The 72,089-nt window shown below is 41.9% G+C and overlaps 1 protein-coding gene across 3 annotated transcripts; it reads right to left on the bottom strand.

The window, feature by feature from the left end:
- Nucleotides 1-17,843: 17,843 nt before the first annotated feature.
- Nucleotides 17,844-70,946, bottom strand: NKAIN1 (sodium/potassium transporting ATPase interacting 1). Of its 3 annotated transcripts, XM_063453985.1 has the most exons (8): nucleotides 70,720-70,946; nucleotides 70,500-70,602; nucleotides 35,704-35,841; nucleotides 34,116-34,196; nucleotides 33,071-33,268; nucleotides 32,511-32,571; nucleotides 24,156-24,237; nucleotides 17,844-22,846 (listed from the first exon to the last, which is right to left on the bottom strand). In XM_063453985.1, the coding sequence occupies exons 2-8, from the start codon at nucleotides 70,551-70,553 to the stop codon at nucleotides 22,837-22,839; spliced, it is 624 nt and encodes a 207-aa protein (XP_063310055.1). In that variant the 5' UTR covers nucleotides 70,554-70,602; nucleotides 70,720-70,946; the 3' UTR covers nucleotides 17,844-22,836. The 3 variants fall into 3 exon arrangements, with proteins under 3 accessions (XP_063310055.1, XP_063310046.1, XP_063310063.1); XM_063453976.1 differs by having other exon boundaries at nucleotides 70,500-70,946; XM_063453993.1 differs by lacking the exon at nucleotides 33,071-33,268 and having other exon boundaries at nucleotides 70,500-70,946.
- Between the last annotated feature and the right edge of the window lie 1,143 nt (nucleotides 70,947-72,089).

The raw sequence follows: 72,089 nt of genomic DNA, 5'->3' as shown, positions 1-72,089 counted from the left end.
ACAGGGCTTTATCAACTGGCAATAATTGTGTTTTTGCCATTTCTCTTTGAGGTTATTAGAGGGAACCTCATACCCATAGGTTGCAGCTTTTCATTTGTTCCCAGTCCTATTAGATCACTCAGCGCTGATCCAATACCTATCCCCTAATCTATAGGCTGCCCCCATGCCTTACTCCCCTAATCTATAGGCTGCCCCCCATGCCTTACTCCCCTAATATATAGGCTGCCCCCTCCATGCCTTACTCCCCTAATATATAGGCTGCCCCCCATGCCTTACTCCCCTAATATATAGGCGGCCCCCCCATGCCTTACTCCCCTAATATATAGGCTGCCCCCCATGCCTTACTCCCCTAATCTATAGGCTGCCCCCCCATGCCTTACTCCCCTAATCTATAGGCTGCCCCCCTGTAGCGGATTGGTACCGGGCTGTCCTACAACATGTATGGGAATAATTGTATTCGGTCATATTGCTAGTTTAATGTGTGTGAACATGCATAGAAATCATTGTATCCGGTTATATTGGCAGTTGAATGTGTGTAAAGTACTGTATTCCTCTGGTTGTTCGGTAGAATCATTCGAATGAAACAAGGGAATGAAACTACCGAACAACCAGACCACCCTGTGTAAAGTGTGCCTTCAATTACCGTTTGCAACAATGTTGCAAACGGGTAATTACCTATTCGTGCAGTGTGGTCTTTGTCCTCTGGGTGGCCGCCATTCGGGATACGAACACGTGGCGGCGGCCATCTTAAACTGCCGAACAGCGGTGTTTTGCCGTCGAGTGTCTGGAACCGAAATCGGACACTTGACTAGGCAACCACCGCTGAGACCTCCAGACTCCCAATACTTCGTGGGGAAACTACCGAACGGCCCGCCGTTCGGTAGAAAGAACCCCACGAACTAGGGGATTCATCCGAATCCCCGTCAGGCCACTTAACAGCAATAATTCACCTGTTTGTATTCGCCTGTTTGTGACCGACCGCAGGGCCAAAATGCATGGAACTGTTTTCGGATACTTTACCCCTGCGGTCGGTCAATACTTTAAAGTCCCATAACTCCCGAACGCTTTATCCGAATGGGCTGATTTTAACATATGTTGTTCCTCCAGACTAGGGCTATCTGGAGATGATTTGTGGATGTACCCCAAGTATTTAGGGTACATCCAAAACTTGGGTAAAACTATGTACATGATAAGGGGATTATGATGCTAGAGGAGGGGAGGAGATGTGTGGGAGGTTACTGTTCACAGATTGGATAATGTCTTAAGTGATAGAACCTCCTCCCTTGCATGGGAGAGGGCTTTATAAGGCACTGTGGAATAAAGCTTGTCAGTTCTACTCCTGAAACTGTGTGTCGTCCAGTTATTGGGATTGCGATGGGGATATTGCTGTATTACTCTACCTGCTAGAAACCTTGCCTGTGGACTTATCATCACCTTGTTCCTGAGCCTCACTGGGATCTCTAGTGGAGAATAGCTGTGAAAGATCGGCTCTCCGCTACATTGGTTGGCAGCGGTGGGATCCAAACTCACAGAGGAACAAGCGTAAATGGAGTACGGATGGAGATTGATTTTTCTGCGCTAAAACGCTCCACGCTAAAGGACCTCCTAGAGGCAAGGGGTATACAAGCCAGCAATAAGAAGAAAGCAGTACTTGTTACAGAACTCATGGCAGAGTACAGAATGGAGGGCGATTCAGTTCCTGCACAGAGGGAGCCGGGAGGAACACCACAGGACTCGGAATTCTGGAGGCAGGTTCAGTTCAGGCTATCCCTTTATGGGGAAAACCCCCCAGCAGAAATTATTACCAGGACAGTATCCGAGGTACAAGAATTCATCCTAAGGACACAGGCAACAACAGTTCCAGAACAAAGCTCTGCAAGTAGTGTACCACAGGAAGGTAAGCCTAAAATACCATACCAGGCTTTTAAGACATATGTGGAGGCAGAGTGTCAGGATCGGGACAGGGATCCAACACGCAGAGTACAAACAGGTACAGGGTACGTATACCGGACCTTAGAATGGCCGGACTAACGTAAGTAGTAGTAAAGAATGGTCTAGAGACAAGCCGAGGTCGAGGGAACGAGTCAAAGGGTAATAGAGGTAAACGAGGTAGAACAGACAAGCCGGGTCAAAACCAAAGAAACAAACAGCATACAAGAGCACTGAGTGACTAGACAAGCTAGAACCACGACAGGGCAATGAACAAACGTAGAAAGCCCTCTTTTATACCCTGATTCTAAACAGGTAATCACGCCCCCGACGAATCCTCATTCGTGCTTGGGGCTTGATTGACAGATCGGGTTGGGATGTCGTCATGACGTTGGCTACTGAACGCCGCGTCATAAAAGGAAGTGGATCCCTCGCGGCCGGCGTGTAAACGACCGAGGGAACCGCGAGGAACGAGTGATTCAACCCTTTTGCGAGGAAGATCGTCCAAGTGTCTCACCTCCACAGAGGTAGAGACAGCAGGTACCCTGACAGTACCCCCCCCGGCAGAAACGCCCACCGGGCGGAAGGAACCGGGACGAGATGGAAAACGGGAGTGAAAAGCCCTGCGGAGGCGAGGCGCATGCACATCCTCCTGAGGTATCCAAGACCTCTCCTCTGGACCTGATCCCTTCCAATTAACCAGATATTGTAACTTCCCCCGGGAGATACGAGAATCGATGATGGAATTGATTTCATACTCCTCTTGTCCCTCAACCTGAACAGAGTGAGGAGCGGATGCAGTGGAGGAAAACTTGTTACATATTAGGGGTTTTAACAAGGAAACATGAAAGGAGTTAGGAATGCGTAAGGCAGATGGAAGAGCCAGACGATACGCAACTGGGTTAATTCGAGTCAGGACCCTGTAAGGTCCAATGTAACGAGGAGCGAATTTCATAGAAGGAACCTTCAAGCGAATGTTTTTGGTACTCAACCATACCCTGTCCCCTGGAACAAAGACTGGAGCCGCCCTTCTATGTTTATCAGCGTGTTTCTTGAACAACATGGAATTATGCAGAAGAATTTGTCGAGTCTGATCCCACAACCTCCTCAGATTGGCAACATGAACATCAACCGACGGTACTCCTTGGGAAGGAGAAACCGAGGGAAGAATGGAGGGATGAAAGCCATAATTCATGAAAAAGGGGCTAGAACGAGTAGAATCACAAACGAGATTGTTGTGTGCGAACTCTGCCCAAGGAATCAGACCAACCCAATCGTCCTGGTGTTCGGAGACGAAACAACGCAAATATTGTTCGATCTTTTGATTAGTGCGTTCAGCAGCTCCGTTAGACTGGGGATGATAGGCAGAAGAGAAATTCAATTTGATACCCATTTGAGAGCAGAATGACTTCCAAAAACGGGAAACAAATTGGGAACCTCTATCAGAAACAATTTCGGAAGGTATCCCATGTAAACGAAATATCTCTTTAGCGAATATCTCAGCCAATTCAGGAGAAGATGGAAGTTTAGGTAAGGGCACGAAATGAGCCATCTTAGTAAAGCTGTCAACCACCGTGAGAATCACAGTCTGTTTTTTAGAAACAGGTAAATCGACAATGAAGTCCATAGCCAAACAGGTCCATGGTTTCTCGGGAATTTCCAAGGGATGCAAAAGCCCACATGGAAGCGTCTGAGGTCGTTTAGTCTTCATACAGACCTCACATGCTTCGACGAAATCCCTAATATCTTCACGTAAGGTGGGCCACCAGAAATCTTTGGCTATTAAGGAGCATGTCTTACGAATGCCAGGATGACCAGCCACCTTACTATTGTGAAAGCATTGTAGCAGTTCTAGTTGGAGTTTAGCAGGAACAAAATGCCTTGACTCAGGACTCTGTCTAGGAGCCAGATGTTGTAGCTTCATAATCTCGGCAAGCAACGGAGAATGAATCCTGAGGCTAGTGTTGGCGATAATATTGCACTTGGGAACTATAGAAGAGAAAACCGTCTCAGATATAGTAGAAGGTTCATGTTGGCGAGACAAAGCATCGGCCTTAGAATTCTTAGAACCAGGTCTATAAGTGAGCACGTAATTGAAATGGGTGAGGAACAAGGACCAACGAGCTTGTCTGGCGGATAAGCGCTTGGCCTCCCCAATATAAGACAAGTTCTTGTGATCCGTCAGAATAGTAACAGGATGCAAGGTCCCCTCCAATAAATGTCTCCACTCCTTTAAGGCCATGATAACAGCTAGTAGTTCCCTGTCACCAATATCATATCTGCTTTCAGTCCCAGATAGTTTCTTGGAAAAAAAACACATGGATGTAATGGTTTATCCACGCCTAACCTTTGGGACAAGATGGCACCTATACCTGTCTCTGAGGCGTCTACCTCGAGTAGGAAAGGTAAAGTTGTATCGGGGTGAACTAAAATTGGTGCAGAAGCAAAAAGTTCCTTAAGTGTCTTGAAGGCAACGAGAGCTTCAGTAGACCAATTCTTAGTGTCAGCCCCCTGTCTGGTCATATTGGTAATAGGAGCAATAATTGAAGAATATCCTTTAATGAAGCGCCTATAATAATTGGAGAATCCAATAAACCTCTGAATGGCCTTGAGACCCCTAGGTAATGGCCAATCTAAAATAGACTGGAGTTTATCCGGATCCATTTTAAAGCCTTCCCCAGAAATCACGTAACCAAGAAAGTTTATCTGAGATTGATCAAAACTACATTTCTCCAATTTGCAGTACAATCCATGTTGTAGGAGTTTGCGCAATACCCTTCTGACTTGTCTGTGGTGGGTCTCAATTTCTCTAGAGTGTATTAGTATATCATCTAAATATACAATAACACAATCCTGTTGAAATTCCCTAAGAACTTCATTGATCAGATCCTGAAATACTGCCGGTGCATTACAGAGCCCAAAAGGCATTACCGTGTACTCATAGTGCCCATATCGAGTGTTGAACGCTGTTTTCCACTCGTCTCCCTGCTGAATTCTCACTAAGTTATACGCCCCTCTGAGATCTAACTTGGTGAAAATCTTGGAACCCTTTAAACGATCAAAGAGCTCAGTAATCAAGGGAATTGGGTATGCGTTTCTGATAGTTATTTTATTCAAGCCTCGGTAATCAATGCAAGGCCTTAACGTGCCATCCTTTTTATTCACAAAAAAAAAACCGGCCCCGGCAGGCGAGGATGATCTCCTAATGAATCCCTTGTCTAGATTCTCACGGATATACTCCTCTAAGACTAAGTTCTCCTTAGTGGATAAAGGATATACATTGCCCCTCGGAGGCATAGTACCAGGTAGGAGATTAATCTTGCAATCAAAGGACCTGTGTGGAGGTAAAGTATCCGCATTCTTCTTGTCAAAGACTGCCTTTAAATCCATGTATAGAGACGGTATTTGTGAGTCTGTAGACTGGGTGGAGTTAACCGGTGTATTACCTACGCAAAGTGGTGAGACTTTCTGTAAACACCTGTCCTGGCAACCCTGACCCCATGAAGTTATCTCCCCTAGCTCCCAATCAATAATAGGGTTATGTTTCTTTAACCATGGATACCCCAGAACTATAGGAACAGAAGGGGAAGAGATAAGCATAAGGGATATATCCTCCTCGTGTAAGATACCAACAGTCAAAATAACAGGTATAGTCTCATGAGAAATCACAGGTTCAGATAATGGTCTACCATCTATGGCCTCAACGGCCAAGGGAGTATCTCTTAGCTGAGATGGGATAGAGTGTTTAGAGACAAAAACTTGGTCGATAAAGCTCTCAGCAGCTCCGGAGTCTATCAATGCCATAGTCTTTATTACTCCCTTCTCCCATGCTAAAGAAACCGGTAGTAGAAGCCTGTGATCTTTATAATTGTGTATAGAGGACAAAATAGAAACACCCAAGGCCTGTCCTCTAGAGAAACTTAGGTGCGAGCGTTTCCCGGACGATTAGGACAATTTAGGCGAAGGTGCCCTCTTACTCCACAATACATACACAATCCCTCCTTTCTTCTGTACTGTCTCTCCTCTTCTGAGAGGCGAGTATTGCCTATTTGCATAGGTTCAGAAAAAACTGGGATAGTGGTTTGAGGACTTTGAAATAAAGGCGCTAGTTTAAAGGAAGGTCTATGAATATTATCACGAGTGTTCTGTCTCTCTCTTAAACGTTCGTCAATACGAGAAATAAAAGAAATTAAATCCTCCAAATTTTCAGGGAGCTCTCTAGTCGCCACCTCGTCTAGGATTACATCAGATAATCCGTTTACAAATACGTCTATATAGGCCTGTTCATTCCACTTAACTTCTGCCGCCAAAGACCTGAACTCTAGTGCATAATCCACAAGGGTTTGGTTATCTTGTCTAAGGCGCAATAGTAATCTAGCTGCATTGACCTTTCTACCTGGAGGGTCAAAAGTTCTTCTAAAAGCAGCGACAAAGTCATTATAATTATAGACTAACGGATTCTCATTCTCCCACAGAGGATTGGCCCATCTCAGAGCCTTATCAATGAGGAGTGTGATGATGAATCCAACCTTTGCCCTATCTGTAGGGTAAGAGCGAGGTTGTAATTCAAAATGAATACCAATTTGGTTTAAGAAACCACGGCACTTCTCCGGAGAACCACCATAACGTACAGGAGGTGTAATACGGGAAGAAGCACCTACAGTGGCTACTTCTAGACCTGAACTTACAGGAGAGATGGACGTAGCTCGCATCTCCTCCGGTGGATTACTAGATCGAGATAATAAAGCTTGCAGCGCTAGAGCCATCTGGTCCATTCTGTGATCCATGGCCTCAAATCTAGAATCGGAAGAACCAACCTGAGTGTTTGTACCTGCAGGATCCATGGCCCTGTCGTAATGTCAGGATCGGGACAGGGATCCAACACGCAGAGTACAAACAGGTACAGGGTACGTATACCGGACCTTAGAATGGCCGGACTAACGTAAGTAGTAGTAAAGAATGGTCTAGAGACAAGCCGAGGTCGAGGGAACGAGTCAAAGGGTAATAGAGGTAAACGAGGTAGAACAGACAAGCCGGGTCAAAACCAAAGAAACAAACAGCATACAAGAGCACTGAGTGACTAGACAAGCTAGAACCACGACAGGGCAATGAACAAACGTAGAAAGCCCTCTTTTATACCCTGATTCTAAACAGGTAATCACGCCCCCGACGAATCCTCATTCGTGCTTGGGGCTTGATTGACAGATCGGGTTGGGATGTCGTCATGACGTTGGCTACTGAACGCCGCGTCATAAAAGGAAGTGGATCCCTCGCGGCCGGCATGTAAACGACCGAGGGAACCGCGAGGAACGAGTGATTCAACCCTTTTGCGAGGAAGATCGTCCAAGTGTCTCACCTCCACAGAGGTAGAGACAGCAGGTACCCTGACACAGAGGAAGATATAGACGCTTTCCTGCAAGACTTTGAGAGACTGTGTGCACTGCATAAAATTAACACAGAGGACTGGGTACCTATTTTGGCCGGAAGGTTAACCGGGAGGGCAGCAGAGGCATATCGGACTGTACCTAATGACGAAATAAGGAATTACAGTAAAGTAAAAGAAATTATACTCGCCAGGTATGCTATAACACCCGAGGCATACCGGCGGAGATTCCGGGATTTAAAGAAAGCAGAGAAGGACTCGCACGCAGAGTGGGCATGCCGATTACAGAGGGCAGCACTCGGATGGGTGCAAGCTAGCAAGGCACGTTCTATGGAGGATATAATACAGATGTTGCTGATGGAGCAGTTCTATGAGGGAGTAACCAGTGAGGTCCAGGAATGGGTAAGGGACAGAAACCCTACTTCCCTCACCGAGGCTGCTAGAAAAGCAGATGACTACCTGGATGCACGCAGGCAACAAAAACCTGCAGCTCCAAAAGCAACTTTTAAAACATTCGGGGGAACCACCTACACCCCAGCTCCACCGAGACCACTACCACCACCACCACCACCCGCTGCACAGCCCCGGTTCCGACAACCCACCGCTGGCCCCTGTCATCACTGCCAGAAGTGGGTACATTATAAAAGGGAATGCCCACAGCTGCGGGACCGTTCCACCTGGATTCGTCCAGGCCCACCTCCACCCAGGGCGGCCGCCGCCCACCACTACCAGGACCTAGTTGCCACCCCATATGGTTCCGCAGTCCCCATTACCACTGTGGAACAATGGGAGGTACTGCACGAGGCAGATCCTGTCCAGGCCAATGTGGACAATCTACGGCACCATCGACAGACCGTATATCTGAATGGTACAGCAGTCCGGGGGTTACGAGATTCGGGAGCCACCATCACTTTGGTACAGAGCCACCTGATTTCAGATCAGGCAAAACTGAACAAAACTGTTGCCGTCCGGGTAGCTGGGGGAGCGGTGTACCGGCTACCTACAGCAAGGGTACATTTACATTGGGGAGCGGGGGCAGGGGACGTGGAGGTGGGGTTGATGCCGCATTTACCGGCGGAGGTTTTATTGGGGAACGATCTGGGGAGGCTCACTTCTGCTTTTGAGCCCCAGTCGCCCACCACAGGGGAGGTCAACCCTGTAGTCACCCGACAACAGGCCCGCATCCAGGACCACAACACACTGCCGGAGGTCCAGGTAAGCAATCCTACCCCCCCTCTAGAATGTGTCCCCTGGGCCCCACCTAATGAATTTGTAGCTGAAGTTGCAACAGACCCCACGCTTCAGGTGTATAGGGACAAGGTTGTCACGGGTCCCCCCGGGGCGGAGGGAGAGAGATTTATCTGGGATAAACAACTTTTGTACCGGGAAACAAGCAAGCAGATTACGGCGTCAGACCCGATAGCGAGGAGACAATTAGTGGTACCGCAGCGGTACCGGGCTGAATTACTCCGGATAGCACATGATATTCCGCTATCCGGACATCTAGGGGTTAGTCGCACCAGGTACAGACTAACCCAGAGTTTCTTCTGGCCAGGGATTAGCCAGGAAGTACGCAGATATTGCACGACTTGCGATACCTGCCAGAGAGTGGGAAAAAGGGGAGATCGCAGGAAGGCTAAACTTCACCCCTTACCCATAATAGAGGAACCTTTTAGCCGAATAACGGTGGATCTGATAGGCCCCCTCAATAAAGCTAGCCCGTCAGGAAAAAGGTATATTTTAACGGTAGTAGATTATGCCACCAGGTATCCAGAGGCAGTGGCTCTGACCAACATCCACGCTGAAACGGTCGCGGATATTCTCCCGGATAGGATTACCCAGGGAGATTATCTCGGATCAGGGTACCCAGTTTACCGCAGAATTCACCCAACACCTCTGGAGGATCTGTGGCATTAAGCCTATTATCAGTGCCCCTTACCACCCCCAGACGAACGGGCTCTGCGAACGATTCAATGGTACCTTGAAGCAGATGCTCCGAACCTTCGCAGAGACCCACAAGGACTGGGAACGATTCCTGCCACACCTCCTATTCGCATACCGGGAGGTGCCGCAGGAATCCACAGGGTTCTCCCCGTTTGAATTACTGTTTGGGAGGAGGGTCCGAGGTCCATTAGATCTTATTAGAGAGCATTGGGAGGGAGACCGGAGCACAGACGGCACCCCCATCATACCATATGTGTTGGCCTTTCGGGACCGCCTAGAAGCGTTGACCAAGACGGTAAGGGAAAACCTTCAGGAGGCCCAGACCCGCCAGCGCACATGGTATGATCGGGGAGCCAGGGACCGTAGCTTTCAGGTCGGGCAGAAAGTACTAATTTTAAAACCTGTCCGACATGCAGGGCCGGATTAAGAGCCCAGTGGGCCTGGTGCTGATAATTATGATGGGCCTAATTACAAAATCTTATTGACCAAAAACACTAAAACAATCCTACCTCCTAAGCGTCATGTATCTGATGGAGATGATGCTGTAGGGAAACTCATAGGATGCAACTATGAGAAAACACATACCCTTTGCTAATCTCATGCTTTCATCTTTCAAGTAAACCCATACCCCCTAACAGCAGTGTACAGTAAAGCAGGAAGTCTATGGATGCGGTAAAAGGGTGGGCTACTGACACAAATCACATAACCAGAACGGCCGAAAGGGCGAACATACACAAAAAGGGGGAATGTATGTGTCCCTATGTCTCCCAGTGTCCCCATGTCACTAGGGGACATTGAGATACATTGGGACACTGGGAGACCTGGGGACACAGATACTAGGGAACACTGGGAGACCTGGGAAATCTGAGACTCTTGGGGATACTGGGTGACAGACACGAGGGGACACGGAGAGACATGGGGCACTGAGACACTGTGATATATAGGGGACACTGGAGACTTGATAAAAACCTGGGTACAGGTCAAAATGTTGCGGTGTCCAATAAACCTGCTTAAAGCTATCACAGTGAGTGCCTGAGATTTTTTTCTTTTATACTAGGGGACACAGACACTACGGGCACAGAGACACTACGGGCGCAGAGACACTACGGGCGCAGAGACACTACGGGCACAGAGACACTACGGGCACAGAGACACTACGGGCACAGAGACACTACGGGCACAGAGACACTACGGGGCACAGAGACACTACGGGCACAGAGACACTACGGGGCACTGAGAGACACTGATACATAGGGGACACTGATACATAGGGGACATTGGAGACTTGATAAAGACCTGGGTACAGGTCGAAACGTTGCGGTGTCCAATAAACCTGCCAAAATCTATCACAGTGAGTGCCTGAGATTTTTTCTTTTATACTCGGGGACACTGAGACACTAGGAGACATGGGGACACAGAGACATTGGGAGACTAGGGGACTTTGGGAGTCTAGGGAACACTGAGACACTAGGGACACTGGCACACTACAGACACTGAGAAACACCAGGGACACATGGGGATACTGAGATACTAGGGACACTGCCTGGGAGACATGGGGACACTGCCATGTCTCCTATGTCTCAAAGTCGCCCAGTGTCCCCTAGTGTTTGTATCCCCATGTCTCCCAGTGTCCCTTAGAGTCTGTGTACTCATGTATCCCAGTGTCCTGATGTCACTAGGACACTAGGGGACACTTAGAGACATGGGGACACTGGGAGACATGGGGCCACTGAGCCACTAGGGACAGTGGCTGGGAGACATGGGGACACAGACTAGGGGCCACTGGGAGACATGGGGCCACTGTGTCCCTAGTGTCTCAGGGTCATGGGCGTCCGAATGGGGGGTAAAGGGGGGTCCTTCCCTTTCATGACACTGTCAAAAGGGGGCCAAGCATGGATGTCATTGCAATTATGACCCCAACCCCCCCCCCCCCCGGAAAAATTCCTGCGGACGTCCATGCTCAGGGTCCCCATGTTCCCCAGTGTCCCAATGTCTCAGGCGTCCCCATGTCTCGGAGCTGCTGTCTGGACTCTCTGTGCAGAGCTGCTCCCCCGCGGATCAGTGAGTAGAGAGAGGCAGGGAGGGAGATGCCATAACTTCTTATCACTGCCTCTCTCCACACAAACAGCGCTGGTATTGCAGAATAATCTATGTTTATACTGAGACAGACATTTGTATTGCCGGTATTACTGCAATACCGGCACCGGCTAGGCAGCCTCAAATACCTGAGAAATACTTCTGAGATATACCTGGCAACCCTAAGAAATACATGAGAAATACCTGGCAACCCTAAGAGTAGTGTGTAAAAAAAAACAAACATTTTTTTTTTTTTTAAACCAATGGGCCTATTCCATGGGCCTGGGCCTGGAGCTGCAGCTCCATCAGCCCCTATGTTAATCCGGCCCTGCCGACATGATAAGTTACAGGCCGCTTGGCAGGGCCCATATAAGGTGGTGGAGCAAAGATGTGACACCACCTATATTATCGGCCCCTGCACAGGGACTGGGGGGCGACGCATGCTCCATGTGAACATGCTGAAGCCCTACCACGAGCGTACTGAGGAGGTAACCGCCATCTGTGCCCCTAACACGGAAGAGTTTGACAGCTTACCCCTCCCCGATTTGCTAGGGGATGGGCAGTTGTCTGGGGATTTAGGGGAGGTTGCGCTGGGAGATCGGCTGAGCCCACAGGAGCGGATCGAGGTACAGCAACTATTAGAAGAGAAACGCGACACGTTCTCTAATGTACCTGGATACACGCCTCTGGCAACTCACCGGGTCGAGACCCCAGGGCAACTACCCATGCGCCAGACTCCCTACCGCATCCCAGAAGTGGTACGGGCAAACATGCGTAAGGAGATCGACGAGATGCTCCAACTGGGGGTGATTGAACCCTCAGACAGTCCTTGGGCATCTCCTGTAGTCCTCGTACCAAAGCGAGATGGTACAACCCGCTTCTGCGTGGACTATAAGAGATTGAACGAGAAGACCGTATCCGACGCCTATCCGATGCCCCGGATAGACGAGTTACTGGACAGAATGGCCAGGGGCCAATACCTCACCACTATTGACTTGTGTAAAGGTTATTGGCAATTCCCCCTGGCCCCAGACGCCATCCCGAAGTCGGCCTTTGTCACCCCATTTGGCTTGTACCAGTTTAAGGTCATGCCATTTGGGATGAAAAACGCCCCAGCCACCTTCCAAAGGATGGTGGATCGGCTCCTGGATGGATTTCAGGACTATACCTGTGCCTACCTGGACGATATTGCTATTTTTAGCAATACGTGGCAGGAACATTTAGCTCACATAGGAGCTGTGCTAGATAGGATAAGGGAAGCAGGTTTGACCTTGAAGCCGGCCAAGTGTAGTATCGTAATGGCTGAGGTACAGTACCTGGGACATAGAGTAGGGTGCGGTAAACAGAAACCCGAACCCGCCAAAGTAGAGGTGGTAGCCCAGTGGCCCACCCCTAGGACTAAGACCCAGGTTTTAGCGTTTCTAGGGACAGCGGGGTATTACAGGAAGTTTGTTCCCAATTATAGCGCCCTGGCCAAACCCCTCACTGACCTGACCCGTAAGAACCTTCCCCGCCAAGTAAACTGGACCCCGGAGTGTGAGCAGGCATTCCAACAATTGAAAAATGCACTGATAAATGCCCCTGTCTTGGCAGCTCCCAATCCAACTAAACGTTTTCTTGTTCACACAGACGCTTCTATGTTTGGATTGGGGGCAGTACTGAGTCAAGTCGGGGCCGATGGCGGAGAACATCCCGTGGCTTACATCAGTCGCAAACTGTTACCTCGAGAAGTAAGCTACGCCGCCATCGAAAAGGAGTGCCTGGCTGTGGTGTGGGCCCTAAAGAAACTGCAGCCCTATTTGTATGGACAGCCCTTTTCCTTGCTCACGGATCACAACCCGTTAGTCTGGCTGAACCGGGTGGCTGGGGACAACGCCAGGCTGCTGCGCTGGAGTTTGGCGCTACAGCCTTTTGACTTTAATATCCAGTACCGGCCGGGCAAGCAGAATGGAAATGCTGACGGGTTGTCAAGACAAACTGACTTAGAGAAATGATCCGTGAGCCCCCGGACATCCCCAAGCCGATCCGTGTTGGATCAGACTGTGTATGCCGGCTTGTGGGCAAGGGGGAGCAGTGTAGCGGATTGGTACCGGGCTGTCCTACAACATGTATGGGAATAATTGTATTCGGTCATATTGCTAGTTTAATGTGTGTGAACATGCATAGAAATCATTGTATCCGGTTATATTGGCAGTTGAATGTGTGTAAAGTACTGTATTCCTCTTGTTGTTCGGTAGAATCATTCGAATGAAACAAGGGAATGAAACTACCGAACAACCAGACCACCCTGTGTAAAGTGTGCCTTCAATTACCGTTTGCAACAATGTTGCAAACGGGTAATTACCTATTCGTGCAGTGTGGTCTTTGTCCTCTGGGTGGCCGCCATTCGGGATACGAACACGTGGCGGCGGCCATCTTAAACTGCCGAACAGCTGTGTTTTGCTGTCGAGTGTCTGGAACCGAAATCGGACACTTGACTAGGCAACCACCGCTGAGACCTCCAGACTCCCAATACTTCGTGGGGAAACTACCGAATGGCCCGCCGTTCGGTAGAAAGAACCCCACGAACTAGGGGATTCATCCGAATCCCAGTCAGGCCACTTAACAGCAATAATTCACCTGTTTGTATTCGCCTGTTTGTGACCGACCGCAGGGCCAAAATGCATGGAACTGTTTTCGGATACTTTACCCCTGTGGTCGGTCAATACTTTAAAGTCCCATAACTCCCGAACGCTTTATCCGAATGGGCTGATTTTAACATATGTTGTTCCTCCAGACTAGGGCTATCTGGAGATATTGGTACATTTAGTATTTAGGGTACATCCAAAACTTGGGTAAAACTATGTACATGATAAGGGGATTATGATGCTAGAGGAGGGGAGGAGATGTGTGGGAGGTTACTGTTCACAGATTGGATAATGTCTTAAGTGATAGAACCTCCTCCCTTGCATGGGAGAGGGCTTTATAAGGCACTGTGGAATAAAGCTTGTCAGTTCTACTCCTGAAACTGTGTGTCATCCAGTTATTGGGATTGCGATGGGGATATTGCTGTATTACTCTACCTGCTAGAAACCTTGCCTGTGGACTTATCATCACCTTGTTCCTGAGCCTCACTGGGATCTCTAGTGGAGAATAGCTGTGAAAGATCGGCTCTCCGCTACACCCCCCATGCTTTACTCCCCTAATATATAGGCTTCCCCCCATGCCTTACTCCCCTAATATGTAGGCTGCCCCCCATGCCTTACTCCCCTAATATATAGGCTGCCCCCCATGCCTCACTCCCCTAATATATACACTGCCCCCCCATGCCTTACTCCCCTAATATATAGGCTGCCCCCCATGCCTTACTCCCCTAATATGTAGGCTGCCCCCCCATGCATTACTCCCCTAATCTCCCCCATGCCTTACACCCCATCCCTCACTTACCTGATCTGTAGGCGGTCTCTGTCTGCATATGCTCCCCTGCGGTTTCAATCAGCAGAGAGAAGCAGGGATAGATGCAGCTTCCTGTCCCTGTCTCTCTATACACAGCGCCACCTACTGGCCGGCGCCCATGAACTAGTGGGACCCTTTGTGATGAGACCAATCTTGCCACTGTGCATAGGAGGAGCCTGGTTGCCCGTCTGCCTTTAGACTATAGCCCCATGTTGAAACGCTTGATTTTCCCCTGCAAAGACACAAAAGCCGTGTAATTTGGTGCTTGCCCTGTTTGAGCGGTGATACCCCAGATAGCTATGCCATGAAGCCCATTCGTATAACGAAAGATAAAACTTTGGCTCCATGGCAATTGAACTGTATGTATGTGATCCGAGCGCCATTCAGTAATAATGTGCGCTCAGATCTGAGCTATCTGGGGATATGTTGAATGTACCTATTTTATGCAATGGCTGCACAGTTATATATTTTTATGCATTTTATTGTCTTTTGCTGCCATGTGTTCAATGGAGTTTTGCCTCTGTCCTTGGAGATAATTGGATTACTTCCCAATTATCTCCAGGATAGAAGACTCTGTGGAACTGGTTTCGGGCAGAAAAGCCATGCTTCATTTGGTCACAAAGGACTACGATCTATCTTTTGAACCACTGGACCAATTTGTATGATATTGGTGTATGTTTGTATTTGGAGTATAGTATGCTGATTCTGAAAATGTAAACTTTTAAAGTTATGAATAATATGGAAAAACTGTATTTCTCTGCCTGTGATAATTATATTAACCCATTGTGTAAGGTAATTGTATCACAGGCAGAGGGGAGGATTTTGTTTGGGAGTGTCTGAGTGTATTGTACGTGTCTATTGGTTGTTTTACAAAACCATATGGGTGGTACTAATGTGTAAGAATGTGTATATAAGAACAATAAACCCACAGCTCTGGCTGTTCACTGCTTGACCATCAACACGGAGCTTTGTCTCATTCTTGTGGGGATTTATTGTATGCTGTTCCAGTTTGACTGCTAGGAGTGTAAACCTATTCAGATGTTTTTTCCTATTCGGCTGTTTATAGCATTCGTATGGTTCTGGTTTGACTGTTTACGGCATTCATATGGTTTCCTGTTCGGTGGATTGGTGTCCTTGGTAGTTGCCTGTGTATCTGGAAGGGGAATATCCTCTAAACAGCGTTTAACCCCTTTTATGCCCGGGGTGCCGTTACACCCTTATACACTGCTCAAAAAATAAAGGGAACACAAAAATAACACATCCTAGATGTGAATTAATTAAATATTCTTCTGAACTACTTTGTTCTTTACATAGTTGAATATGCTGAAAACAAAATCACACAAAAATAAAAAAAAATGGAAATCAAAATTTTCAACCCATGGAGGTCTGGATTTGGAGTCACACTCAAAATTAAAGTGGAAAAACACACTACAGGCTGATCCAACTTTGATGTAATGTCCTTAAAACAAGTCAAAATGAGGCTCAGTAGTGTGTGTGGCCTCCACGTGCCTGTATGACCTCCCTACAACGCCTGTGCATGCTCCTGATGAGGTGGCGGATGGTCTCCTGACTGATCTCCTCCCAGACCTGGACTAAAGCATCTGCCAACTCCTGGACAGTCTGTGGTGCAACGTGAAGTTGGTGGATGGAGCGAGACATGATGTCCTAGATGTGCTCAATTGGATTCAGGTCTGGGGAACGGGGGGGGGGGGGGGGGCAGTCCATAGCATCAATGCCATCATCTTGCAGGAACTGCTGACACACTCCAGCCACATGAGGTCTAGCATTGTCGTGCATTAGGAGGAACCCAGGGCCAACCGCACCAGCATATGGTCTCACAAGGGGTCTGAGGATCTCATCTCGGTACCTAATGGCAGTCAGGCTACCTCTGGCGAGCACATGGAGGGCTGTGCGGCCCCCCAAAGAAATGCCACCCCACACCATTACTGACCCACTTCCAAACCAGTCATGCTGGAGGATGTTGCAGGCAGCAGAACATTCTCCACGGCGTCTCCACCCTCATGGAGTCTGTTTCTGACCGTTTGAGCAGACACATGCACATTTGTGGCCTGCTGGAGGTCATTTTGCAGGCCTATGGCAGTGCTCCTCCTGTTCCTCCTTGCACAAAGGAGGAGGTAGCGGTCTTGCTGATGGGTTGTTGCCCTCCTACGGCCTCCTCCACGTCTCCTGATGTACTGGCCTGTCTCCTGGTAGCACCTCCATGCTCTGGACACTACGCTGACAGACACAGCAAACCTTCTTGCCACAGCTTGCATTGATGTGCCATCCTGGATGAGCTGCACTACCTGAGCCACTAGTGTGGGTTGTAGACTCTGTCTCATGCTACTACTAGAGTGAAAGCACCGCCAGCATTCAAAAGTGACCAAATCATCAGCCAGGAAGCATAAGAACTGAGAAGTGGTCTGTGGTCACCACCTGCAGAACCACTCCTTTATTGGGGGTGTCTTGCTAATTGCTTATAATTTCCACCTGTTGTCTATCCCATTTGCACAACAGCATGTAAAATTGATTGTCACTCAGTGTTGCTTCCTAAGTGGACGGTTTGATTTCACAAAAGTGTGATTGACTTGGAGTTACATTGTGTTGTTTAAGTGTTCCCTTTATTTTTTTCAGCAGTGTATTATTATTTTTTTTAATATTCTGTGTCAAAGGAATTAAGGACAATTGAGAAAATATATGAAAATTTTACTCAAAATAGCCAAACTTTAACAATTCTTCACCTAAGATTTGTTTTATCTGATCTGTAAAATAATCACTTATTCTCCACAAATTCTTATTCAGTGAGCTTATGTGTACAACCTCATTTTTACTTTCATGAATAAGAGATAGATTTAACAATATCATGGAGGAAAGACCATTTTCCCACAAATTTTTGTTTTGCCCTTGGCATTTATTGAATACGTTTTAGTTTTTGAAGATGCCATCTGTATTCTCCCACACTCCAAACACCAAAAAATAACACAAACAGATAAAGAATCAAAACACTTTTTAATTCAAATATACAAAAAAATTAACATCATCTGAGGTACAGCGTTTGAAAAAAACAAACAAAAAAACAAACCCTTACACACTTTAAACCAGAACACAGAGAGTTTGCCTTAACTTCCAGGGGAACAGGTAAGTGGTTATGACTGATGTCGTCAAACATCAACCTTATCTTCATACCCTGCTGTATCCGGTCAAGTACATAGATCGGAGGCACTGTTAGGCTTCCCCTCAATGCTTCACAGTAACATGTAGAGAACCTTTCACCTGTGAAATCACATTATGGCATAGCTATATAGCTCAGACAGTGCCTCTATTATAAATCAAAACCGTAGCATGCATACAAATTTAGTGCAGACAGTGACAATGGCAACATTCTCAGACAAACATATTTCTACACTATATACATACGTACAGTGTGGCAGAAATAATGAAAATCCTCACACACATGCATACTGGCATGTATACATCTCTATGGGTAAGCTGCAGTGCCAACCTATCGCACCACACACTGCTATACTATGACATATATATAAAGGTACAGTGCAGGAAATGCCAACTTCCCCATGGCACACATAGTATGATCCCCTACACATATTTTATAAAGCAACTCAATCATTCATTCGTGTTATTTTAATCTTGTAGATATTGCCCCTAATCTATGGCACTGACGTTGGAAAAGGCCAGGTGACCCAGTAGAAAAACTGATCCTTCTTTCATAGAACCAAGGAATCTTAACTTTCATAGTAGCTGGCTTCGTAAACCAGGAAGGATGTTCTGTCACATTTACAAACTTTATTTAGCTTTTTTTTAATTTTTGTAATTAACATATTCAGTAAACCCAATAACACAATTAGCTTAATTTCTCCATACAAAAGTTTAAAAGTCACATAATATATTTCAAAAGCACATCATTTGAAATATGACCATTTCAAATTCAGACGTAAAGTTACTTTGATGTGGATGCTGTTAAGATTGACAGTACTGGAATCAATTACACAATAAATCAGGTGGCTCTTTACTGGACAGAATATTGCTGGGTATGGAGTAGTAGCTCCTAACCATCCTTCCTCTAGAAGTTGCACGTAGGTTAAGACTCCTTGGTTTTTAAGAGATCAAAATCCAAAAGCAGTCTAAGGTAGTTCTCTATCCTAAGGGCGAGTGTATTTTAGCAATTGAGACTCAGCGAGGCTAAGGACATTTTGACCTAACTAAAGTTTAATTATCCACATTCTGGACAATATTAAAAATGCTTTTGCTGTGTTCGACAGCACTTTTGACTTTCCCCCGATTGACATTATATGCACACACGTTACAGGCAGAATCAGCTTCCCCTGCACACATACTGCTACATCATGACATGCATACACAGGTAGAGCACGCTCAGTACCAGCCTCCTCTGTGTACCACTGCAAAATGTCATACCCAATAAAATATAAAATGGTTCAAAATGAACACACTGATTTTGTAAAATGAATATGTTCTATTGCTCTGATGCAAAATTCCATAGAAACAGTGCTTATGTTTACATTAAAACTGAATTTTTTTTCCTGAAGTATCCTTAAACATTGGTGAAACATCGGCACTAAGTGGTCATATGTAAAACTGCAAGCATCATTAAGGCTAAGTAGTAAACCTTCTGATCCACATAATCTATTAGCATCATTCGGGGAAAACGTATAGATATAAAAACAATGAATATTCTTAAAATAGCCATTGTAAATCCCCCCCACTTCAGTGCATCATTGTTCTTCACTGTATACTATGAGATGTAAAATTTTACATCTATCACACAGTCTTCCAAAATTTCATATATCGTCTATACCAACAAGATAAACAAAAGGAAGATAAAATGAGTAGATGCATCCATAGACAAAGGAACTAAAGACATGGTTGAGATATAGTGGAGGAACACTGTTGAAAAGATGGGGAAAAGATCACCAATGATGAAATGGGGGAGGGCCTGCTGGTGATTGCGTCAGGGTACACATAGAATTGTCAGGTTAGGAAAAAAAATGAATTGGGAGCAAGAAATGAGTGCTGGATATATAAAGGCTGGAGGGTAGATGGGGGTTGTTATGTGTTGCTGGGGCTGGATTTTAAGCAGTGGGCTGTAGATGTAATATTTGACTGGATATAGTGAGTTCAGGAGATGAGATGGGGAAAGCTACCCACCACTGAAAGCCCTCCAGATTGTAAACTCTCATCCTGATGGAATGTCTTTTGGATGGAATGTCTAAAAGTCTGACCAATGGCATACAATCTAGTACACACATGCCACTGCAAGTGATAATACTATCATGGAAGCAATTTCCATTTAAATCTTTCCCAATTGCTCAAAAGAAATATATATAATGCGATTTTTACAGAATTAGATAGATGTATTCCTGGGGACTGCACCTTCAGAACTCCCCATGTAAGGGATTTCACAGTTGCCCCTAAATGAAATGAAGTGAGTGCAGGCACACGTAATGCACAGACTTTGGTTTCTATTTATTGGACACTGAGTTGTGGTGAGATGACAGCTGGATAATAACACATAATACTATACAGCAGAGTTAGAACAATAGCCCAGTTAGGCAAGTTGTACTCTGTTGAACTCAGCTATTTTGGCTTATGTTTTATTAATTGCTTGTTTTCTTATCACAAATCATTGCTTAATAAATAAACTCCCATGCTGTTTAATAAAGCCCTATCCCTGCCTACCAAGTGTAAAAATCTTAAATACTTCCCAATGCCATCTATGGTTCCTTATCACATACAAATAGCATAATATGCAAGGTATATGACAGCAAAGCCCACAATGAATTGGACAAATATGACACTTTGTATTATGTTAAACAGACAGAGTGGAGCTCTTCTTTTCACCTAATAAATGATTGTGATATTCTTATAATAAGCAATCTGAAATCTTGCTTGCACAGAAAAGGTTTCAAGTTTATAATGCAACCATTTGTAACATCTCACCTCACCGAGGGAAAGTATCATCTATACACACAGTAAGGTTTTACACTGGTTACAGCCTCCACATCACGTGAGTTTATACAATATTGGTTGTACTGTGAACAGTGATAAGCTACATGTGTTTTTCCTTTTGTACTTTTAGATCAAAATCAATAAATGAGAAGACAAAGGTATTAACTCAACATATGCCAGCGCCACACCATTATTACATAGATTGAGTCAGGGCTAGTGGCTCTGCATAATGTGAGTCCATAAATAGAACTATCACACAGCAATGTTACTTATGTAGAACACTTTTCCCTCTTTACCACCCTTTTTGTTTTTTCGATCAGAACATCTCCAAAAGTTTAGTCCTTCTAACTTTATCTAACTCACCAACCAGAGCCTAGCCTGGTCATTGTGATGTAATGCATCAACATTTCACCATTTCACTGTCAATGTAATGGCATTTAAAACTAAATGTTTCCATTTACAAATAATATTGAAGGAAAAAAGTATCAGATGCAATAAAGGGTAATTGTTTATATCCTACAAGCATTTTTAGGGCAAAATAAGTGCTCCACTTACGGTGTTTTACACTTTACAATTTTGCTTCACATTTGGGGAGGAAACAACGAATGCTATAGCAGCTTAAAACTAATATTAGTAACAACAGTATATGTTACAATTAAAAAATAGTTTTAAGCTCCATATTCACAAATCACATATTTTTCACAAGGTTACCCACATCAGTGGTGGTGGCAGTGATTTAAATGGAAAGGGGAATATTAAAGAAAAGTTGGTTTTATCAGTAGCATTAGAAATCTATAATCTATTTTTATTGCTTGGAGGAAACTAAAAAGTAGTAAAAAATGTTTGTATATTATACATCACGTGCACATTCCACCTGAGATTAGTAATTGGGTGTTCATTCTTTTATTTACATGCAATGCAATTTACAGGACGAAGTGGAATTATTGCAGGGGTTACTTATAAAAAGGCAGTACCTGGGTAAAGTTGCTATAGTAGAACAACTAGTAGGGATACTATACTATTTCTTCCATTATTAATGCTCCACTATTGGAACTTTTCCCATGAGTACTCCTTATGAATTCCATTCATTGGTGTGTGAGAGGTCCTGTCCAAAAAGTGGGCATGGTTGCCTGGAGAACATGCACACCAGGATGATCAGAAGTCGCACTGGACAGTCCGGGTAGTCAGGGTAGTCTATGAGCAGAGTACTGTTGAACAGTGCTGAGTACAGTTTGCACAATGCAAGCACTGTGCCTTGTCTCTGAAGTTCCCTGGAACAGCTGGAATGGATCCTCAAATCTGGATCTGGGACTGTTGGAAGGTATGGATAACCTCTGACATATGCAGAGCATTTCCTTATGTAAAATCAGGTTTTGGAACCTTAGGTCAAAAATGTATGAGGTAAGAAACCTACCATATGTATTAGTGGAATGGAATATCTTAATATATGGAGTCATTCTCTAAATTCTATTTACGATAATCTGATCAGGCCTTTCTTTTGATGGCAATGTTTAATACAAATTATTTAATCTTAACTACACGTTTTAGTGCACACATCCCATGAGGCCCTTCTAGTTACAATGTGTATCTACTTTAAGGTAAATAAAAATGGTTTAAGTACTCAATAATTGAAACCTTACCCTCCTACTTTCATTCCACCACCACTGATACCCCATTGTGATCTGTTCCACATTAAGCGTGGTCTTCATTCAAAATCTAAAGTGCTATTTCCCAAACTAGTTTCAACCGAGCTACAGGAGTGAGCAATTTTTAACCTTCAGTAATCCCATAATTGCGTTTCAGAAAATATAGCAAGTTACCAGTAAGTAGTGTTGCTTTTTTTTTTTAATCGGCCACCCTACAGTCTGCACTGTGAATAAATGTTAAATCTACCATCTTAACATTATCGCTAAAACATCTGTGGACATCAGCATTGTTGCTGTTTATGTTAAGGCATTTCAACCAGTGATCAGGATAAAAGACGTGTGTAAAGACAAGACTTTGCACAGAAGGTTAGGGATAGAACAAAGTGGGGATTGTGATGACTGCAGGGGGGTCCACCGTGGATGCAGGATCAGCAGAGAGCTCTAACCAGGCCTTAGGAAGAAAGGAAATAGTGTTAGAGGCTTATTTATAAACTTGCAAAAGTAAATGAAAAAAAATATTAATATTTATATCTCAAAATAGCTTTACTTTCATAAAGGTGCTTTATAGCATAAAGTGATTAGATCCCCACTTAGACTAATAATACTTCTGTGAAATGTAACATTTGTTTTCCTAGGCATCACTTTACAACATAAAATAAGGTCTCATTAGCCATTTCAGAACATCAATGACATTATTATATAAATATAGATAACACATGTTACAAGTTCCAAACACAATGCTCAAAGCACACCAACTCAACTGTCCAGATTATGTCAATTTCTCACTTGGAACAGAAAATTAAATGGTTAAATTGTGGGCTTCCTGTTCTACTGTGAGCAGGCCTCCCAAATATCCCAGTTTCAGCAGTAAAGTCCAAATTTTAGGATCCTGTCCCGCCACCCCAGGTTTGTTCATGTCAGCCTGACCTGTCAGAAGTTAAAGTAAACCCCTACCTATTTTAAGGCAGATCCACTCCTTTTTGTGATGCAATTCACGTCATTAGCCAGCCATCTTTACCCACGCAAGCTATTTTCGGTGTAATTATTTGTTATAGATTAGTAAATTATAATTCACTAAAATGAATTAAATGTATTCTGCATTATTGTATTATATGACTACTACCCTGTATGTATGATCTATTCTTTAATGCAAATCTTCAGTTCAAGGTGAAATCTAGAGGGATTTCTCTGCACCACCTACTAACTGTATATATTATTTGTTCAGTTGCTGACCAACAAATATAAAATGGTGCCTGCCTTTATGCACCCTCATAAAATATAATCACTGAAATAATCATTATAGGTATTCCATATTATCCACATTGACCACATTTAGGGTTTCACTGCTGACCTATTTATGCACTAGAAAGACAAACAAACATTCTGACGCAAACAGAAAAATGGATGGATGAATATAGATAGATAGATCTTAACGTGGTGGGAAATATTGCACAGAAGTAAAAGTGAAATTTAAATTCCTCTAATATTTTAGAATAAAGCATCCAGTAATGTTTTTCCTGTTTGGGCAAGGCTTGATTGGTTAGGTCAATCTGTATATCCTGCACTCTTTAAACTTACATATGTAATCTTACTATAGGGTGACAGAATATTCACATGAATGCAGCTGTTTCACATTTGGGGTCTTTGCATAATTAGAGCACAGTATACTGGCACAGTGCGTAACAAAATAAATAAAACGGTAGCACAGGGATTAACCAGCAATCACATTTTATACGACACACATTCGTTTAGGAACTCACTTGTACAAAGGCTGAAGTTGGAGGTGTGAAGTCTTCATAGGAGCCTGATATCCATAAGAATCATAGGAGCCAATGAAATCAACTGCAAGGAGAAAGGTCACACGAGATTAGTGAAAAATGCATTCCTGACTAGCTGTGATTCATTCTTAACCCCTTAAGGACCAAGCTTCTGGAATAAAAGGGAATCATGACATGTCATGTGTCCTTAAGGGGTTAAAGGAACACTATAGTCACCTAAATTACTTTAGCTAAATAAAGCAGTTTTAGTGTATAGATCATTCCCCTGCAATTTCACTGCTCAATTCACTGTCATTTAGGAGTTAAATCACTTTGTTTCAGTTTATGCAGCCCTAGCCACACCTCCCCTGGCTATGATTGACAGAGCCTGCATGAAAAAAACAACCTGATTTTACTTTCAAACAGATGTAATTTACCTTAAATAATTGTATCTCAATCTCTAAATTGAACTTTAATCACATACAGGAGGCTCTTGCAGGGTCTAGCAAGCTATTAACATAGCAGGGAATAAGAAAATCTTAATTAAACAGAACTTGCAATAAAGAAAGCTTAAATAGGGCTCTCTTTACAGGAAGTGTTTATGGAAGGCTGTGCAAGTCACATGCAGGGAGGTGTGACTAGGGTTCATAAACAAAGGGATTTAACTCCTAAATGGCAGAGGATTGAGCAGTGAGGCTGCAGGGGCATGTTCTATACACCAAAACTGCTTCATTAAGCTAAAGTTGTTCAGGTGACTATAGTGTCCCTTTAAAGTACATTGTCATATAATTGTAATAGGCAGTTTATTTGACATTTTAAACTTTAGAATGTTCATGTCTTTATACTAAGTAAACAGAAAGTAAGGGGTATAGTTTTCAAATTCTAATTGTAACACTAAATATTTCAATAACGAAACAATAAACTAGGAATAGAATTCTCCAGTGTGGAAGCTGCTACCCTTTTCTACCTTTCAGTAACATTTAAAGGGACACTCCGAGCACATTCATAAGCCAAAACTGTTTATGGTGAAATGTTTTTATATTAATAATATACAAAAGTATATATCCAAATAAATGTGTTCCCCTTTGTATAAAAATTAAAATGTTTAGAGATTAACTAAAAATCTTACGGTATTATTCTGTGTTTTTTTTTTTTTTTATTAATTTTACAGCAGAATAATCAAATGAGATGTGACTGCAATATAAACCAATAATTCCAGGCAAGTGAACATACTTATGTGCAAAAACACAGGGTAGCTTCATACTGTTATAAATATGAAGGGATATGAAAAAAATCCATAATAGATTAACATTTAATCAATCATTATCTAGCACATTAGTCATCTCAACAATCAATAGTTTGTCAACATTCTGCAATTAATACCCAACAGTTTAGCTGATGCATCAAACACACTTCCATCATATGTGTTAATTTTATTTCAAGTAATAAAGTGATATTATGCTGACAAGAGTAACATTAAAGATAACACTGGCCATATTGTTGTTGTTTTTTTGTGGAAAATCTTTATTTCATTTTTGGAGGAGTAGCATTCTACATCGCATTACAGCAATTAATCCGGTGTATCAAGCACCACAATACTGGTCATTCATCTAGCATTGAATACAGAGTATATATATCCATTGTTGTAACGGATAATTACATGCGAGAACTGTTGAAGGTATGGAGCTGTGGTTTGCACTATCTTTGGTCTTATGTGTGCGAACAGTGTTCACCAAATGACACAAACAGGACTTTTGTCAGTACCTGTCACAATTAGTTTTTTAGAAATAGGGAAACCAGAAGCCAACAGTCCAGTCTCCCACCCAGCCCCTCCAAGGCTGGAGATGGTTTGCATGGTAAGAAGGCAGAGATAGGAGGGGGGCAGGCGTGTAGAGGAGGTAGGAAGCGAGAAAGAGTAGGAGAAGTGTACAAGATGAAATTTAAAAAAAGGGGGAGAGTGACTGGGAGAGCATTAGTTAGCACATGGCAACACACAACTGTGGTCACATCCCCCGCGACCGTGTCTCAACTCTGTTCCTACCCAGGCGCCTCCCACTAGCATTCTACTCCGCCTCAAGTATATTAATTGTACATTTCTGATTCCAGTCAAGTTAGTCAGGTTTATTGTTCCAGCAAGTTGCCGATCCCCTGGGCCAGAATGTTGCCCCTCAGGCCAGCTGCACAGTACGTTTGTACATGAAGTCTAACCATAGTGTCCATGTCTGTAGGCAACGTTCTGTTGTCCCGCGGAGAGAGGCTGTGAGTGTCTCCTTTCCATTTAAGTCTTCCACCTTGTCCATCAAATTTGGAGAGTTATGACATCGGTCGAGCAGTACTGGCCATATTGTCAACGGAAAAGCAGTACATATTCAAACATAAATGAGGGTGATTTAATAGGACATGCATCACTTTGAGGCATCTGGCTCATTAAAAAGCTTTAGTTTTGAATGAGACAAGTGCCTCACTCTGCAGGTTGAAAATAACTCGTAAATATGATTTGTTTCATATTTACCTGCTTCTTCTTTCTAATGCTTTCCACTCCCACTCCAGGGTGGGGACACCGATTAAACCAATCAGTGTCCTATTCCTAGGAATGCCAGAAAAGTGCATTAGGCATGCCTGACAGATTTACACATGTGCAGCTGGAATATCTCTTTACTTTGCAATATCCTGAAAGGGGGAGAAGAGACAGAGGACTCATGCTAAGCAGGCTCCGGTGTCGTGCTTTCACCTTTGCTGCTGCACAATGATGCCCTATGTTTGTTATCAGTGGAATGGTCTGAAACTGAGATTGGTAGGTATTGAGTATTTGTTTGTATACATTTTTAAAAAGTGTTTGCTTGCTAGTTTAACCCCTTAAGGACAGAGCTTCGGAAGCTTGTCTTTCACTTAATGACAACGTCATTTTTTGCATTTTTTGCTGTTTGCGTTCAACTGCAATTTGCATTTGACTAATTTATTGCACCGACGCATATTACACACGGTTTTTTAAAGGACAGAAAGGGCTTTTTTTTTTTACAGTTTTTGCAATAATAATGTGTGCACAATTAGTGCAGGTTAAGGAAAGTAATTAAAAATAAATTCATTCAGTTGTTCTGATTTACAGAATATATAGTGTGTCTGTGATTTTAAAGGACCACTTCAGCTTAATGAAAATCACAGTGAGAGCTTTCCTATGCGACCGGCTGAATGCGCGCGCGGCTCCTGCCGCGCATGCGCATTCAGCCGATGACGTCGCAAGGAAGAAGGAGAGGAGGAGGAAAGCTCCCCGCCCGGCGCTGGAGAAAGAGGTAAGTTTAACCCCTTCCTCTCTCCAGAACCCGGCGGGAGGGGGTCCCTGAGGGTGGGGGCACCCTCAGGGCACTATAGTGCCAGGAAAACGAGTATGTTTTCCTGGCACTATAGTGGTCCTTTAAGTTTGTTTTGGTAGTTACAGGTCACAAAGCACAAGGAGTAAAATAAACTTTTAATGTGGAGCGATTTTAGAATTTGGTATGTTTCTCTTGTAAGCTTAATAGCCATAAAAGAAAACAAAATTGCCACACAAAAGTATATATTTATATAAAGTAGACACCACAGGCTATTTACCTAAGGTTGTTTTGACACTTTCTACGTAGCCATATTACCGCCAATCTCTGCTAAATATTGGAGTAAAATTGTGTTTTTTGGGGGGTTTTGGCACACAAACTTATAACAAAGAACTTCTCATGTGTATTTTGTAAAGTTGGTGTGTGCTATTCCTGTACAAAGTTTTATTTTGTGTTCAGTTACATCTGCTGAGTAAAATGACACCCCCATTGTATGTCTTTGGCACTATTTTGTGAAGCTACAGTGCCATATAGGAGACCTGTCTTTTTCAGTATTCACAGTCGAATTTTGAGAAACTGATTTAATGAGCCCATGCTTCCATTTGGGGTATTATAGTAGTTTGACTGTTCAAAAAAACCCCACAAAGGCCTACCATTTGTAAAAGTAGACACTCCAGGGTATCTCATAAGGTGCATATTGTGCCTTAACATGCCCCCATTTTTTTTACCAATATATGCCAAAGTATGTGGTAAAAAATAATTTTGTGCATTTTTTACATACGGATTGCATTTTTGCTGGGCATTTTGTATATTTCATATGTGCCACTAAGTTCAAACCCCCCAAATTATGCTCAGCTAAGTCTTCTGAGTAAAAGGACACCCCCACTGTATGTCTTCGGCACTATTTCGTGAAGCTACAGTGCCCTACAGGAGACCTGTCCTTTTCAGTATTCACAGTAGAATTTTGAGAGACGGATTTAATGAGCCTATGCTTCCATTTGGGGTATTATAACAGTTTGACTGTTCAAATAAAAAACCACAAAGGCCTACCATTTGTAAAAGTAGACACTCCAGGGTATATCATAAGGTGCATATTGTGCCTTAGCATGCCCCCATTTTTTCACCAATATATGCCAAAGTATGTGGTAAAAAATTAGTTTGGGCATTTTTTTACATACGGTTGCATTTTTGCTGGGCATTTTGTATATTTCATGTGTGCCACTAAGTTCGAAACCCCCAAATTATGCTCAGCTAAGTCTTCTGAGTAAAAGACATCCCCAATGAAGGTCTTTGGCACTATTTTGTGAAGCTACAGTGCCATATAGGAGACCAAGCCATATCAGTTTTTACAGAACTTTGAATTTTGACGCTGGGCCTATGTGCAATTTCCAAGCATCTTCGCAGGTTTTAAATTCAAACTACCCCACAAAGGCCTACCATTTCTTAAAGTAGACACCCCAGGGTATTTCAAAAGGCATATTTTGAACCTTAGCGTGGGATCATTTTTCCGCTAGCTTGTACCAGGTGTAGTGGTAATAAGCGTTTTTTCTGCCTTTTTGACACACAAAGTTTGCAAAGTATATTTTGCAAACCTTATGTGTACCACCACTCTATAATACTTCATTTTTCATTTTTTCAGGTGTAGTGGTACTAAGCGTTTTTTCTGCCTTTTTGACACACAAAGTGAGTTTGCACAGTATATTTTGCAAACCTTATGTGTGCTACGACTGTATAATACTTCATATGTTGCTCAGCTATGTGGTGTCTGAGTACAGCAATACCCCCCCCCCCGTATGTACCTTTGCCAGGTATATGTGGATGTTGAAGGGGCACATTTGAGACACAGCCATTCAGTTTTTTTCTACTTTGAAGTTTTACGCTGTGTCCATGTTCCAATTTGGAGTAGTTTAGATGGTTGGTTATTGAAACTTCCCCACAAACACATACTATTTATTAAAGAATACACCCTGGGGTAATTCAAAAGGCATATTTTGAACCTTAGCGTGGGATCATTTTTTCTCTAGTTTGTTCTAGGTGTAGTGGTAATGAGCGTTTTTAAATGTATTTTTTTACTTTTTAAAACTATTTTTTAAACTTTTGTTTTGCTTCTTAATTTTTTAAACTTTCCTAAACTTTCTTAAAACTTTTTTTTTACAGATTTAACATTTTTCTAAGCTTTTTTTTTTTTTACCGTTAACCCCTAACTAGCAGTAAGCAGCACTAACCGTAAATTCCCCATTTTCCCACCCACCCCAGCTAGAAAAAAATATTTAATTATACAATATTTAAATTAGTTAATTAAATAAATTGAACCCCTGAGGATTAAAAAATAAATAAAAGTTAATCGTCAGGGGTTAAAAAAAAATTAGATCACAGTATAATACTGTGATCTGTGTTTTGATCACTGTAGGCAGTGATCGACTGGCAGGGAAGGGGTTAATTTTTATTTGGACTGGGTAAATGTTTTTTTTTTTTTTTTTTACTTAAACGTTATTAAAACTTTTTTTTAACTTAATTTTTAACTTTTTAAAGCTTATTTTAAAACTTTTTTAAACGTTAACCCCTAGTTAGCCTAACACCAAATCCCCCAATTTCCCACTAACTTCCACCCTCCCCAGTTAGCTAAATATATAATTTTAAAATACTTAAATTAATTAATAAAATTAATTTAACCCCTAAGGGTTAAAAAAAAAAAAAGAATTAACCCTCAGGGGTTAAAAAAAAAAAAAAAAAAAATCAGATCATAGTAAAATGCAATCCCTGCCAATTGATCACTGTAGTCAGTGATCAATTGGCAGGGAAGGGGTTAATTTTTTTATTAAAATGGTAAAGGGGGGTGGGATTTTAAATAAACTTTATTTTTTTTTACACAGGGGCCAGGATCAGCACTGATCCGTCTCCCTGCACTTCACACTGAACCCGGAAGTGCAGGGAGGCGGAAGTTGAGTATACACAGCACATGTGCTCGCTCTGACATGCTGTCAGAGCGGGCACATGTGCTGGGACAGCCCGATCCGGTGCTCCCGGTCTGCCTCTAATACAGAGGCAGACCGGAGCACCATTAACCAACGCGATCGCGGCGATCTGGGGTTCATTTTACCGCGTGACGGACAAGGTCCGTCACTCGTCGTTAAGGGTTTCCCCTGAGTAACGGACCTCGTCCGTCACTCATTGTTAAGGGGTTAAAATAATAATTGAAGTAATGCATGTCCCTTCAAATATAGACAATACAAGTACCATTAACCACTACAGCTGCTGAAGTGGTTACAGTGCCAGCAGGTTACTAGCACCATTCTCCTGGGTTCTGTGTCAAAAAATTTCGACTAGTTTGACACAAGTCAAGACCCTTATGCATCTGTGGTCTGGCCCTTTGCTTGCCATATTGAAGAAGCAAAAGTTACAATTTTCTTTGAGCAATATCAATATCATCCACATTTGGACAACATTGATTGGCTTTAAGTGCCTGGAGTGTTTCTTAAACTTTTAAGGGAAAGTTGTTATGGGAAAATACACCCAGATGATCTGGCATTTCCGAGACATCTCTAAAAGCTACAGCAAACATTACTTTTATGGGAGGAAGCCAAATATATTTGTATTTTTAAAATATTTGAGTTCAGTAAATTTATATGTTTATAAATGTATATGTTTATTAAGGAGATGGTAATAATTGCATTTTCAGTCATAAAAGAGTCCTTGGGGGGATGGGGCCGGGCCGCCGAGCTGGACGGAGGTGGTGCACCTTGGCTCCGCGACAAATCTCCCATAACCAGCCTGGGCCCGCATGGACAAGATGGCCACCGCGTCTATCACAAGATGGAGTGTAGCGGCCGCACACCCTGAGCAGCGCTTGTGTGCACCTCTGACGGTTGCACACTGGCGATGATGGCAGACAGCGCAACCTCTCCGTTCCCCCCGACCACCGGACAACAGAGGGTGACAGTTCACCACTCAAGCTGGGAGACATCTCGGCTCATTGACAGGAGCACTGTCCACACCATCCAAGGCTTCACCCTCCACAGTTTATGACCGCACTGGCGGATATATGAGGACTTGACCGGGACTCTGACACAGCCCAAACTTGGGGGAATAATGGATGTGAAGCACAAGCTCTACTATCTGCCCGGGGTTGACGCCAGCAGGCCCACTGTTCAATTGAACTCTGCAATTTCTCACAGGTGCAAGGTACGCATTATAAAACAGCATTGGGTTACAATATGTGTCAAATATGTGCTCTCCACACGGACCAACACCAGAGGAAAATCAAAACGCCGACGCTGAACACTGCCAGACCCGCATAGGTGGACGCTATTTCAGAACTATTGCTGTATGACTCAGTCCAGCTCCCGCTGAAGCTTCTCGTGGATACCGAAATCCCCAGCATGGCACAATGCTTGTGTCCCATGGTGGTAACTAGCCTGAAACTACAGTAACTACACAATGCCGGTTCATGGATATGCCTAGTAACATGACAGCTTGCTTTACCACATTTGAACAAGCATAAACGTATATTACATAAGCCTGTTGCCCCAACGTGCCTTACCACTTTAGACATGTTAAATCCGCTTACACTACACTTAACTATGTATGCTTACTCTCATTCACCCCTTTAGTGAAAACCACAGCTAGCGCACTATTTAAGCATCTCCAAACACCAGCTACACCCTACCTGTATTAAGCTTGATAAATATACAAAAATTGTGCCACTGCTTCTTGCTGTGTTAATAATCTAGCATGTAACCAACCAGGATGTTATGATCCATAACTTGTGTTTTCAAACTAAAGATTAACGACAAAAATTAAAAATGAGGAATCGATATCCTGGAAATGTAAATTAATCTTGCTGAATGATGTATCAACCCTATACTGTAAGTCGCTCGTACATTTCCCCTGCTTTCTCTTATGTACCCCATCTTATATGCCTTTAATAAAAGAAAGAATAAAAAAAAAAGAGTCCTTGGTCTTTAATGGATTAGTTTTTCGTGAGGATCCTCTTGAAAAGGGGACAAATGCATGACACACATCAAAGAATGCAATAGTTCTTAATACTCACAGCTGTCTTCCTCATCCATGAAAACTTTACTGACATAACAGGCATATACAAAACCGAATAGCTGAGAAAGTGAAGGGGAAAAAAAAGTCTTAGAACAAAATAAACTGCAGAGATGAGTAGACAAAGAGGATCAGAAAAAAGAATGTTTGTAAAAGATAGAACAGTTAGGAAACAGAAAATATATGTTCAAACATTTTTACACATTGGATACATTTTGTTACGGCAATAGAATTCTAGAGAATTCAAGTTTATATAATATTATATAAAGTCTATGCATGTAAATTGTGCAATTTCTGATCTTTTATTGTATGAATTTTGTAGAATAAGGTAGAAAGAATATAGTTAATTTAGTTCCTATTGTCTGACTTGCTTTCTGTTTTGGATTTGTTAAGTCCAGTTAAGTTGGAAGCACTGATTGTCATCACTACCCAGTTCCTTTATCCCCACGAAATATAACAAAATCATTGAAGTGTTGTTATAGGAATTGCTTTACATTAATCTTACAAAATGCGTGAAGGCAACCATCTGGAGATGTTGGTGTAGGTCTCTTCCACACTCACCGCCAGAAAGATCTGCAGGGCGCTGCTTAGGGCCTCTATATATGGATAGTCTAGGAGACACCCAGTCACTGTTACCATGTGGTGATCTGCTAGTGACAAAGGGGGGCCGCGAACCGGGGTCACCAGGCATCCTGGCCCATTCTCCATCCACCACGATCGGTGCAGGGAGGTGTTAAAGTTCATGATCAGGTCCCTGTGCTGAGGACAAGTATTATTTTTCAGTTTAGAGAGATCATGATAGGAAGTAGGGCAAAGGATGAGAACCATAACCCTACAACTTGGACATGCACCATGGAATCAGTTAGCCATGCCAGGATAAGGGAATATGATATCAAACATGATATAATGGGTGATAATGTATTGAATACATGTGAAAAGCAACATATTGGTATGGAGTGGCTGAATGAACATAGCTATGGAACATATTTAAGACAGGTGCTTTAACAGACCATCAGCAAAGAACAACAGAGGCCATGATAAAGCAAACATGTGTGAGGATAATGCAGGAGTGGTAGATATGTTTATAAGGTGCCATGAAGGATCAGGGACAATATGCAAAAGTAGCAAAGATAGTAGTATATGCGGATAAGAAGTGGTCAGATTCGGATGAGTAGAGAAGGGGTAGCAAATGTTTAGATGAGTCGTTGGCCAGTATAAGATCAGCATGAACTTTAATAAATCAAGTCTATGGTGCAGGTCATCTACTATGGTTTGTACAAGAAAACTGTGCACGGTAGAGGTATAGTATTAGTACTACCAGGCTTCTTAGTAAGTATTTTAGAAATGAAAGCATGCATTGAGTTGTAGTATACATAAACACAGGTACAGCAGAAAAAGCATTAATACAGAACAGTGACACACTAAGTAACCAGTTTTTATACACTACTCCCAAATAGAGCTACAGTAACCCAGCTGTTGGGTGTTAGGAGATTGAGCAAGATGGAGGTGTATGTAAGAGACCAGGTACGGTGATACAGTAATATGGGAGAGAGACATAGTCTAAAATGGGGGTAAAAAACAAGTGGAGCAGATGATGATTTCTTACCTGAGACAAATGTCCTACTTCAAGGTAGAAACAGATAATAAAGGCATTCCAGGCAACCCATAATGCCAGCCACACGGAATACTGCATCCAGATCACAAGTGAAAATGAACTATCGTTATTACCAGAATAATATTAATAACAGCATTACAGTGGCAGATAATAAAACATTCCTACGAAATATAGAATTATAATAAAAAAATGTTTCATAGGCCATGACATTGCACAAGCTCTGCTGGACATTCCTGCAGTCAACATGCCAATTGCACGCTTCCTTTAACACTTGCGACATCTGTGGAATTGTGCTGTGTGATAAAACTGCACATTTTAGAGTGGCCTTTTATTGTGGCCAGCCTAAGGCACACCTGTGCAATAATCATGCTGTCTAATCAGCATCTTGATATGCCACACCTGTGAGGTGGATGGATTATCTCGGCAAAGGAGAAGTGCTCACTAACACAGATTTAGGCAGATTTGTGAACAATATTTAAGAGAAATAGGCCTTTTGTGTACATAGAAAAAGTTTTCGTTTTTTGAGTTCAGCTCATGAAAAATGGGGGCAAAAACTAAAGTGTAAAATAATTTTGTTCAGTGTATATCTAGCCAAATCTTCTAGATCCATTGTTATTATTATATATATATTTGTTCTTTAGATTTATGTTGTTGACTCCACAGGCATCTTAAGATTACATAATAAAGGTTATTTTTTAGATACTTTGGGCTGATTTTCTTCTAATTTATTTACCTGTATATAAGTATGAAATCTACACAGTTCTATAAATCAAAACTAGGGTGGAAAGATTATTCAAAAAAGTGTGAATAACACATATTCATTAAAGATTTTCACATTTCAGGTCAAAATAGGCAAAATGAATTCATATCCAACTTCGAGAATTTTCCAATTTCATTGTTAACATTTTAAATTAAATGCACACTTCAGTGACTAACCCTGGCAGTTTATGCTTGAAAGGTATGCTACCAAATGAGATATTTTATAGCACAAGTAAGACTTGACTTTGGTTTGTTCAAGTGTGTTGAATAGGCAAGAATAGTGAGACCATCATTACAAAATGAAATGCAAACAAAATAAAGTATACTATATTAGATAATATCTTGTTAAATTTAAAAATAAAACACAGTTGTGTTTTGAAGACTTATAGTTCAAAGATTTCAAATTAAATAGCCTTTTAAAAACCTGCACTCCACTGCCCTTCCTGTGTTTGTACAAACTCCTTACCACTTTTACTCATGTCCCTGTATATTTAAAATCTTGACAACTTCTTTTACTCCTATACATCAGAGAACAGATGCTAATTGTTTCACGTGGAACATTAGGGAATAGATATTTGAATTATTCATGTGAATTATACCAACATGACAGTAGATTTATTAATTGCTAATTATTGCATCATAAATCCTATATCACATCTTTATTTGGCAACTGTTTTTACTGTTGCAAGTAAAGTAACTAATATCTATAATAAACCAAAACGAAATAAATAGAATTACACTACATGATGGTGTTCGCTTACTTTTTAGAATTTCCTGCAAACTAAATAAAAATTCTATTGTTCCCTTAAGGTTAGCTTACCATGATGAGATACCTGGATCTGTAATGTAGGGTTCCAAATATCCCTAAGATCACTGCCATAATGTGCATGAAATTGGCTAGTATTGGAGCCCACTGGTAGCCCAGGAAGTCGAAGATCTGTCTCTGCAGAGCGGCTGCCTGTTGTAGACAAAATTCCACATATCAGTCCCACTGGAAAGACATTGTCACATTACCGTAGTTGTGGGGTCTATTCAACAAAAGAAAAGTTACTTGATGCTGCTATATACTCCATAAACCACTCTACCACAACCATAAAATCTTTATAGGGTCATTACCCTAGTCTAAGAGAATATTATTGATTTATTGACAACATATGTTTATAGATAAAGGACATATTCATTAACCATGTGAATGCATATACGTATATACTAATACACAAATGTCTTTCTGTCTGACAGTGTAAGGGGTTAAACATCCAGTGCATGAATGAAGAAAGAGGGTCATTAAAGAACTTTGATTGCAGCAATTTTAAGATTTAATTGGCTTATTGAACAGAAAAGGAGCCATGTACCAGACATATCCATTTCTTCTGCGAGGATTAAATTCATACTTCCCAAGTGTCCAACATTGCTGATCTATTATGGAACCCCCAGTTCCGCTTCCACTCTCCAGTATCCTGCTACTTAGGAACACTGGAGGACAACAGAAAATAATAGTGGTGACTTTTTTCCTAGCCTTATCTGTTATGCTTTTCCTCATAGAGATTAAAGGAACACTACAGGCACCACTACAACTTTAATGCTCTTGATAGATTTTTGACCTCATATGCTGTATATTTTTGCATGCTCAAGTCTTTATAGTTTGCGCACAGAAAATAAATGTTTTGTAGAATGCTGCACCATAATCCTGCCTCCTTAGCCACACCCCTAATGCCAGAAAGACCTTCCCATCAAAGGTATGCACACAATCTCAGCCTCAATAGCACTTAAAGGGACTCTCCATTTTCCTGGCACTGCAGGATCCTGCAGTGCCCCTGCTCCTATCTCGCTGAAGGAGTTAAAATCCCTTCGGCTACTTACCAGAGTCCAGCGCAGATGTCCCTCGGTGCTGGGTCATTCTCCGCCCACGCAATGGCCACGCGCGCGCATTAGACCTCCCCATAGGAAAACATTATTCAATGCTTTCCTATGGGGCAAATTTGACGCTGGAGTTCCGTGAGGACGTCCAGCGTCAGATAACCGACCAAAGGTCAGTTTGGATACCGGAAGCCCTCTAGTGGCTGTCTGATAGACAGCCACTGAGGGCACACTTAGAGCTACAATGTAAACATTGCAGTTTCTCTTGACTAAGTACAATAGGGGAACAGCACCCAGACCACTTCAATTAGCTGTAGTGGTCTGGGTGCCTGGAGTGTCTCTTTAAGAGAGCTGCTTTTAAATTCACAACCTGGCTGCAGACAGTCAGAGAAACTACAAACAGGTAGTGATATCCTTAATATATGACTCACTACTTCTAATGCAGGATGTTTTCTAGTTCAGATCACTCAGCTAGGGTGTGTGGCTAAAGGGGTATATTTTATTATATAATTTTATCTTTTGGAATGATCTGATGATCTCCCAAATAAAATTGATTTAAAAAAAAAGATAAACACCACTGCCAGAATCACTGTTGTATTTCCATGCATAAAATGCTAAATCATGCTTCCTAATGAGGGGAGGAGGAGTAGCAGCACTTTGAACCAGAGCTATTTTGTTTGCTAATCTAAAAAAAAATGTACATGTATATATATATAAAATGTATTATTTAATCGGGGATAGGCCAACACCAAAACAAACATCTTAAAAGATACAACATTGTTATTTCATAATTATTAGAAAGCACTATCTTTACAGTGCATTAAAATATGGGGTTATCTTCCCCTTTAACCACTAGTGAACTATTATACGCATATCATGACATTTACAAGAATAAAAAAAAAAAAAAAAAAAGAAAAACATCACCTCCAGCATCATGTTTCTATGCATAAAATGCTAGATCTTGCTCTACGGAAAACCACACAAAACACAAGAAAACGGGGCTGCTTGCATATGAACAGAACACTTGCCACAAATACTCTAATATGTTTGTATGTGTTGGATTTTCTTGATTTTTGTTTCTTTGCTTGTTTGATTTTTATTTTTTTCGAGGCTGGTTGTGATTGTTTTGTAAAAGATTGCATAGGTTTTTATATGCTCTATCGACTTTGTTATAATTTTCACTTGTGGTTTATTTATCGAAGAGCACTGTAATGCACAAATCAAATACAAAGCAGACGGATAATGATACATATTTCAAAGTAACACAAGATTGCAGAAGAGAGAGAACACAGAATGAAAGAAGCTAGAAAATACAAACAGGAATAATAATGTAGGCAGTAATAGAAACATAGAGCAGAGATAAAGAATAAGCAGAGGTATCCTAGTGAGGTGCTGCATAGCAGATTTGAGACGGAAATAAAGGAAAATTGGATATTATTAGAAACATGTAATCACAATGAATGGCCAGACCAGATTGGGGGAGTAGTGAATATATCTTCCAAGATTAGTAATCTAGGCAGAGCTGTGATTAAAGAAGAATTAAGGTACACATATTTGGAAAAAGCACACTCACACAGATCATCTCACTTTAGCCAGTTTCTATAGAGATATCCTTGTACCAGGAACTTTAATAAGATGAAACAGTTATTTTGCCAACAGTGTCTCTTTAAGGCAAGGGATTATTATGGTCTCTGAAGCAAGTTATAATACAAATGGGAGAAAGTAGCAGACCCAAGGGCGGGTGGCAATGGGGCAAATGCCTCCCCTCTCCCCAGAGAAAATAAAATTATCTAATCCAGCAAAATATCTAATCCAGCAACTTTAATAAGATGAAAAAGTTATTTTGCAAATAGTGTATCTTTAAGGGAAGGGATGATCTCTGAAGCAAGTTATAAAACAAATGGGAGAAGGTAGCAGACCCAGGGGTGGGAGGCAATGGGGCAAATGCCTCCCCTCTCCCCTTGAGAAATAAAAGTGCCTTGCTCTCCCCTGCCAGCCCTGCAGTGTGCCCGCAGAGACCGGGGGGGGATCAGAGATCACCCTCACCGGCCCGGTGGCAATGAAATGTAGCAGCCAGCAGGGGAGGGAGAGAGGGCCCGGGAGCTCTAATCTGCAGCTCCGCAGGTTCTCCTCTCCTCAGAAGCTGCAGGCTAGAGTTCACTCCTCTCTAGGACCACCAGGGCTTCTCCACAGGACCACTAAAGCTTACCTTGTACTGTCCCCCCTTCCAGGCAAAGGTAAGAAGGGGGGGGGGAATATAAAAATTATTTATATTAATGAAAAAAAAACTTTATTTATTCTTATACCCCCCTGCCCCAACCAACCCACAATAACTCCCCACGCACACTGCCTCCCTCTCACACACATATTGTTCCAATACAAAAACTGCCCCCTCACACACACACTGCCTCCCCTTACACACACACTGGCCCCCAATACACACACTGCACCCGTCATACCCACACTGCCCCCCAAAACACACACATTGCCCCCTCACACAAACACACACATACTGCCCCAATACACTCGCACACTGCACCCTCACACATACACTGCCCGCCTCACACACTGCACCCCTCACACACTGCCACAATACACACACACACTGCATCCCATAGACACATATTGCACCCCTGACACACAATGCACCCCTATACACACACACACACACACACACATTACGCCCCTCTCTCTTTCTCTCTCTCTCTCTCTCTCTCTCTCTCTCTCTCTCTCACACTGTCAGGGTATTTCCACTGGCAGACAAGACCTTATGTGTGCAGCAGCAAGGGGGGATGAAATAGCCCACAAACACAGATATATATATACATATATATATATATATATATATATATATATATATATATATATATATATACACCTATAAACTAACTATAATTATAGCTAATCATATATAAATAGTACCCATGTTAATAATATTGAATATTCATGGACATAATATCAATGAAGAAATATCATATTATTAAACGGACATTAGCTGAATGTGTGTAAAGACATGTAGATATCAGATGATGTAATATTACTAAGTGCTACACACATAGTTTCAAAGAGAACCCAGACACAGGATTACAAATAACAGATAACACCAAAAGTAATTAATTTACTTTTAAACTTAAAGAATGGATTTAGAGCCCCATTGTAAACAGAAGGTAAAAGAAAGGGCAGATGTGTCAAATTCTAATTTTCTGACCATAAAAGAAGACAGTAAATCTGCAGAACAAGAACCAAATTCTATTAAGATTGACGGGTTTTTGATGGGCGGGTATCATAAAGATAACAGATTAGGACATCAAACGCATCACGAAATTCAGTTAACCTCTGATACAAAGTGGTAGTTTGAATTCCTGACAAGAATTTATTGTGGTGTTATGCCATCTATTGACCAAAGTCAGGGAAGACACACCTACCTTACTCTACTGGCCACTTTAAACTAGTGACATAAAGAATCTTAGGGAAGCTTCTCCTTTAAAAATTAAGGAGAAAGGAGAGGAGGTCTGACATCTTGAGCCAAAGCTGGACACATCTAACTGTATCTTTTCCAACTAAACTCTGAAAATATAATGCTCCATCTGAAACTTTTACATTTTTAATCAGAACACTGAAAACTTTCCTATTTCTCACAATTCTCTATACGCATAGCTGCATTCATCATTTTATGGAATATCTCCAAGCTAAAGAAATTCTACTAAGGAGCTGGTAAATATGCTGATTTAATTTACTTTAAATTAATTAATTTTACTAAAAGCACAACTATACCTGGATAAAGGCTGGTCAGATTTCAACTATTATGAAATCATAATTAGCTAAGAAATATATTGCTCCACATTTCCTTACTGCAGGAAGGAATAAGTGAATAATATAATTACTGGTGACTTTGCCAGTTTAGCATACCAGGCTTTTACCCAGAGATATTACTTATCTTAAATTAGGGATAGTAATCTTCATCAGGAGCTGAATATTCTGCAAACGTAAAATCTGGTTAGAATTATTCTTATTGGTTGTTGGATGAGAAGGAATGGTTAACTGATCTGGTAAGAAAATTATTGTATTTGTCAATTGCAATATAAAAGGTATGTTGCCTGTGAGAATTGTAGCCAGCAGTGAGTGAGTTAACTCAGTGTGAGTCAAACTAGCGAATTGCAGTTAGCTGTCCTGTGAGATGCTGATTTCAAAGAAAGTGTCCTGTCGTAAATCTTGTTGAAATTGCATCTATGTGGATATAAATGTTGCTATTGTTCTCTGAAATGGTGTCAATACTTTTGCCATATGTATACTTATGTTATACCTAAATATTCACTGATTATTGTCATGCATGTTACATATTGTTATTATTATTATTATTAATTATTATCACAATAAATTATATTTTTATAATTAGTTTGTGATTAACGTGTGAAATACAAATTCTCTAATAAAACATACTCCAGTGTCTATAAGAGTTAAATAGTGGGTATCTCTTAAATTAATCAAGGGAGACAGTACCAATATATAAATTTTTGATAGGATAAAAATTCTTAAATTAATTATTTATCATTTTTATGAAAATAATATTTTAATATTTATCACCCCATAAATAACCTTACCACACACACACCTGCCCCTATTCCTTAAAAAGCCCCTATCCTGGCAGACCCCAGGTAATATGTCAAACTGTTCTTAAACAGTTTGACTACTTACCCTGGGAAGGCACCACGGCACTTCAAAAAGCGGTAGTGGTGATTGTGCCTAGATTGTTTCTTTAAATAATCTACCAGTGTCCCTCCCAAGATTAGGTTCTGGATCTGCCCTTGATGGGAGATTAGTCTAGTGAGGTTAAGTAAGGTTGACAAGGTAACCGATCAATATTCATTCATGGAACTAATCAGGGCACGGATGTTAGAAGGAGAGTGTTTATAACATTCTAAGGCAGTCAAGAAGAGTAAAGACTACTAGTTTTTCTTCCGGGAAGAATATTAGAAGATTCCAATTAATGCAGGGCATTAAACTTTAAAGGACCACTACAGGCACCCAGACCACTACAGCTCAATGAAGTGGTCTGGGTGCCAGGTCCCTCTAGTTTTAACCCTGCAGCTGGCGGGGGTTATCCCGGCCTCATGGTGACGGCCTTCACGGCGACGGGAGCCCCCATGCTGGTACTGTGCCGGTCGCCTACACTGGCAAAGGCTTCCCAAAGAACAGGAGATACATACAGACAGACATGTATGCTGTCACAGAAGAGTCTACTCACCTCTATGGGGAGACTTTCAGCTCAGAGGACCTTGACGGCTGCCAACCCGCAGATGGATACCCCGGGTGGCCTACCCCCTGGAGCAGTATGGGACCTTGCATCTGGGTTTGTGGGGGGCCCAGAGAAGGATGTCCCTGGCACAGTGAGTCCTGTGGGACGGGGAGCGCTGCCCCCCGGTATACCGGCGGCCATGGGGTGCTGGGTGAGACACGTGGGTCCCAAAGCTTCATGGAAGCGTGAGTGATGCTGGGGAGGTGCAGGAGACAGCCGGTGTATGGACTTTTGGTGGGGGGTCCAGTGGACTGGTCTGGACTTTCAGTGCCCACGGAGCCACAGAACGCTCCGCTAGAGGGTCAGGTCTAGCCGAGGTGGACAGATGGAGGACCGGCATCCAAAGGGACCAATGAAAACACACACGGGAACAGCTCCCCTCTTTTAAGTGGAGAAGAAGGGGGACACTGCTATACCGTAGAAACACTGTGCAGAAATAGTATCCACAGTATAAATTACCTACGCTGGAATTCTCCCTTATTGTTTTAATTTTTACACTATACAGTCTTATTGTAGCGCAAAATGCAGTTTAATTTACGTTTAATGCTCACCTATACTTTGTCGTTCTAAGAGCATATAGGTTATTGTTAGTGTTACAGTTATGTGTTAGTAAATTGCCGTTAATTAACCAGACCAAACCATTCTGTGCAGTCGGTAGTATTCATATATATAGCATCCTCGGCCATATCACATGCCATATTGCCACATACCGCCCCACAGGGAGACAGGAAGCTACATGATGCTCGCACCCACGGTGATCATACAATACGCTAAAACATCTAGTGCATGTGTGGCAAACCTAGCCACTTCTGGAACACTGGACTTTAATTGCGATAAAGGTTGTCTGTATTGTATGCTGTGTAGTATATGTATTCTGCTGTGTATTATGTGTCCATTGTAATTCGTATGCTAGCAGCCGTAAGCCGCTAGCATTCAGTCACTTCGTTTCACGAACGGCGACTATCCGGCCCGTTCGTGAAACGAATATGGGCCCCCCGGATAGACCACACATTAAGAGATGTGTGGCGCTCGTTAACCGATTGCAACAATGTTGCAATCGGTAATTAAGTGTATTCCTAGGTGGCCGTCGTTCGGCTACCGACCACGCGGCGGTCGGCCATCTTGGATTCTTTGTTCCCCAGCGGTGTTTTGTCGTCGAGTGTGTGGAACTAAAAACGGCTGCTCGACGACACGAACACCGCTGCACTTCCAGGCCGTTCAGGAGCTCCGGTATTCCCCTATTATGTTTACCATTAGTATTCGGTACGTTTGAAACGAACTAAATAAACGAATGTATTTCATGCGGCGTTCGGTTAGTTTAGCTGGGATCTGAGCGGTATTCGCACTAAATGTACCCTCAGACCCCAGCTATCTACCGAACACCGGTTTGTGCAAATCAGACGAATATTGTTAAAGTTATATATTTTAATGTGAATTGCCGGTTCTGCTGCACGAGGGGATAATCCACTTTTAACAGTCTATTTCAGTGGGAGTATCCCTCTCGTGCAGCGGTGCCTGATGGGAGAAATGTATCAACGGTTAAGTCCCCCATGTAGTCCCTTACTGTATCACCCCTGCTTTGTCAGTAAGGAAACCCCTTGCATGGGGACTTGCATAAATACTGGAAGTTCTGAATAAAGCTGCTAGTTGACTCCCAGACTGTGTTTCGTCCGGTTATTGGGAGGATTGGGGATATTGCATTACTTTTCAGCGCTGACTGTGGATTTACCTGTGATACCAGCGGAGATCGTGGATTATAATATTGCACTCCGCTACAGCATGCAGTATCACCCTGTTAATACTAGCTGGCCTGAACATAACTGCGATCTAATAAGATGTCTGCACTCCTTATTAGACATACTATTAAGCAAGTGTTGCGTTTATCAGCAATTACATGCCTAGCATCCGTATATAGTATACACGAATATCAATCACCAGTGCTTTTCTTTTTCATCCGCTCATACGAAATTGCTTTCTTTGCCCCACGTAATATCTACATATATTTCCTAAGCATGGTTTACTGAGTGCATATACTACGACTAAGACTTAGCTCAAACTATTACTGCATGCATGCGAAGACTAGATATGCAGATGGCAGAATAGCTTACCATTACCCATGGCGGAATTGATGTGAAATATGTAATGTGCATTACCTTTGTCTGACATATTATGCCTCTGTGTAGGCAACAGTGCATTAATTTTCCAAACCCTTCTATGTCTGTTATCATTTTGCGTACAAAATAAAAAACAATTTAACACAAATTACTTTATTCTATAACAATATAAACTTAGTAGAGCTCTGCCTACTGTCCAGTCTGTAAAACACACTCATAATATAGAGTGATTGTTGCCACCAAAACAGAAATGTGGCATTAGAGAAATAGGCATATTGGGCTGGATATGGTATGCATAATATATAGAATTAACACTAAGGGATATAATGCTGTCTTAGCTGTTCTATAATAATGTTTCAAGATGTGAAGTGAAGGATTAAGGAACCGAGGAAACAAAAGTAAGAATGAGATGAAAGATATACAAACAGAAATAGTTCATCCTCTTGTATTGTTTGTATTGTTTTATAGTTATGAAGTTATCGACCATAGGCTTTGTGAACATGAAAATCTGTCAATCCATCATTAAAGGCTAAGAATAGAGTAAAAACCCTGACTGCTCCCATGTTTGATAATATGGCATCATGTTTCCTGTCTCAGGCACAATACATTACTAAGTAACGCATATAGACGACTTGAAGGAAATAAAAAATAAGATAAGAGCTACCATACTGTCAAGACGCACTTTTTAGAGCTCCGAGTTAAACCTAATGAAAACGTTTCGAAAAGCGGGAGTCTTGGTGTTTTACCTACACCTACTATAACTAACACCTAGTTGAAGACATGGGGCATTGGAGAAAGAAGTGTAAGCCCGATCGACCCCCTACAGCGTCCGATATTGGCGACTTGCTGTGGAGGCTGCTTTCCTCGCAGAGGCCTGTCATGGTACCACTATGCGATGGACCCTCACTACTAGTGAGGAGTCCCAAAGGGAGATGGATTTGGGAGGATGACTGGAGAATAGAAATCCGTACTCACCGCAGAAGCTAGCTGTAAAATCCCAGACACTCCTCTGAATCTATTAGATGAGCTACGCCGCAATATCGAGGGCGATATTCAGCAGCTCTGGGAGGAAATAAGCGGAGTCTCAACATAATTGGGACATATCTAGTAACAGCTTGCAAAATCTGCAGATATTTTGTCTGCAGCCCACTTCTAACCCCGCCCAGGCTTTCTGTGGCTGTCCAATCAAGTGTAGCTCAATAAGAACTTTTTGCAAGGCCGGTGCTCAGGCAATTGACTGCCTCTTGAGTTTAGCTCCACTGAGTGTCACTGCCAAAGCTAGTGGCAAGAGGAGATTTTGAGTCCTGTATTAAAAAATGTATTACAGCAAAGAGACAAGGTTGCACCTTAAATTGTCAAATTTATGAAAAGGACAAAAACTAAAAAGAAACATTTAGGATGTTGTCTGGTCAACCTGTGACAAGTGCATGCCTCTTAAATTGCAAGTTTATAAAACTGATATACTCTCCATGAACGGCAGGTAGTTATTGGCTTATAAAACATTCGAAGGATGGTGTCTCACCTCCCCATTTTAACCTTTAGATTGTAAGCTTATGGGCAGTGTCCTCTACCTGTTGTATCGGTCTGTTCTTATTGTGTTTGTCTTTTTCCCAATTGTACAGCGCTGCAGAATATGTTGGTGCATTATAAATGCCAGAAATAAATCAATAGCATTAACCATACAGGGCAGTCTCTCTGAGAATATGTTAGTAGCCAACATTTGTAATAGAGGCCAGGCAATCTCACTATTGAGGGAACAAGAACAATAATAATCTATTTAACCAGGAAAGATACATTAAAATAATTTTGTTTTTCAAGTACAAACTGGGGATGTTACCTTAGCCCAACATCCATTTTTTTAGTTACTATTACCCAATTTAATGGTACTGGTATTTTGTCTACCTTGGGAGGATGAAGGGCTGAGTCAACCATGCCGGGATGATGCATTAGCCCACTGAGCTATCTCACCAACAATGAAGTTTTTAAAACCATAGTTTCAGGAAAACACATTTGTATTCTTTACACTATAGTCTTCCCTTAATATAATATGCTCTCCAGATAACACATGTTCCACTACTTCCACAATTGAAATTATAGATCAAATTTTTCACTAACGGGGGATGGGTCAGCTTTCCAACCCAAACATAGTTACAGGCAAATCTGACCATCCTGTCCAAATACATTTTTATAAAGTTTCTATCTTCAAGAAAAAGTAGAAAAGTTGAAACTTTAAGCACAAAACAGCAATTTAAGCTTAGATTGTAAAAGTGATTTTGAAAATGGTAGGATATAAAGTATTAATGATTATTTTTCTCTCACAATGTTTCCAAAAGTTGCTGAAAAATGTAATAAATAACCTCACAGGTATCTGTAAGAAATCAGGTGCATTGTTTAGGAATTCAGATTCAGAAACAGGCAGCAAAATGCGTGAAACGGGTCTGTATATGGCTACAATGTTCTATGAAGTTCTGTAAAAACTGCTGCTTTGATCCGGAATCCCACATATAGCCACTACCTCAGAGAGATAGCTCGCTATAAGAGAGAGTGGTGAATGAGAGTTTTTAAAGGACCACTCTAGGCACCCAGACCACTTCAGCTTCATGAAGTGGTCTGGGTGCCAGGTCCAGCTAGGGTTAACCCACTTTTTTATAAACATAGCAGTTTCAGAGAAACTGCTATGTTTATAAATGGGTTAATCCAGCCCTCAAATCCTCTAGTGGCTGTCTCACTGACAGCCGCTAGAGGCGCTTGCGTGATTTTCACTGTGAAAATCACAGTGAGAGCACGCAAGCGTCCATAGGAAAGCATTGATAAGGCTTTTCTATGAGACCGGCTGAATGCGCACGCAGCTCTTGCCGCGCGTGTGCATTCAGCCGAATGGGAGGAGAGGAGGAGAAGAGCTCCCCGCCCAGCGCTGGAGAAAGGTAAGTTTTAACTCCTTTCCTCTCCCCAGAGCCCGGCGGGAGGGGGTCCCTGAGGTTGGGGGCACGCTCAGGGCACTATAGTGCCAGGAAAACAAGTGTTTTCCTGGCACTATAGTGGTCCTTTAAAGATAGGTATTCATTTTCATATTGAATGCAATATAAACCCTGTGAATGCATATCCCTTTTTTTGGTTTTATAAAAGTGCTGATTTCAAGAGAAATTGACACTTTTGGAAACCCCTTTGGTAACAACTACCAGATGTCAATCACACGGCAGGAAAGGTTGACTTTCTCACTTGCTCTGAGGATTCGCTCAAAATGCAAATAAGGGCTTCTCTACGTGAAGTATTCCTGGTGGATTGTGGCAATTCGCGCATGCACCCTGTGTTACTCTGTGAGAAGCATTGGGTTGGCTGGGAAATCCTTTGATTTAATCATATTGGTAGAGCAAGAAGACTGACTCACATTTGGTTTAGACATGGATTAGAAGTAAGTAACTTTTTGTGATAAAATACATCTGTTTTTTTTAAGAGTGACAGGAATAATGAACGTAGTAATTAAGATAATCTGACTAATCAAGATAAATGTGTCTGTTAGAGGATAATTACATTAATCACTCTTTCAACAAGCCTGGTATATAGCTGCTTGGAAAGGGAACAGTAAGTATATGAGAGATTTTATAGCTACTTTTATAGAGCAATCTTTTTTTCACTTCAGTTTATATTTTATTGAACTTTTATATCAGAGATACAAAAAAAGAGAGAGGAGGAAACAAATGTAAAACAAAGTTAAAAAAACAACAACAAAAAATGCAATACAGAAAATAAAATCATAAAAATTGCAGAGCATGGGGATGCTGCATGGTAGGACTGTGCAGCCCTGAGCCAGGAAGCCCCTCCAGTGACCATCTGAGGAGTGGCCACTTGGAGGTGTCTCTGAAAAGGCAGTGTTTACATGAAAATGCCTGAAGGGAGCTATTATACTCACCAGAACAACTACATTAAGCTGTAGTTGTTCTGGTGATTATAGTGTCCCTTTACAGACAAGGTGGGGCCAGGGAGTCCAGATAGTGTTTTTAATACTACAAGGTCAGGAATACGTTTGTGTTCCTGATCCTAAATGTTCCTAAAATGTTCCTTTAAGTCCACAAACATCTGCAGTGCTCGGTTAGCAATTAGTTGTGTACTCAATTTGAGTACACAAATAGCTGCATCATACTGGTTAAGCATCATTAAAACTCTCCAGCAGTGGGAAAGGGGTGGGGCATATAAAAGTAGCCTGTATAAAGGCGGGTGACTAATTAATTCATGCCCAGAGGGCAGCCCAAAAAAATCTTGTACCCAGGAGAATTGACCCTTGGCTTACCCTTGCCTGCATGGCCCCACATACTGTCACTCCACTAATACAGAGAGGTGAGTGACAATTTCTTTACCCTAAGGCACCACAGACAGAATGCACCCTACCAGCCCACGCAAAGTTGTCCCTCCATTAGCCATTGGGAAAATCTTTGATCTCTCTCACAGGCCGATCACATTTACTATAGGAGGAAATGGTGGAGAGTGACAGCCTCTGGTCTGCACTCACTGAAAATGCAGATCTTCCACAAGCTCCGTACCGTTCAGAGTGTTGCCGTGGGTTACCACAGAAAAGCTTTGAAACTCTCAGGCAGGAGATCATGAGCAACATGTAACAGGTTTGTACCCAGCACAGGGTGTAGACCAAAAACTCAACATCAATATAGTACACACTGGACCACCAGGGATGTTATCCCTTCCTGCCTGAAGACTAACAAGCTAAATAAGTGTACCAGTAGATACTTAATTTGCATGCCAGGTGTCCACACAATGGTTTGCAGACTGGACCTAAATCTATATACACTAAAAAAAATGTTTTTATTAAATAGCTCAATATGACTGTTAAAGTATAGAGTGAATATCCATAATCATATAACAGATACTGATCTAACCACCACATGGTCTCAATGAAGAATTCAACTTTACTCCTTTTATACATAAATTAAGTATATGAGAAAGGCTCCCTTTGTTAAATTGAGATCACACTGGAATTCCAGTTATCAAGAAATCATATAGTATTACTATTCAGTGTCATGCTGATTAATATCAAAGTTTCTTTCTTCTCTCTTTTTCTTTTTCCCATTCATAGGGTTGTTGCAATAACAAGGTGCTGTAACTATATAATAGATGGTGATGGCCACTAACAAGCAGTAACAGAAATGAGTTAAAATAATTAATGATCTGAAACCAATGTTGGTCCTTCCTGTCATATCCATCCTACAGGCTTCTTAAAACTACTCAGGCCACTTTATACCCAATCTTGGATCTCCCAAACTATGCCAAAATGATCAACGCTTCAATGATCATCTCAAAGCACTTTATATTTTTCAGACTGTCCTTACACCAAGACTTTCTCATATCGGCAAACAGTGTATATACATAGAGATGTCCCGAATAGTTCGCCGGCAAATAATTCCCGGCGAACATAGCTTGTTCGCGTTCGCCACGGTGTTCGGTCCGCCCCCTATTCGTCATCATTGAGTAAACTTTGACCCTGTACCTCACAGTCAGCAGACACATTCCAGCCAATCAGCAGCAGACCCTCCCTCCCAGACCCTCCCACCTCCTGGACAGCATCCATTTTAGATTCATTCGGAAGCTGCATTCTTATTTTTTTTTTTTTTTAATTCTTTATTTTTGAAGTGCAGTGAACATACACGTAGTGACAATGACATATGGTGCAATGCAAAACGTTGGAATACAGACTTAGAGTTATGCAACAAAATGTCAAGAGGAACTGCACATTTTTAAAATATAAACAATCATGCTAGGTAAACTTGTCTTGATATAAGTGAAAAGCATGGCATATGAGAGTGTTCGTAAGTTTGAATACACATGCTTGAACTGAAGAGGGGTAAGAGGATTAACACCACCAGTTATAGATCAACATGTGTGAATCAGAATATCAAAACTAGAAATAAGTAGACTAAATAACCTCTTAGTGAGTGCTGTTAAATGCTAGACAACTGACTACACCTCATAACAAGGGCATTTTAGATTCTCAGCAGCAGAGATGTTTTAGCCAATTCCTCTGACATGCTTCAGAGAGTGGTCGTCTCTACTCGCATCCATGTGCCGCTTAGTAGTGCTTCCACCACCTGCCGGGTGCACCAGAGGATCGCTCAGACCACGAGGGTCAGCAGGTCGGCGCATCAGCATCCTTGCTCCCCGAGCCCAGTCCACTGTGGAAGAAGATGCCTGGTCGCCCCCAGCCCTCCAGCTTCAGTATAAGTAACCTGTGAGGTTCTGGGATTGGTCCTGTTCAGTCGTGGGCGGCTGGTTGGCGTGCCATCCCCCCTGGCTCTCTGTTCCGAAGGAGAGAACAATGCTGGGGCACCTCTGGAGATCTCTTCCATCTTAGGTGAGGTGAGTAGCAAAGCCCTCTGCCGTGATTCAAACCGATTCCAGAAGGCTGCACAGAGAGCATCAAAGGCTGCATGGAACTTAGCTTCCCAGTGTGGGCTTGATTGCTCTGTCGGAGTGGCGGCCATCTTAGCTATGACACGATGGCTCGTTTTGTCAGGGTGAGTAGTGGCCATTTAGCCTTGTGGGTTACTTTAGCCTTTCCCTGGTGGGGACCGGGATAACCCCCACCGGTCCAGAGGGGGGGGAAACGGGGCTGTAGATATGAGGTGCAGACACGATGAGAGCTCCAGGCCAGGAGATCGGCCGCTTCTACCTGCCACAGAACCCCAGGAGCAGATAGGCCGCAGGACAGTGCGTAGTCATAGGCTGCTACAAACTTGATCGGGTAAGTTCCCTGATGTTCAGTGTTCAGTGAGCAACCTCCAAAGGTATTATTCCCTCTGTGGGTCTCACTTTGCAGGCTGTATGCAGGGAGCTCACTTCATGCACGTCCGTCCGCCATGCTGGCCAGGCCCCCCCCCCCCCCCGGAAGCTGCATTCTTAGTGAGAGGAGGGACAGTGTAGCTGCTGCTGATTTAATAGGGAAATCGATAGCTAGGCTAGTGTATTCAGTGTCCACTACAGTCCTGAAGGACTCATCTGATCTCTGCTATAAGGACAGCACCCCAAAAAGCCCTTTTTAGCGCTAGAACATCAGTCTGCTTTTTTTTTTTCTGTGTAATCTAATTGCAGTTGCCTGCCTGCCAGCGTGTGTGTCAGGCTCACAGCGTATACTGTGCCCACTTGCCCAGTGCCACCACTCATATCTGGTGTCACAATAGCTTGCATTTAAAAAAAAAAAACTTTTTTGACTGTTATATAATAGCAGTCAGTTTCCTTCACACGTGTGCGTTTCAGGGCCTGCCAGGGCACAGTGTCACACCAGTGCAACTCATATCTGGTGTAACAGTAGTGTACATTTAAAAAAAAATATACAATTTTGACTGTAATAGATTGAATAGCAGTTAGTTGTCTGCAAGCGTGTGTGTCACGCCTACAGCGTCTACTCTGCCAACTTCTGCCAGTGCACAGTGCCACTCATATCTGTTGTCACAGTAGCTTGCACGCATAGTACCACTAATCGAAAAAAAAATGACAGGCAGAGGCAGGCCTCCCCACAGGGGCCATCGTGGTCGTGGTGCTGTGATTCCCTTTGGCCCTAGAATAATGCCCAGTGTTCAGAGGCCACGTACCCTGAACTCGAAAAGTTCTGAGGACATAGTTGACTGGCTAACACAGGACACCCAATCTTCTACAGCTTCCGCTCGGAACCTTGACGCACCATCCTCCTCCAGCTTAGCTTCGGGCACCTCTCAAGTTACCACTCGCCCGCCTGCCACCACCACCAACACTAGCACCACAGCCGCTTCACTTGATCTGTCAGAGGAGTTATTTACACATCAGTTGGAAGAAATGAGTGATGCGCAACCATTATTGCCAGAGGATGTAGATAACAGGGATATGTCTCAGTCAGGCAGCATTACACACATGGACGTACGGTGTGATGATGATGATGATGGTATACCCGCTGCTGCTTCCTTTGCTGAGTTGTCAGATACAAGTGAAGCGGTTGATGATGACGATGCGTCCGTGGATGTCACGTGGGTGTTGCTAGAAGAGAAGAAGAACAGGGGGAAAGTTCAGATGGGGAGACAGAGAGGAGGAGGAGACGAGTTGGAAGCAGGGGGAGGTCGTCGCAAGGAGCTAGTGGCACAGTCAGACAGCATGCATCGGCACCCGGGGTCAGCCAGACAGCACGCCAATCAACGCATGCTGTTGCCACCACCAGAATGCCGTCATTGCAGAGCTCAGCAGTGTGGCATTTTTTTTGTGTGTCTGCCTCTGACAACAGCGATGCCATTTGCAACCTGTGCCAAAAGAAACTGAGTCGTGGGAAGTCCAACACCCACCTAGGTACAACTGCTTTGCGAAGGCACATGATCGCACATCACAAACGCCTATGGGATCAACACATGAGTACAAGCAGCACACAAACTCAAAGCCGCCATCCTCCTCCTGGTCCAGCATCTTCAGCCACGTCAACCACTGCTGTCCTCCTTGCCCCCTCTCAACCATCCGCCACTCCATCTCTCGCCTTGAGCAGTTCCTGCTCATCTGCCCACAGTCAGGTGTCTGTCAAGGACATGTTACGTGTTTGAAACTTACCAATCAGCAGCCTTCACACTGAACCAATGAGAGGACTTTTCCTCCTATTTCAATTCAGTGCTCTGTACCAGCTGGTTCCCTTCTGACGAGCCAGGTCGGGCGAAACGAGCGCATCAAGAGGTCCTAGCTGTGCTGTTCCTATGACCTTGAACTAGCACACAGACCTGCTACCGCAAATAGTTTTTACTATTTATTATTTTCTCTTCATTTATTTTACTTTGCTCTGTTACCTGCAGCTACCGGGTTATTATAGACTAGTGGAATCTAGTGACAGGTGTCCTCGAAGGCACGGTAGGAAAGCAGTGGAGACACCAGAGACAAGTCGTCAGCAATCATAAGGCTTATTACAGAGGAACCCTGAGACAGTGACATACAAGATGCATGTTACAATGCATTTTATATCTGCGGAGCTCTGTGCTATACTAGTAAGCACATTACTGTGAGGTTTTTTGCTGTGGAACTCTGTAATATACACATACACAACAGAAATTACTGTGAGTTTTTACACCTTTAATTTGTTTACTACGGTTTTATTTCAGAATTAGACTTATGTTGTACTTACAAGTTTAATACTTGTGTGCAATAATTGCATTTTAATCAACCTATCTAATATCTTTGTTTTATTCTTATTATTATTATCATCATTTATATAGCGCCAACATATTCCGCAGTGCTTTACAATATTATAAAAGGGGAAATTTAACAATTAATGAGACACATACAAAACGTTAAAGGAACAATATGTTGATGAGGACCCTGCTCACAATGTAGGGTTTTAGGTTTAATAAGATTGGAAGATTTTAAATGGTGAGTGGTGTGGCTAGGAAGGGGCGATGTGAAGATATTTTGCAAAGAGCACTTAAATGCATGAGGCCGGTTCTGATCTAGCTAGAGGTATGAGAATATCCTATTTGGATGTACCACTATGTCCTCTATAACCAACTATGTGATTTTGCAGAGGAATGTGGCATGGTACACTTTCTAATAATTTATTATAATAGGGAGACCAATCTGTCATATTGAGGTTTGTTAAATAAAAGTTGTCTTCTTTGTGATTGATATCTTATAATCATTTGCAAAATCCATCAAGTACTTTTGAATTGATTCCAGCTTTGCATGGACACCCCTGACTCAAGCCATTAAATATGCTAAAGCTCCTAAACAAAATCCAGACACCGAAAAGTATGTCGCATGGTTTGAATGAAGAGCTATAATGGCTGTCACAAATGCAGCTGGAAAGCCAAACCACTGAAAAATCTGGGCAAAAAAAAATCCAGCGAAGCTTAGCCTTCTCTGCATCTAAAGACAGGAATAGCCACCTGACAGTGCCACTGCCAGACAGATGAACCTAATTGATGATGTGTCTGGTAGCCTCTGAAGCCTGTCTTTCTTTCGCAAACCTTAAAACAAACCTCACTTGTTTGAAATATTACTTGCAAAAGCATAGCATAAATTTTATTTGCTAAACTTTTCACATAAAACTTTTTGTTCAACTTTTCACATATATTTTATAATTAACATATGGAAGAGAAATTGCATTTTGCGTTTTCTGGCATGAGACAGGGGGCAGAAAGATGTCGCATAGAGGCTAAGGACAGAGAGATGGCACTGGCAGGCTGTCATTGGCATGATATACAAATGGTATGAATGTATTGCTCTTTGGCATGTTATACAGGGTTTATGCATTTACTGCTCATTGGCACAATATACCACGTTTATTCGTTTAACCTCATTGGCATAAAATAACACGTTTATGCATTTAATTTCCATTGGCATGATATACCAAGTTTATGCATTTAGTGCATTAATAGCATTCCCTTGCTGGAAAATCCTTCAGGACTCCTTTTACTAAATGCTTGTCTGGTTGAGGAGAACTCCCTTATTGATTAGTAATGTCCAAATGGGCAGGGCAATTACTCCCCTGGCTGCTCTCTAGCTTCTAATATCTAAATGCCCAAGAGCATAGATAGCACTTTAACTCTTCTTTGTATTCAACTAGCTTGTATGTCTATACACACACGCTGATCTTAACGGGTGAGTTGGTAAAATTGCACTATATTAAATATTGTCAAAATAAAATTGCACTGTGGGCCACTAAATAGTTTTTGCCCCTCATGCCACAAGTTGCCAGCCCTCCCCTGCATGTACATGCCTTGTGACATGCACATGTATGTGGCTGTCACAAGTATATAACAGAGTACCACATAAATACAAATTCAAATAATATGCAATTAAACTGCTATAAATGTGTTTATGTATGCTGCTTAGCTGATTAACTTACGGACATAAATACTAAATAGCTAATCAACTAAATTCTGTACTGTATTGTGAACTTCAGACTGCCATTTTATAGCATTTCATATCATGAAAGAAGTGGCACCAGTTTATACAATCAAATATATGTCACACAGAGTGGCCTACTGTTTATTCATACTTTTGTGATTAAAACTTTTTGAAAGCACAAATTCCATTTCCTTTTGTGAGAGATTGTCTAAATTACGAAGCACATAAAGTATACTATGTTTCAAGGGTATGCCTTTTGCATACCTCTCAACTGTCCCTATTTAGGAGGGACAGTCCCTATTCTGTGCCAAAAATCCTGTCTCCTTCTTCAATTCAAATGTAAAAATTGCAAAAATGTATTTATCAACTTCTTTTAGCTGTCAAATCCAATAAGCCCATTTAATGATTGTATATGACCATTGAATTGAATAGAATCACTGTAATCTATAAACTTTGGATTTGTTATATGGAACAAAAATGATCAGTTTCCATTAAGCCTTTAATGATGGAAATCAAAGCGGACCAAACCGATGGAATGCTTATCAGGAACGAAAAACTGCAGATAAAATGTATTGGTTGGAATTATATCAAGACCTATGTTTAATAGAAAATTGCAACATTTATAACAATGCGCAAAGATGGGGACGTTCAGTTCCAGGATGTGTGGAGTTCTACATTTACTTAAATTTTTCAGTCTTCAGAAACACCTATGTACTAAATAAAGGAATATGAAAGCAGAAAATGAAAGTCCTGGGAAGTGACAGTCCTCCATTGAGATAGATCAGTGGTTCCCAAACTTGTTAGGTTCAAGGCACCCTTAATGTTTCAGTATTTTTCTAAGGCACCCCAAGTCAAAATTTCAAGGTTGTATATCTGTACAGCGCTGCGGCATTTGCTGGCGCCATAGTGTAATGTACAGTGTTGGTGTTTGAAGGGGTGCTTGTATATAGATATTGTGTTTTAATACAGGAGTGTGTTTGTATGTAATGTTTGCGTTTGATTGCAGGGGTGTGTCTGAATGTAATGTTCACTTTTAAATGCGGATGTACATTTGTGTGAAGTATTTGTGCTTGAGTGAAGGGGTGTGTTTGTATGTAATATTCGTGTTATATTGCAGGAGTGTGCTTGTATGTTGTGCTGGTGTTTGACTGCTTGGATGTATGCACATACACTACCACATACATACATACATACTTACACAGATATTCATGAACATTAACACACAGATGCATATAAATACACTGACACATACACACATACACACAAATTCATATAGACATCGACACATACACACAAATAGATACACACACATAGATACACACCGACATACACACATGCACCCTGACACACACAAACATTGCTACATGCCAACACCATGACACAGATACTCACACTGACATAAAACACACACGCCCTGACACACAGATGCACATACAAAGATGTGTGTGCAGACAAAGAAGCACACTGACATATATATGTATATATATGTATACATACACACACACAGATGCACACCCTGACACACACACACACTCATAAACACCCTGTCACACACACACACACTCATACTCACTCACACACACACACACACACTCATACTCACACTCATACATACAAACACTCACACACATACACTCAAACTCATACACACACACTCACACACGTACACACACACACTCATACTCACACACACTTAAACTCATACACATACATACACTCACACACATACAAGTGATTTGTTTTTAATATCTCTAGCCACCCTCCTGTTAGCTTACATTATGTGTCAGGAGGGTGGCTTGGAGTCCTGTTGCTAGTGGGAGTGAGGGGTCTGGAGCTCTTCGTGCTCCTCTCCCCTCACGCTGCGGCTGCCTCCACCAGTGCTGTCTCCCTGCAGGATGCTGGGAGGAAGTGACAGGCTCACTTCCTCCCAGCCGGATGACATTACAACACCTATGTGTGCCTATGAGTTGCTGTGTGTCTGAAGGGTGCTGTGTGTGTTTGTGTGTGAATGGTGTAGTGTGTGTGTGTAGAGTGCAGTGTGTGATGGGTGCTCTATATGGGTGAGAAGTGCTGTGCATGTGTGAGGGGTGCTGTGCGTTTGTGAGGGGGGCAGTGCGTTTGTGAGGGGGCAGTGCGTTTGTAAGGGGGCAGTGCGTTTGTGAGGGGGCAGTGCGTTTGTGAGGGGGCGGTGCGTGTGTGAGGGGGCGGAGCGTGTGTGAGGGGGCAGTGCATGTGTGAGGGGGCAGTGCGTGTGGGGGCAGTCTGTGTGAGGGAGGGGCAGGCTGTGCGGGGGGACAGGTTGTGTGAGGGGCAGGCTGTGTGAGGGTGCAGTCTGTATGTGTGTGTGAGAGGGCAGTGTGTGTGTGTCTGTGTGTGAAGGGGGCAGTGTGTGTGAGGGGTGTAGTGTGTGTTTGTGTGTGACGGGTGCATAGGGTCTATGCTGTGTGTAGGTGGGTGAGATGTGAAAATCTATCTTAATGTCTCCCTCTCCCTTCTTCTTACCTTTTACCAGGGAGAGGATGCATAATGCTGCAAGACCTGGCTGTCCAGTAAATTGTATTTTCACTTTCGTCTGCAGCTCCTCCAGCTGCAGGCTGACTTTCAATACAACAAGCGAATGAATCATCAAAAGAAAAAAGAGTTACGCATGTAATTGTGTACTCTTTTGGATTTTTTAATAAAATTTTCCTTCTGGTATGTTTTAAGACATTTGCCTCAATTTATCAGAAAGAGACAAGTTTTGGTTATGCCATCTGAGTAGTAGGTTCTTGTATTCACTCAAGAATTCAGGAGGAGTTTAGGTTCTTGGCTCCTGCTAGAAGACTACAAGATATACAGATACCTACGATTATTGCACTTACATTAAACCGGTCTATAGACTTTCTTAGGACTGCAGTACACACTCTCCTGGATATTAAACGCATATGTGGTTTGTTGAATTTATACACTGTATTTCACTTTATGATGGTTTATGCAGGTTTCTCTTCACTGTTTATTGGATTTGTTATTGTGCCATACCTCCCAAGTGTTCCTATTAGGAGGGAAAGTCCCTATTTTGGGCCCAAATCTCTATGTACCCCTTTTCTATCCAAATGTCCTTCAGCAATATCCATACAGCTTGGGTCAGACAGTGTTGAATTTGACAATTAGTGTGTATGATGATGTCATTGCTCTGAGCAGGGAGTGAAGCAGGAGAAACTATAGAGACTGTCAGTTTTCAAACACTGTCTGACCCAAGGTGTATGTATATGGCTGAAGGATCATATCATATACTAAAGGCATTGATTAGGTTGTTTTTTTTCCGTTTTTTTTTTTGTTTGTTTGTTTTTTTACATATACTTAACAAAGAATCTATTTCCTCAAATGATAAAAGGATTATAGAAGCATATAATTTGACAGCAGATAAGAACCATTTGGTTCCTGGCCTTATCTTATAGTTAGGATAGCCTTATACCTATCCCACCCATGCTTAAACTCCTTTACTGGGTTAACCTCTACCACTTCAGCTGGAAGGTTATTCCATGCATCCACTACCCTCTCAGTAAAGTAATACTTCCTGATATTATTTTTAAACATTTGCCCCTCTCATTTAAGATTATGTCCTCTTGTTGTGGTAGTTTTTCATCTTTTAAATATAGTCTCCTCCTTTACTGTGTTGATTCCCTTTATGTATTTAAATGTTTCTATCATATCCCCCCCGGTCTCGTCTTTCCTCCAAGTTATACATGTTAAGTTCCTTTAACCTTTCCTGGTAAGTTTTATCCTGCAATCCATTAACCAGTTTAGTAGCCCTTCTCTGAACTCTCTCTAAAGTATCAATATCCTTCTGGAGATACAGTAATATTAAAAAATAGTGTTGAGGTGACATTGGCCTTTAACAGAGTTTTAGTTATTATAATTTACTACTAAATACACATGGCTTCCTTATTTGTCATTAATTTGTGATTGTGATTGGCATTTTATGATATTAATATTGCATCCCTAGACTTCTGTATTTTTTATCTTTACACTCTAGCCCTATTTAACGGCAAACATTTTTACCTCAGCTTTTTGATGTCAACATTCTATCACAGTTATGTGCCATTTGTATGGATCTTACCAGTTTGTTTAATAAATTTGCCTTACAATATTAAAAGCTAATGCCTGTAACACTCTGATCTATTGCTGTGGATACGGCTGTAGAGAACGGTACGGTCTCCATCACACAATGATGTGACCAACCACTGAGAACATGGCAGTCCATGAACGCTCCTGCCTTTGCCACATGCTGTTAAGTGACCTGCCACTGAGAACATGACAGCGAATACAACCGAATAAAACTGTCACATGTTGGAAGGAGACCTGCAAACGATTCATTTTAAAATATGTAAGAGGTTTGCAGGAGCTACAGTACATCAATGAATAACTACACACCCTAAGGAAGAGCACGCTGAACCAACAAAAGATGTCTTGTATACTGATTCTAGCTGGGAGCAATGATTATTGCAATAATTATTGCTCTAACTTATTCACAGATTTGATATATTGGAAGCAGACTTGCTGTGGTCTTCTGTAATACGCTTTGTTTACACTTTTCCCCACTGGTAGCTCGCTGTATCCTCCTTACTTGAAGTTTGCACATTTGGGTCATGCTGCTGTGCAGAAATATTCTTTTACTAGAGGAGGCCAGACACCTTACATGAACAAATTAGTGGCATGGGGTTGGGAGGAGGAAATACGTAAGCAGCAGAGCTTAGCATCTCAATGCTTCAACCTCTGTCTACATTCCCTAGAGACAGGATATTTTGCTTGCTTTCCCTGTTAAGAAGGGATACGAGATGGAGGGGGCAGGGATCTCATTAAAATTATATGATAGGGCTGACCAAATCCCAGAAGGAAAGGAACCATGATTCTTAAATCTTATTCCCAGAGGCTAATTTATAGGTAAATTGCTCCACAATGACAAAAATTGGTAGGTATCTTTACGGTGATCATATTTCTCCTTTAACCCGGTCTATCTCTATGCATGTCATTATGTGTGTATGAATGTCAGTGTATGTATGTCTGCATGTCATTATGAATGTGTGTATGTATGGATGTCAGTGTCTGTATGTATGTATGTCTGTATGCATTTTTGTATGTCTATCTGTATGCATGTCATTATGTGTGTATGAATGTTAGTGTATGTATGTCTGTATGGATGTCAGTGTCTGTATGTATGTCTGTATGTATGTATGTGTGTATTCATGTCTGTATGTATGTCTGTATGCATGTATGTCTATCTGTATGCATGTCATTGTGTGTATAAATGTCAGTGTATGTATGTCTGCATGTCATTATGAATGTGTGTATGTATATCTGTCTGTATGAATGTATTTATGCCAGTATGAATGTATGTCTGTATGTCATTATGAATGTGTGAATGTCTGTATGAATGTATGTCTGCATGCATGTCTGTATGCATGTCTGTATGAATGTATGTATATCTGTATGCATGTCATTATGTGTGTATGAATGTCAGTGCATGTATGTCTTCATGTCATTATGAATGTGTGTATGTCTGTCTGTCTGTATGAATGTCTGTCTGTATGCCATTATGAATGTGTCTGTATGTCCTTATGCATGTGTGTCTGTATGTTTGTTAGTATGTGTCTGTCACTATGTACGCCTGTATGTCTGTATATGTGTGTATGTCTCAGTATGTGTGTGTCAGTATGTATGCCTATATGCGTATCAGTATGTGTGTCTGTTAGTATGTATCAGTGTGTGTGTGTGTATCTGTGTCCTTTTGTATCAGTGAATGTGTTTGTGTCTGTGTGTGTATTCCTGTGGGTGGGATTTTGAGGCGGTCTCCGTGGGCGGTTTTGGAGGCGGGCCCAGACCCTGAGCTCAGTTAGGGGCCCCAAAATTTCTGGTGGCGGCCCTGGAGGAGATTATCTATTATAAGAAAGCACAGTAGATGCCGCCCGGAGACTGTCCTTGCTCTGGATTAAAGGAAATGTTATGGGTTTTTTTATTTTACTGTTTTTTTTTTTTTTTTCAAAGGGAATATTCTAACTTTAAAAATGTTAAGAATTTTGGTATGGCTGGTAAGAACAGTGTGACAAACTGCCATCTGCCACTGGCTTTCTATGTGCCAAACTGCTCTGTTCCCTTGGCTTACGGAGAAGCCTGCTTGCCAGCCTCCTGCCTAATGACTATGGCCCTGGGGTGTATGGCCCTTTAAAAACATTAGTGGGGCTTATGGACTTTTATTTGACTAGTACTGGCCCTTTAAGCACAGTATATGGACATATTGAGACTTTTGGGAACAATGCCTCTTTAAGATTATGTCCCCAGACTTCTGTGTTAATGGCTTTTTCCCACTTGGTTCAGTAAATGGGGCTTGCTGAACCAAGTACTGTACAGGCGGACCACACAAAAGTGGAAGTGTGCGGCTAATTTACCTCCCAGGCTAGGAGGCTGCTGTAGGTACAGTCGACCGCTGGGTGGCCGCCGTTCATCCAGTCGAACACGTGGCAGCAGCCATTTTAATTCAGCTGATGTTTTACCTTCTCCAGACTTCAATGCATTCGACAATGCGAACGCTGTTCGGCAATTCGAACACCGTTCGACAGTTAATTCGACAATTCGAATGGTTGTTGTTCGTCTGTTTGAACTAACTTTAACATGAGAAATAGATCGGCCGCACAGCCTGATTCTCTGGAAATGTTTTGGGCATGAAAATGTGCGTGCGGTCAGTCAAAATATGACTTCCGGCTATCTCCAGAACCACTGAACCAATTCTCGCGAATGTTGGATATGTTGTTCCCATAATTATACTGGTTATTGGTTATTAAAATTTCAGTTTTATTAAGATTGGATGGATAATCACAAAGTTATACAAATTGTGAAAAAGTATGTTTTTAGCTTGGTGATAATTGAGTTGATACAGTAATTAACTTAATTATCTCCCAAGCAGAGGGGAGGATTCTTACTGCAATAAGTGGGTGTGATTATCTATGTGCCTGTACTTGATTGGTTAATAAGTTCACAGTTTCAGTGCCCCACAAGGTCCACTTGCGTGGTAACCTTGTGGGAAAAGGTGCATAAAAGCAGCAATAAACGCTCAGTGGAGTCAGTTCTTCTTCACCCTCAATCTAGAGTCTTGTCTCCTATTGGGGGTAACCGGCTATATCACTACAAGGGATTGCTATGCTCTGCATGCTCCCTTGAATAATAACTTCTAAGCTCTTTTAAGAGCTTGTTCCTGCTTCACTCTCTTGGAGGATAGGTTCACCCCCTGGAGCCTGGAGCCTTGTCGTAGGTCCAGGGTGGGTAGGAGACGGCGAGACCCCAACCAAGTTACCCCGGTTCGTGGGGTCTGTGGTGGTTGTGGTGTCTGGCGGAGCGCTTGTTGCCCTCTGGAAGCGCTAGGAGCATCCAGTAACGGAGGTACCCAGTCGGGGTGCCAGGTGGTCCGTTACAAACATGGGTTTCTAACTATGCGCTTCTAACACAGCATATTCATTTTTGCTAATTTGTCTTCAACTTAATTTGTTTTGGGTGACAAAGCAGAAATCTTGTGTTTGATAACCATGACAATTTAAGATTTTATATAGGATTTGCACATTTGAATCACTGATTTTAGAAGCAGACACATGATTGCTCATTTGGTCGAAATGACAGTAAGCCATCTGGCTTATATGAGAATTTCTTATCAATTTGGACACTTTGTCTGAATTTTGGCTTCCATGACTCAATTCAGACCATATGTAATTTATTATAATAAACACAGAATTCCACTGAACCAAAAACCAAATTGCAAACATCATATAAAAAAGCAAAGTGATGACTATATAGCTGGGCAATATCATATCAGCCAAAATTTCGATATTCAGTTTTCAATTCACACCAGTGAATTTGCATATATACATCTATAGAATCCATACATTTAAATTCACAGTTTGTGTGTTTGTGCATATATAAGTAGTTCAGACACAATATTAGTATACGATTAATGTGCTTCTTGTCTCTTTAAGTGAAGGAATGCGGTTAGTCTGAACAAACCCTATTCATGTCAAGGGTCAGACATTAGATGGATGCGAGCTTGGGAATCAGAAGTTAAAGGTCAGACGTAGCCTGGGAATGTCACTAATATAGAGTTTAACAATACATACTTTTCCTTCCCAATAGTAGAGTTTAGACTCTTATTTTACAGCATTTTTCTTATGTGGATTATAATCCAGCAAAATAAAAAATAAAAAATCATTTTGGAAGTATCCTTCAATTAAAACACAGTTATTTCTATTCATATCCCAGTAAACTTTATCAAATAATGTTCATTATTATTTTCATAATTATCAATATTGATGCGACATGCTCAGGATTACGCTATAGGAACAGCTCAATGCTAGACATTTAAAAACAGTTAGGTGACCAATAGTCATTAGACAGCCACTAGAGGTAGAGTTAACCCTACAATAAAATTATTGCAGTTTCTCAATAACTGCAATAATTACCATTGCAGGGTTAATCTGACATGGATAGTGCACCCAGACCACTTCAACGAGCTGGGCATCTTTGCATATGTCTGGGTGCCTACAGTGTCCTTTTTTAGGTGCAATCAATAGATTGTACTTGAGAAACTGATAAATAGATTAAAATATCTTCTTGTCTGCCATTTGATACTTTCTCTCCAGGACTGTCAATGCTAACAGATAGCCATGTTAGGTTGAGAAATGTATTTCACATATATATTTGACAAAAAAAACTTTTATTATGCTATTTCTAAGCATCTTAGTTAGTTCATTTTTAAAGTACACAGGAATGCACAATTTGGTTTCAGATTAAGTACAAAGTGTAGTTTTTGAAACTCTAACTGTTCTTAATGTCAAATTGTTTTGTAGAATTTTGACATAAAACAGGCTATCCCCTGCACCAATAGCATATTTTCTATTCAGATACACTGACTATGGGAAAGTTCTGCATTGTCCTGTGTGATTCTGTCCCTTCTGCTGCCATGCTAAGTAAAATTTTGTGTTCACTATCTAATCAATTTTGGACGAAATAATATTTGGTTGAGTGAGCTGGGTTAGCCTAATCCCAGCAATTTCAGCCTAAAATTATTATCCAAGCAAGAAAACAGCCTAGGAATAATTTGTATTTTGGCCTTTATTTACTTGACAATGAATTAAGGTTAACCGAAAAACACATTTGATGATTTTAGTCCAGAATAACTAAAGTGGAAACTTATCCTGCCATATTTCCAATACTTTGTAGTGAATAAGATCCATTTTGTTTTGTGGTTTTGGAACCAGAAGTGTGTGTGGTTGGGCCAGAAGGGGGCAACAAGGGTGAGTCCACCTTGTAAATGGATGAGCCTATCCAAAAATGGGAAGTGTCAGCGTCTTAGGCCAGCCCCACTCAGGGTGAAGCACTCTGAGCATCGGCTTAATGCCCTGACAGAACTCTGCACGGCACAAGAAAGAGCATCTATGGGCATGCGCAAGGGGTGAGTCAGGCACACCCTAATACAGAGCAAATTGCCCTGCTTAGCCCTCAATGGGCATTTTTGCATGCATTTGGATTTACTTGTTATGTTTTGAAGACAGACACATGAATATTTCTATATATACCCTTTTTTCATTAAAGCAAAAAATGCAGGATTTCAAAATGAGTAATTTTTGAAAATAAAGTTTAGAAGGTAATTTCCTCTTTATGCACATCCTAATTCAATATGATGCATGTAACAATAAGAGCATCAAATGATGCAGTGGCTCTATGCAGTTTAGGTACATTGGGTATTAAAGGGACACTATAGTCATGAGAACAACTACAGCTTATTGCATTTTTTCTGGTGAGTATATTTATTCCCTTCAGGCTTTTTGCTGTAAACACTGTCTTTTTAGAGAAAATACAGTGTTTACATTACAGCCTAGTGATAATTCCACTGGCCACTCCTCATATGACTACTAGAGGTGCTTCCTGGGGCAGTGCTACAGAGTAAGCAGCACTGCCGTTCAGTGTCTCCACCCTCTGCATTCAGACACTGAACTTTTCTCATAGAGATGCACTGATTCAATTCATCTCTACGAGTAGATGCTGATTGGCCAGGGCTGTGTTTGACTACTTAGTCACTTGAATACAAGTAAGATTTTACTATATTTAGCCTAGTGATAATTCCACTGGCCACTCCTCATATAGAAACAAAGAATGTGACGGCAGATAAGAACCATTCGGCCCATCTAGTCTGCCCAATTTTCTAAATACTTTCATTAGTGCCTGGCCTTATCTTATAGTTAGGATAGCCTTATGCCTATCCCACGCATGCTTAAACTCCTTTACTGTGTTAACCCCTACCACTTCAGCTGGAAGGCTATTCCATGCATCCACTACCCTCTCAGTACAGTAATACTTCCTGATATTATTTTTAAACCTCTGTCCCTCTAATTTAAGACTATGTCCTCTTGTTGTGGTAGTTTTTCTTATTTTAAATAGACTACTAGAGGTGCTTCCTGGGGCAGTGCTGCATTGATTCAATTCATCTCTACGAGGAAATGCTGATTGGCCCGGGCTGTGTTTGACTACTTAGTCTCTTGAATACAAGTAAGATTTTACTATATTTAGGGAGGCAAGAGGGGGCAAGGGGAGCTAGACGGTGGTTTTAACACTACAGGGTCAGGAATACATGGTTGTGTTCCTGACCCTACAGTGTAGGGATCGACCGATTATCGGTTTTACCGATATAATCGGACGATATTCGGTATTTTCGGCAATATCGGTATCGGCCAATAGAGACACAGATATTGCCGATAATACCTCCTAGGACCGCCGGACTCATTACAAGCCCGGGGACCTGGGGCGGCCGGCAGCAAGCACTGACTTACCCTCCCAGCCATGTTACCATGGCAACGCTCCGTGCGGCACTAAGTGCAGCGAGATTTACACTGGGGAGCTGGAGGAGCTGCTGGGAGGTAAGTCAGCGCTTGCTGCCGCCCCCCCAGGACTTAACAAACCACCGGACGACCAGGGAATACTATATCCCCCCTCCCTGGTAAGAAGCAGGGAGGGGGGACTAAAAGAAAAAAAAAATTGAAATATAAAAAAAAATTATTAACATAAAAAAATTCCCCCCCACACACAAATGACATCACTACACAAACACACTACACATACTGCATTACATACATGCACACTACACAAACACACACACACACTGCATTACATACATCACTACACAAACACACACACTGCATTACATACATCACTACACAAACACACACACACACAGCATTACATACATACACACACACACTGCATTACATACACACACACTACACAAATACTGCATTACATACATACACACACTACACAAACACACACTGCATTACATACACACACACTACACAAACACACACTGCATTACATACACACACACTACACAAACACACACTGCATTACATACACACACACTACACAAACACACACTGCATTACATACATACACACACTACACAAACACACACTGCATTACATACATACACACACACTGCATTACATACACACACACTACACAAACACACTGCATTACATACATACACACACACACTGCATTACATACACACACTGCATTACATACATACACACATACACTGCATTACATACATACACATACACACACTGCATTACTTACACACACACTACATTATATACACACACTACACAAACACACACTGCATTATATACACACACACTACACAAACACACACTGCATTATATACACACACTACACAAACACACACACACTGCATTCACTTTACCCACACTACACACTCTGCATTCACTATACACACTACACAAATACACACAGCTCCCCTGTCTAAATACACTTCATCCACTACATGTGGCATGTATATTTTGTGCATTTACCGTTAGAAATAGTTGATTTTTTCAAAATGGTAAATGTACAGAATATTGGCAAGTTATCGGCTATCGGCCTGAAAGTTCACAGATTATCGGTATCGGTATCGGCTCTAAAAAAATCAATATCGGTCAATCCCTACTACAGTGTTCCTTTAATGGTGGGAAGGAACAACAAAATCAGGACAACTGGGAGGTAGAGCTTCAAGCCTCTACTACCGTGTTCTACATTCCTAATACGCAGTCAACCTCTCATTAAAGGGACACTAGTTACTTAGACCAATTCACTTCAATTAAGTGGCCTGGTTGCAGTGTCCCTGCAATTAAAAAATCGATTGCAGTTTTTAGAAACTGCAATTCATTGCAGGGTTAAGTCCACCTCTAGTGACTGCCATTCTGAAAATCACTACAGGTGCTTCTGATGCACTGAACAAGTAGAATTTGGTCATGTGACACAGAAGCCCATAGGAAAGCATTGAATACAATGCTTTACTATGGGGAAGCATAAATGTGTGCTGTATGCTCACTGCACATACATAGTAGGTCCCCAATGCTCCTCTAGGAGGAACATTCAATTGGACCATTGCGGAGTAGGCCATGCCTCCTCAATTATGTTGTAGGTGGTGGAAAGGTGAGTAGCGCTTTGGGAGCTGGAAAATGGTAAGTAAATTGTTTATTTTATTAACGAGGGGGGGGACAAAGAGGGACAGGGCAATATAGCATTAGGAATAAAGATTTGTATTCCTAACACAATAGTGTTCCTTTAAATAAACCCTTTTAAAGCTTCTCTTGTTTAGAAATGCATTTTTTTTAAATCACAAGAGAAATCACAAAAATATTGAGTCTACAAGATGATCTGATTAAATATATAAATAAATAATCTTTATAAATGCATCATTTTTTTTAATCAGTGCCAATTTTCATGAACAATATGGCAAGGTGGTTGACATAACTGAATAAATGAGGCATTACTTATAGAAACATAGAATGTGACGGCACATAAGAACCATTCGGCCCCTCTAATTTAAGACTATGTCCTCTTGTTGTGGTAGTTTTTCATCTTTTAAATATAGTCTCCTCCTTTACTGTGTTGATTCCCTTTATGTATTTAAATGTTTCTATCATATCCCCCCTTTCTCGTCTTTCCTCCAAGCTATACATGTTAAGATCCTTTAACCTTTCCTGGTAAGTTTTATCCTGCAATCCATGAACCAGTTTAGTAGCCCTTCTCTGAACTCTCTCTACTGTATTTATTTTGCAACTGTTTTAGAATGAATGGAAATGCTTACCTCCTCATCATGTCAGTTTTATTTTTTTAATGGGTGGGCAGGTATTCTTTTTTTTAATTTTTTTTTTTATACAATTTGTGACCAATAACTTGGGTACCAAGAGTGTACGGATGAGGTGGAAAAAAGAATGGGTGCATATTATAAAGAGGGTGGCAAAGTCGGTAAGCCGGTGGGAACAATGTCTCCTGGTCTTTAGTATAAGAGCTTGGGGCACTTACTCAGTGGCCCGCATAATATAATATGTCTATCCCACTAAAACAGGGGTTCCCAACCCAGTCGTCAAGTACCCCCTACTAGTCCAGGATTTAGGAACTACCCTGTTGTTTCTAAAGTGTTTTTTTTTTCTTTTCAAAACACCTTAGATACAACTGGGTAATCCCTAAACCCTGGACTTTTAGGTGGTACCTGAGGACTGGGTTGGGAACCACTGCACAAAACCACTGTCAGGTGTAGTGACCTCTATTACCACACCACATATAATAATGAAAGACCTCCCTAAAGGGCCAAACGGACATTTTTCAGTAAAAGTTTAGTGTTTGTGCTTGTTTTTATTTTTGTTCAACAATTGTATTACCCATTCCACTTTCATTTAGTTGGAAATGTGTAACAAGAGAATTTAGTCTCTGGTAGTCTGAGATAGTCCACTTTTTTGATTTGGTCTGCAACACACTAGCGCCATTGCCATTTGTGGTCCTGCAGGCACTCAGTGGCCGGCAAAAAATGCCGCCCCCAAATGCCTCCCCTGTCATGGGGGTGGCCAAGAGATGGCCTGTTGGACACCCCCGCAGGCAGCTGTCTCCCTGTCACACGCGGCGAGAGAGCTGTGTCCTCTCCGATCTGCTCCCTCGCCCGCCGTTTGCTGATGCCAGGAGCCGGAATATGACGTCATATTCCGGCTCCCGGCATCAGTAGACAGCCCACGCGTGGCGAGTGGGAGCAGATCAGAGAGGACACAGAGAGGACACAGCTCCCTCGCCGCATGTGACAGGGAAACAGCCGCCCGCCACACTGAAGGGACAGGTCCACGCCAGCTCTCCAGGTAGGGAGGCTGGGTGGACTTTTTTAAATTGAAAAAATAAATAAAAAATTGTGTGTATGTCTGTGAGTGTGTGTGTGTGTGAGTGTCTGTGTATGTCTGAGTATGTGTGTGTGTGTGTCTGTGAGTGTATGTGTGTCTGTGAGGGTGTGTGTGTGTGTCTGTGAGGGTGTGTGTGTGTCTGTGAGGGTGTGTGTGTCTGAGTATGTGTGTCTGTGAGTGTATGTGTGTGTGTCTGTGTGTGGGGGTGTCTGATTATGTGTGTGTGTCTGTGAGTGTATGTGTGTCTGAGTATGTGTGTGTGTATCTGTGTGTGTGTGTGTGTCTGAGCATGTGTGTGTGCACCTGTCGGTGTGTGCACACGTGTATATATATATATTTATATATATATATATATATATATATATATATATATGTGTGTATATTATTATTATTTGGGGCGGGGGGGTGGGGGGGCGGATATTGGGTGAGTTCCCACACTTTATTCCCCAGGACTTGACCCCTGCACTCAACCCAAGTGATATATAAGCAAAGCAGTTAAATTGTAAGTTGTAGATTTTTTTGTGCTTCAGTCAGGTGAAAATGTGCAGTTTACCTGATACAATAGATATTAAAAATGAGCATTTGCAAGGGACACAGACAGTTTTGTATTTATGAGGCTAGCATGTTTCTGAGCACTGTACATAGGATGATAAATCTTATCATTTTAAACCATCTGTGTATCTCTATAAAAATGTCAAGTCAATGTAAACTAGCATAATTCATATACAAAACATAATTTAAAAAGGTCTTTATTCTGCAAGTTTCCGACTTAGAAAGTTTATGTTCTCTATCTTTGTCTATCTCTTCTTTTATCTGTCTCTCATGTACTGCACTAAGATTGAAATTCAAAGAATTATTATATATTCAGAAAACAGAACTGGCATATAGTTTTAAAATACAAATATTAAATGCTAGTTATGCAGTAAATGTTTATATGTATATGTTTTACATGATATATATATTTATATATATATATACTATAGCATATTATATAATAGTATATCACATATACAAACATATCCATACATGTAAACAAATACTATATATTTAAATATCAAACAGCTTCACCCACAGAGGCCAGCTTAGATTGGTAGAAGAGCTTGCAATCTAACCCATTCTATATTATGGTCCAATAAAAGAGACATCTGCAGCATAACAGGAAATAATAGACTTGTCAATATAGCAACGACAATGTATTAGCAATACCATAAGTCATAACATTTTTTTTATTATTATTATTATTATTGCTCACCAGCTGTAGGCAACAGATTCCAACCAAGGTACATCTTCCACTACATTTACCCATTCTGGATGGATATTATCCCATACACAGCCGGCGTTGATGCAGCGTAATCCTTATTTTAAGGTGAAATCCTTAAGAAAATGTCAGCTTCTCAGCCCAGCATTTTCTGCATATTTTCTTCTGTAAAGAAAAAGGCCTATGGAGTTTACTGGACCATTATTAAGGATACAGACTTGCAAATCTTCATCCTATACAGGAGAGGAGGAGCATTCAACCTTGTGTCCTCTTTGTGTTGGTCTATTGTGTGTTTTGTGTACGAGCTTGTGGGAGGGGGGTGATAGGAGTGGCAGGCAGAGGGGACAAGCCACACACACCCACCCTGGAAGGATTCACCCTCCTCCCCTCCTCCTGTGTAGTAAGGGAGCATGCTATTCACAGCTTCCTGGACAGTCTCTGTGTGTGGAGAAAGGAGGATGCTACTGGGAATGTGGGGGAGAGTAGAGACTAGATTTCACCCAGAGTACCCCCCTCCTTTTTTTTCAATTCAATGCCCTCCAGGGTATAAGTGCCAGCTGCAAAATCTCTATTGTTATTATGCAGAAGCAGATTGGTCCATATTGCACATTGAAATCAGCCCTCTTCAATTCTGGTCTTATTCTGCTTTGTTCCTCACAACCCTTTCGTTGCTGGCTGATATTAGGCTTAGAATGTTTAGAACTTCATGTGATGGTTGTTTATATAAGAAGGTGTAATGACACAATGTATGTCTTTGTCTGCCTTGCACAAACTGGAGTTCTAGGCGTTTCCTTTGTGATTTAATTTCGGTCTGTGATGGGGATGTATGAGGATTGGGGTTACAAGGTTTACTTGTGCTATTTGCATTTCTTATTTCATAGGATTATTTCACCAAATCTTTTTCTATAGAGTAATCCACTGTCATCGACTGCATTTCCCGATATTACCCGACGCCCCCGCCCCCATCAACTTGACATTGTTCTGCATGTGCCCCTCACAGTCTCACAGGCTAGCTACACTAATCTGCTGCTTTCTTAGCAGATTCTGTATTTTTGAGGCTCAACTCCACTTGAGCTAATGCTGCCCACTTGACCTTCCCTCTGTATGTAGTTGATCTGTAATCCCCTCATAGTTTACCCTAGAGACTGTACCCTCACCATGTGCTAGGGCTGACCTACCCTCCAACAAATCCTTTGTGCAGAGCCTTTGTGTATTCTCCCCAAAATCTATTTTGACAAAACTAAAAAAAAACTATTCCCTGCTAATCCGTGGTGTCTAGCCAGCACAGGATATTGACCACTTCATAAGCAATAATGACATTATTAAAAATTACCAGAATACTAATGTTTTCTTTGCATGAACTATCATGTCTACACCAGTTAAAATAAATATGTGTGTTAAAGATACAGGATTTGCTTTTTTAAATTAATTTCATTGTTGCATGATTTTAGAGACAGGCTGCAGGAAAATAATAGGAGACCCATTTGAAATGAAAGTGTCATTGTGATTGGCTGCCTCTGTTATTTAAGCCAATCAAAATATATCTAGGATTTAAATGATGGTGAATGCAGTAACTAGCCTATC

Source organism: Pelobates fuscus, chromosome 1 (genome assembly GCF_036172605.1).
Source record: "Pelobates fuscus isolate aPelFus1 chromosome 1, aPelFus1.pri, whole genome shotgun sequence".
NCBI lineage: Eukaryota > Metazoa > Chordata > Amphibia > Anura > Pelobatidae > Pelobates > Pelobates fuscus.
The sequence above is the reverse complement of the archived record's forward strand: the minus strand, read 5'-3'. Positions and strand labels throughout refer to the sequence as shown.

Excerpts from the sequence above, each read along its gene's own strand:
- NKAIN1 (XM_063453976.1), bottom strand. The coding sequence starts at position 70,553 with ATGGGTAAATGTAGTGGAAGATGTACCTTGGTTGGAATCTGTTGCCTA. Across the intron at positions 35,842-70,499 it reads GAATCTGTTGCCTACAGCTG|GCAGCCGCTCTGCAGAGACA; the intron begins GTGAGCAATAAT and ends TGTCTACAACAG. Across the intron at positions 34,197-35,703 it reads GATCCAGGTATCTCATCATG|TATTCCGTGTGGCTGGCATT; the intron begins GTAAGCTAACCT and ends ATCTGGATGCAG.